Source organism: Tachypleus tridentatus, chromosome 8, assembly GCF_004210375.1.
Source record: "Tachypleus tridentatus isolate NWPU-2018 chromosome 8, ASM421037v1, whole genome shotgun sequence".
NCBI lineage: Eukaryota > Metazoa > Arthropoda > Merostomata > Xiphosura > Limulidae > Tachypleus > Tachypleus tridentatus.
In genome coordinates, this window is record NC_134832.1 from 149,125,208 (window position 1) to 149,197,296 (window position 72,089).

The 72,089-nt window shown below is 34.9% G+C and overlaps 1 protein-coding gene across 1 annotated transcript; it reads left to right on the top strand.

Moving 5' to 3' along the window:
• Positions 1-28,455: 28,455 nt before the first annotated feature.
• LOC143223745 (homeobox protein EMX1-like) lies at positions 28,456-53,090 on the top strand. The gene is made up of 3 exons (XM_076452123.1): positions 28,456-29,091; positions 43,997-44,160; positions 51,273-53,090. The coding sequence occupies exons 1-3, from the start codon at positions 28,602-28,604 to the stop codon at positions 51,477-51,479; spliced, it is 861 nt and encodes a 286-aa protein (XP_076308238.1). The 5' UTR covers positions 28,456-28,601; the 3' UTR covers positions 51,480-53,090.
• The last annotated feature ends 18,999 nt before the right edge of the window (positions 53,091-72,089 follow it).

Here is a 72,089-nt window from a genome sequence, read left to right on the forward strand (position 1 = left end):
AAGCAGGACACGTGACATTTGTCTGATATCAACGTCTGTTGGAAATGTCACCAACACTAACGTCCTGGAACAAATTTCCTCTGCAGATTACGAGTTCTTGTTCATTATTTCACTTACATACTGGGACAAGGCACGAAAGTTTTTCTTTATCGTTTCACAAGTAATACTGAACCAACTTCGTAGCAACTTTTACTTTCCACCACTATTACACAAACAGTGGCTGATAGCTGTCCTTTTAAAATAATGTTTCATATCTTTTTACATTCAAAATAACAATTTCTCAATGATCAGGCGGCAAATATCAAGATTTATTTAAGTTAAAAATCGGGTTCCGATACCCGCGGCGAATAGAGCCGATTAAAAGTCTAGTGTAAAATTATTAATAATTAATAATGGTTATTAAAATATTAAAAGTGTTGTAATTTCAAACACAACTCTTCAGATTCACTTGTAAAGCACAGAAACACAACTTATTGATATTGACTCCACACAGGTAATAAATCCACTTCCTGAAAGAAAACAAATTATTCTTAGGGTTGAAATTAATACCCAGGTTCACAGGACTAACAATTCTAATGTTCTACTCATACGCAATAAATCTACTGCATCAGTGTATCATAGCTCGTATTATGGTGTTGTCCCACCGATGATATGGAATATTTATGCATGGACGAAACACTTTACACCGGAAAAGTGTTCAGCAGGTGGTCAACATAACAATGTCGTCCATTATTTTCGTCACCTTAAAATGCAAGAAAATAACAAGCTGCTGAGCTCTCATAGTGTTCAGGGTCAGAGTTCATTACAGGTTACAAAAAAAAAGAGACACGAGAACAATAAAGGTTTGATTTAAATTGTTCAAACCACATTAGTCCTAACCCGTTTGGGTTAGGCCTGGTGAGATAAAATACTGAATGAATTGAGGAAGTACCCCCTGTTGAGAAACGTCAAAATTGTCCAGTGTTTTCTGGTTATTTTTTTTTGTCTGAGCACATTCATTTCATATTTGTTCTGGTTGGTCTAAAATATACATTTTTTTTATAAATTATTATAAATACCCTCTTATTTTTGCGTAAGTAACAATGTAATAACCAAACAATGTTTCTTTGAGCTTCTTACGTAGTTAACAATTTGCTAAGCAAGTTTGTTTGTTTGTTTTTGAATTTCGCGCAAAACCAAACGAGGTATACGTGCGCTAGCCGTCCCTAATTTAGTAGTGTAACAATAGAAGGAAAGTAGCTAGTCATCACCACCATCGCCAATTCTTGGCCTACTCTTTAACCAACGAATGGTGGGATTGACCGTCACATTATAAAGCTTTACGGCTGAAACATTGAGTATGTTTTGTGTAACGGGGATTCGAACCTGCGACCCTGAGATTGCAATTCGAGCGCCCTAACCACCAGACCACAAGTGTAGTTTCTTTGAGCTTATCACGTAGGTAACAATTCACTAAGTTATGAAACAAATGGAGATAAACTTCATTGTGAGGAGTTTTAGTACTGATAATCAATTAACATTAATATATCTATAGAATAAAATTAAATATATAAATATGCATTAACGTTAAAGTTTTCCTTAACTTACAGGATTATTACTCGTACCGAATGTTTAATATTTAATAAAAACTGATCTGACAATGACCGAAGAAAGTCAAAACGTTGTTCGCTCCTCTAAGTAAAAAATTTTATCAACCCAAACGAGCCGTTTTTACATATATATTTTTCAGACAGAGTTCATTATATGTCATAGTGTTACATGGATGTGATAACACATGACAGGAAGGTAAGAGAAAAAAAAATTCGGATCCAGCGTATAAGAATTATGAGAGTATGTTAGTGTTTGTGAGAGGCTTTACTGTCCTACAGTTTATTCTGGTAGAGTATTAGTGTTTGTGAGAGGCTTTACTGTCCTACAGTTTATTCTGGTAGAGTATTAGTGTTTGTGAGAGGCTTTACTGTCATACAGTTTATTCTGGTAGAGTATTAGTGTTTGTGAGAGGCTTTACTGTCATACAGTTTATTCTGGTAGAGTATTAGTGTTTGTGAGAGGCTTTACTGTCATACAGTTTATTCTGGTAGAGTATTAGTGTTTGTGAGAGGCTTTACCGTCATACAGTTTATTCTGGTAGAGTATTAGTGTTTGTGAGAGGCTTTACTGTCATACAGTTTATTCTGGTAGAGTATTAGTGTTTGTGAGAGGCTATACTGTCATACAGTTTATTCTGGTAGAGTATTAGTGTTTGTGAGAGGCTTTACCGTCATACAGTTTATTCTGGTAGAGTATTAGTGTTTGTGAGAGGCTTTACTGTCATACAGTTTATTCTGGTAGAGTATTAGTGTTTGTGAGAGGCTTTACTGTCCTACAGTTTATTCTGGTAGAGTATTAGTGTTTGTGAGAGGCTTTACCGTCATACAGTTTATTCTGGTAGAGTATTAGTGTTTGTGAGAGGCTTTACTGTCATACAGTTTATTCTGGTAGAGTATTAGTGTTTGTGAGAGGCTTTACTGTCCTACAGTTTATTCTGGTAGAGTATTAGTGTTTGTGAGAGGCTTTACTGTCATACAATTTATTCTGGTAGAGTATTAGTGTTTGTGAGAGGCTTTACCGTCATACAGTTTATTCTGGTAGAGTATTAGTGTTTGTGAGAGGCTTTACCGTCATACAGTTTATTCTGGTAGAGTATTAGTGTTTGTGAGAGGCTTTACTGTCATACAGTTTATTCTGGTAGAGTATTAGTGTTTGTGAGAGGCTTTACCGTCATACAGTTTATTCTGGTAGAGTATTAGTGTTTGTGAGAGGCTTTACTGTCATACAATTTATTCTGGTAGAGTATTAGTGTTTGTGAGAGGCTTTACCGTCATACAGTTTATTCTGGTAGAGTATTAGTGTTTGTGAGAGGCTTTACTGTCATACAGTTTATTCTGGTAGAGTATTAGTGTTTGTGAGAGGCTTTACTGTCATACAGTTTATTCTGGTAGAGTATTAGTGTTTGTGAGAGGCTTTACTGTCATACAATTTATTCTGGTAGAGTATTAGTGTTTGTGAGAGGCTTTACCGTCATACAGTTTATTCTGGTAGAGTATTAGTGTTTGTGAGAGGCTTTACCGTCATACAGTTTATTCTGGTAGATTAACAATTATTTACAAACTTTGACGTCATACAGTTTATTTTGGTAGATTAACATTTTTAATGTAAAAATACATGATTCCAGTGATGACGAGAAAACCCACTTGTAGAGAAAATTGTACATTTAAAAAGGGCTGGTATGGGTAGAGAAAGCACTAGTAGAGGAGCGAACAACGTTTCGATCTTCTTTGGTCATCGTGAGATTCATGACCAAAGAGGATCGAAACGTTGTTCGCTCCTCTACTAGTGCTTTCTCTATCCATACCAGTCGTTTTTAAATATAAATGATTCCAGCATTTTACTTTCTTACAGGCTTTGAGATTAGATAGCTTAATCCAGTATCATAATAGTTTCTTATAGGTTTTATTGTCAGACCTTTTAGTCTAATATTGTATCACTTTCTTATAGGTTTTACTGTTAAGTTTATTAGTGTTTTATCACTTTCTTACATATTTTACTTCCAGAAAACGTACGACAGTATTGCACCACTATTTTAGAGGATTTACTATTAGAAAATTTCATTTATCATTTTTTGCACACTTACGTGACACATTCGGTTTTCAGGTTGAAAGGAAAAGGTTAGATAAGTGTTTTTTGTTCTCAAGACTTCATGATATGTTTGTTAGGTTTAGTTTTTGTTGATTCTGAGATAAAGTTGTTAACAGTGTTACGGTTTTACTATTCTTTATAACTTTTGTTGATTCTGAGATAAGGGTTTTAACATTGTAGCAACTTGTGCCGTTAGATTTAGTTTTTGTTGACTCTCATATATCGTTTTTTGACACTTCTACAAATTCTACCATTGGGCTTAGTTTTTTTTGATATTCAGATAATGTTTTTGACACTCTTACAAGTTCTACCGTTGGGTTCAGTTGTTATTGATTCTCGGATAGCATTTTAATACTCTTGCAACTTATGCTCACAATTCATTTGAATATTTTATAAAACTAACAAATATAAAAGATTGTTTAGTGTAGATGGTATTAATTTATTTGTGAGTTAATTTATCGTAGTTTTTAGTTGTTTTTTTTATAATATGAGAATGAAAAAGCAGGCGATTATTGGAAGTTTATAAATCATTGATGATGAGACTATTGGACGTCGCGTAAAATTTATTGATATCGAGGATATAGAGATTTTTAGAATGTGAACAGACGATTATCTGATAAAAATATCAATAGTGTGAGACAAGTAAGAACAGCAGGTAGACAGAGCAGACGAAAAAGTCACGTGAAGTAGAAGTTCGGCCAAGTAGTGTTAAACATAAAATTAACTGCCGTAGCACTAAGCTGCCTAACAATTAATGTGTTAGAGCAAAACTTATAATTTTAAAAAGAAAGATAAGAAGTACAGTTTATCCCTTAAAAGCGAGTTTTAAAGTAATTGAACCATACTTAGTGTAATTTGACAAAAGGAACAGACGATTATTGAAAAGCAGTATAAGATTGTGACAACTCACGCTGTAATCGTAAGTGAATTATACAAGAAATACAAATTCGATATAAATAGAGAAAGGTGGTTCGACTAGCCAACTGGAATTCTAAGACAACTGAATAGGCCTAAATGGAACTTTGACATGAAAAAAAGAGCTACATATAGTATTTATGATATACGTATAATCTGTACAGCGTAAATAATTTGTCGAACATACATTTAAATATTTCGAATATATGTATATTATTTTCAAAACAAGTGGAATGCGTGCAGTTCGTTTATTTTTGAATTTATCGCTAACAAGTCACAGACACCTATTGTAAAAGAATCCTTAGCCCAATATCCATATTATGCAATCTATATACAATATTAGGACGAACAAGACTGCTATTTTGACAGAAACATTCATCCAGCTTTAATGTTTAGAATAACGACTCTAGTTTGAACAACATAGTTTCTGGACCTAAAGAGTTAATTTGGGTTTCATGTTATAACACAAACCTTAATATTACAAACAAGGTGCTTATATTCAACCTTCATCAAGGCTTCAAATCAGGTTATTTGGGCTTTAGTTTTCTTAAGGGTGTGGACTATAAAATTTGAGATTGTACCACATATCTTAACGTTACAAGCCAGAAGGCACGCATTTAAAACAGATTTTGCGTACCAAAGAGGTTTGGTTTTACAAGCACACTTTCGTATTATAGACTAGATGATTCAGGTTTGAAAACACATGTTAAAGTTTTATACTATATCATTCTGATATGAAAATACCTTAAATTTTAGACTAGATGCTCTACAACATTAAAGTAAGTCTTAAAGCAAGTGATTTGGGTATAAAAATACTTTAAGACTGTACATTAGATGACCTAGAATATTAGACTATAAAACACACTTTAACACACAAGATCAAACGATCTGGATTGGAAACCAGAACTTATATTGCAGACCATAGGGTTTTAATATAAAAACATGCCCGAACGCGAATAATAGATGGTTTGGGTATAAAACACATCTTAACGCCGTAAACCAGATGTTCCTGGTATAAAAATGTCTTAAAGTTGTAGATCAAATGGTTTAAGTGTAGAACATACCTTTAAGCTGAATACAAGATGGTTGTAGATTATATATATGAGATTATTTGGATTTAAACGTCAGATCGCACGATAAAAAAACATTAAATTTTACAATGGTTTATTAAAACCTTCAAATCCCACAATGATGCAGAAGAACATCAAATTCTACAATACATAAAAATATCAAACACCATAATGATAGAAAATTTCAAATCCCACAATGATATGTAAAATCTGAAATTCCTACAACAATGGTAGGAAAAACTTGAAATCCCATATTGTTGAGGAACAAATCTGATTGTCATCATGGTATGAAAGACACTGTTGATGTTACAGACAAGAAATACATGAACGTAAAGTGATTTCCCTTTGGAAATTTATCACGTAGTTCAGATGCACAGGGACATTGGAAACCAACTTGTGTTTGTTTGTTTGTTTTTTGAATTTCGCACAAAGCTACTCGAGGGCTATCTGTACTAGCCGTCCCTAATTTAGCAGTGTAAGACTAGTGGGAAGGCAGCTAGTCATCACCACTCACCGCCAACTCTTGGGCTACTCTTTTACCAACGAATAGTGGGATTGACCGTACATTATAACGCCACCACGGCTGAAAGGGCGAGCATCTTTGGCGCGACAGGGATGCGAACCCGCGACCCTCAGATTACGAGTCGCACGCCTTAACACGCTTGGCCATGCATCTTTTCTTATATTAGAACGACATTCCTACACATACACACCTAGATAAACACGTTAATATAGGTGGATATTCCAATTTTCTTTGGAGAATAATAAACAATTCACCAAAATAAGAAGGTGTAATGCCATTATATCAAGGAGTTCTTATCTTTTCACGACAATTACATTGAGAACCTAAAAAACACGGAACCTTGCATTTCGTGATCTTTTCTTAATAACAACACAATTTTAAAATAAGCAAGAACAGAGGCTTTTGTCTGTTAATTCACCGCTGAATATAAAATATACTGCAGATATATTTCACCACAGCTTGCCTTTCCTCGAAACTCGTAACTACAATTTGTACGCGACCTGGATGCAGACGCAATGGTAAACATGTATTGGACGTCTAAAGAGTGGCTAAAAAAAACACAAAAAACGGGTCCACCAGATGAGCCAATGTCGGTAGGGGCTACTTTTTTATGTCCAACTTTGCAAGATACCTTCCTATCCACTAATAAGGGAGTCAAAATTTTGCGACGTTCTCAAGTCGTACAAAGGTGCAGTTTGAGAACTCGTGAGCCGAAGAGGATCACAGTGGGGGGTACACCAGTGCAGGCGAAAAACTATGGCGGATAACTTCATCAGCGCCAGTAAATATGTGGGGTGAGACACCGCTTCCAATTCAATCTTCAGGTAACTAACGACCCGCACACCGTAGGAGTTCATGAAAAGCCATGTATCTCATTGTCCACCTGTTTACTGTGATATGCACTGACTTCCACTAGCAAAGCGAGGGCTGAAAATTCTAATTAGATCTTTGAAGAAAAGTGTTCATGGTTGCTATTTGAGGAGGGGGGGGCAACGTATGCCAGTCACTCCTATCAGTCAAACTGCCAGTACTGGTGGACGCGTCTGTATTTAACCCTGGAGATATATTTGTGCTTTGTTACAACATCAAAAGTGTGTTGCACAGCTTGTTACATCACTAAATGTGTTTTTGTGTTAAAAATTGTTACAACATCAGAAGTTTGTTGTTGTGTTACCGAGCTTGTTACATTACCAAATGTGTATTTTGTGCTACAAAACTTGTTACAGCATCTTAGTTTTATTTTATGTTACAGAGCTTGTTCCATTACCAATGTGTGTTTCGTGTTACAAAATTTGTCACAACACCATACGTTTATTTTGTGTTACAGAGCTTGTCACAACAGCCAGTAAATGTATACGAAAGTACAGAAAGTATATAAAGTACACTGAAATACATCCCGTATATATCAAGATATACAGCGTCCACACAACAACTAGACAATATTCACTTAATCGTGTACCACACACCTACGCATCCAAAACACAATTCACCTTCGTCAAAATATAGACGCTACGCTGGTCACCAAAATGAAGCGTGATCTTCTAGTGTACCGAAAATGGACATGTCCAAATGACCCCACCATAAAATATTGTTCATCTCTTGCTCTAACATGGCTGTGATAACACGAAACGAATATGTTTCGAATGTAAACATTAGAAACGGTAACATATAGCTTTCACCTTCTAATAATTCACTTTGTGTGCGTTATTAAGGTCCCTGAACTGCATGGCTTGTAATCAACATAGCTATATATGTGTTAATAAAATTTAAATAAACAACTCACCTCAGATTCCCCTTGGTTTCGAATAAAGCATAAGCAGGAAATATTAGACAACGAGCTATGTGTGCAGTTCGATACAAAAACGCGTTTCTTAGACTGCTAGGCTTCTCAGACACCCCCCCTGCCTCCGAAAGGTGAATGTATGTTCTGACCAGTAAAAAAATCATGGGCAAGAAGGAGGAGTTGTGGGCTGCACGTGCTGACAGCTCCAACTTGACCCTTTTTCTTTAACAATAAGTTTTGCCACCAGATATAATCGACCGAACTTGCAAGCTACACGATGCAGCTGATTACGAGCCTCGCGCTGCGTGACCGTGTAATGAGTTGCGCTTTCATCAAAACACTCAGTGCGTATTATCCGAGTTAAGTAATAAGCTAGTAGAGCTGTGCCAATGATAAATGCGTTACAAACCTTAAGGTTCGGATACTAAACGATATATAGTCACGCACTCTGACATAAGTTTATTTTGTAAAGAACTGAATACCAGGGATCGAGATGTTAACTTACAGATACTCCCTCAATCTAAAAACAAACAAAAAACCTGTCAAACTTGTACCAACACTTTAGTAGAGAATTATGTATTTCTATATTTTATTGGGTATACGTACTACATACTTTTAAACCACTGTTATCATCGTGGTTAACACACTTTTAACGCCCATGTTAAGTTGAATCATAAAAAAGTAAAGACTCGTATAGTTACGCAATGCTTGTATGAGCTTATGGAACACATAAAAGAACGTAGACTTAAACAGTGGTTCTGTCACGATTAATATTCAGCAAATGTGACGCTGGAACACCAGGGTAGTTGTAAACTCTTGCTGGTCGGTTTGTTTGTTTTAAATTTCGCGCAAAGCTAAGCAAGGGCTATCTGCGCTAGCCGTCCCTAATTTAGCAGTGTAAGACTAGAGGGAAAGAAGCTAGTCATCACCACCCACCGCTAGGCTTTACTTAAAGGAGAAATTGTCTGAAAAACATACAAAAATAAAGAATAAATTCCTTGTGCTCTATAAAACATTGTAGCACGAACGTAATATACCAGTCTTCAAACCTTAAAACACATAACATGCTGCGGTTCTTTATCAAGCACTGTAACAAGGATCAAGTTAACACAGTGTTACATAACACAATTCCAGGATAAGTTGACAAAAGAATAACTATAACACTAAACGAAGATCAAAAGAATTTAGCAAGATCGTAATACAACGCAATAGAAAACACTATAACACATTTTAAGTTGTTTGGTTTCGTAACAATGTCAACAACACAAACATGATTCTGGTGTTGTGACAAGCTGTGCACCATAAAACAAACTTCTGGTGTTGTGACAAACTCTGTAACACACAAACAAAATTTTGGTGTTGTGACAAGCTGTGTAATATAAAAAAAAAACATCTGGTGTTGTGATAAATTCTGCAAAACAAAAATAGATTTTTGACATTGTGACAAATTCTACACAGTATAAACTTAAGAAGATATTTTGTTTTGAATTTTTTTGTTATCTCAAACAATACAAATGTTATTCAAGCTTATTTTTGGTATATCCATTTAGGGACACCTTGTATATAATTTGTACCTTTTGGATACACACTTGTTATGTTTTGCTGCAGTGTATTAACACGGAGATGTTTATAGTGTTACGTTACTATGTGTACAGTTTGTGTTATTCACATCTAGGTGGTTAAGGCATTCGACTCGTAATCCGAGGGTCACGGGTTTGAATCCCAGTTACACCAAACATGCTCGCCCTTTCAGCCGTGGGGGCGTTATAATGTAACGATCAATCCCACTATTCGTTGGTAAAAGAGTAGCCCAAGAGTTGGCGGTGGGTGGTGATGAGTAGCTGCCTTCCCTCTAGTCTTACACTGCTAAAATAGGGATGGCTAGCGCAGAGAGCCCTCACGTAGTTTTGCGCGAAATTTAAAACAAACCAACAAACACCAATGTGTACATGTTGTCACACTGCCATAAATACAGTTCGTTTCATTAACATTTGGTTTGTTTTGTTTTGTATTTCGCGCAAAGCTACACGAGGGCTATCTGCGCTAGCCGTCCCTAATTTAGCAGTGTAAGACTAGAGGGAAGGCAGCTAGTATTCACCACCAACCGCCAGCTCTTGGGCTATTGTTTTACCAACAAATAGTGGGATTGACCGCACATTATACCGCCCCCACGGCGAGCGGGTGGGTGGTGATGTTTAGCTGCCTTCATTCTAGTCTTACACTGCTAAATTAGGGACCGTTAGCGCAGATATCCCTCACGTAGCTTTGCACTAAATTCGAAAACAAAGAAACAAACAAGGCTTTCGTGCAATCACCCGTTAAAATAGCTTTGAAATTCTGAAGTCGAACGAATCCTAGCGAGTTGATAACACAGTCAATCAGCATTGAGAAACAGTTTAGTTATTGGAGTCACGGTGAAAAAAATAAAAGATGTGTCAATGTTAGAGCGTTAAGCTATATATACGATTTGCCTGATTTAGGCTCTCATAAAACTTACACTACAAAAGTCTGTCTTATAGCCGTATAGCTCATGTACGACAAACCTTTGTTGATTTAAGACCAAACCCATGCTACTAGAGGCATAAACGTCTGTGGTTTGGAAGTTCTATCACCAAGAGAGACGTTATCAACCTGTAGCAGTCACGGGATAAGTAAGACAGATGTGGAAGACCTTTAAAGTTTGACACAAAGAAATGTGCAACCTGTCGTGTAAATTAACGCTGTCATGGGACATATATACAGAACTATAAACCTGTTGTTGATGTTGTAGGTCATCTGTAGTTCTGATGAGACTTCGTTAGTGAAATAAAATTTCTGAGAAATATTAATTTTTTTCTCCCCTAGAAATAATTACGCATACTTATAACTGAGGCAAATATTGGAATATAGAGCCGTATAGAATCTTCTCGTAGATCCACAGACTATTAAACATGTCTTCTTAGAAATAACTACGCTTACTTATAACTGAGGCAAATATTGGAATATAGAGCCGTATAGAATCTTCTCGTAGATCCACAGACTATTAAACGTGTCTTCTAATTGAAACCATAGTGCTACATGATATCTAATTCACATTAGTAACGCTAATAAAGTTTGTGCTTCTTATAGTGTTAAGCTATATATAGTTTCTATTAGTAACGCTTATAAAGTTTGTGTTTCTTATAGTGTTAAGCGATATATAGTTTCTATTAGTAACGCTTATAAAGTTTGTGTTTCTTATAGTGTTAAGCTATATATAGTTTCTATTAGTAACGCTTATAAAGTTTGTGTTTCTTATAGTTTTAAGCGATATATAGTTTCTATTAGTAACCCTTATAAGGCTTGGGTTTGTTTTACAGTATTATGTGATATCTGACGTCTGGTAGCAACACATATATATCGTATAGTTTCGACCAGTGAAATATTTCATTTTGGTTCTAATGTTACTAAGTAAACAGTCTTGTAATATGTATATATTTTTATATATAAAGCAAATGCAGTTATAAACATTTGACTTTTTATGTTTTTTTCACGAAGTTTGTAGAAGAATCGTAGACTAAACTTTGACAATATTGGTTTTGAAAATTCTTCAGTTTTCACTTTAACTTAATAGAACAAATTGCTGGAACAAACATCTTACTAAAAGACCGAAGAAAACTGTGAGGAAACGAATGTTTTACGTTGCATTTTATTTTGGTTTTCTGACAACGGTTATTCGTTTATGATTGCTTAAGTCAGATTTATATGTATGTTTTTTTTTTATTGGCGGGACAAGTAATTTACGCAATTATTAACATCCAATGAAAACAAGTTCCTAGTAAGGGCAGAACGTAAAATCTACCTTGTAATGAGTACAGATAAGTTCCTAGTAAGGGCAGAACGTAAAATCTACCTTGTAATGAGTACAGATAATTAAATATAATTTTCTTACGTTCTTATTTTTTATTATTATGAACTCGTTATTTCTTCACCTTGTTGTTAAATACATTATCCGCCGGAATCTTCATAATACCATATAAATACATTATCCGCCGGAATCTTCATAATACTATATAAATACATTATCCGCCGGAATCTTCATAATACTATATAAATACATTATCCGCCGGAATCTTCATAATACCATATAAATACATTATCCGCCGGAATCTTCATAATACTATATAAATACATTATCCGCCGGAATCTTCATAATACTATATAAATACATTATCCGCCGGAATCTTCATAATACTATATAAATACATTATCCGCCGGAATCTTCATAATACCATATAAATACATTATCCGCCGGAATCTTCATAATACTATATAAATACATTATCCGCCGGAATCTTCATAATACTATATAAATACATTATCCGCCGGAATCTTCATAATACCATATAAATACATTTGTGCACATATAAAATATATGTACAAAATATAACGTATTTAAATGATGTTTTGTGCTAGGTTATACATATTTTATGTGTTTCTTTGTTCTAAAATACAGAGTATTTATGTGTTCATTTTTGTAGCACAATGTAGAGCGTTTATATGTGCATTTTTTGTGCTAGCATATAGAGTATTTATATGCGTATTTTTGTGCTAGAATGTAAAGTATTTATATGCGTATTTTTTGTGCTAGCGTATAGAGTATTGTTTCTTTTATGAACTAAGTTACTTCAGTTTTTGAAGTAAACGAAGGAAACCATTGGCACCAACCGGAAGTAACTTTTTTTTAACAAGTCAGAAAAATTGCTTCCACACTTTGTAAAGATGATTCTAGTTTGACTTGATAGGCATAATCAGTTTTATAACAGAAACACAACAAGCTCTAGAAACTGCTGATAGTTCCTTATGGTGTTTTATATGGACCATAAGAGAAATGGAATCAGCTTAACATTAAAGGGCAGTCCTCTAATTTCTATACCAGACTCAAATAGCAACAACTATAGGACAACCAGGGATGAAGAAATATTCCCCGGAGCAATGTTGTCGAACAGATGAAACAATGCATTATAATCATTAAAGACGGTACGAATTAACAGTAAGGATCATGTTAAAACAAAATGGCGGCCATAAAAATCATCCGTTTAATACGACCTTTAAAATGTATGAATATTGTTAATAATTATTTCACAGCTAACCTAAACTAAAGTTTACTGTACTTATAAAGCCGCCTAAATCGCCATCATGCATGTGTTTATGGAGTAAATCCATTTTTAACTCTTTCCACGATGCTCATCTGAGTTAATTAGTGTTTTTTTGTCTAATTTTGCCTTATCTAATTTTTTCATCGAACTCTTTCGGATGGGGCTCAAATGATTCTTTGATTGTATTGGAAAGGATACTACTATATATATATATATATAAAACTGACGATGCGCTACTTTGATTCGAGGGTAGGTTCATAAAGAATCTGATGAGTAATAAAATCCAATCGGGTTTCAGTGTGCCCTACGCTTAGTATTGCTGGCGCACAAAAATATTGCTAATAAAAATGATATAAACAAGTATAATAAAAAAATTAAATTTTATAAAGGCAAGAAGTGGTCTTTATATACATAGCCTAACTAATTATATTAATATAGAAAGTTTTAATGCCACAAAAGTATTGAATCAAGAATTTCAAAACCACAAAACTGAGTTACTTTAAAAACAAATCTGTATTTTGACTCACACCAACATAATTATAGCGATTCTCGCCGAGTCAACACCATAAACTGCCAACTCTTGGACGTTTTTTATTAACTAAAAGTGAGAGTGACCACAAAGGAGAAAGGACCACCGTATTCGGTGAGGAATTTCGAACCTACAGTCCGCAGATTGCGAGTCAATCGATCCGGCATGACCAGGTGGGTTAAGGCGTTTACTCATGATCTGAGGGTCGCGGTATTGAATCCCCGCCACACCAAACATGCTCGCCCTTTCAGCCGTGGGGGCGTTATAATGTGACTACCAATCCCACTATTCGTTGGTAAAGAGAGCAGTACAAGAATTGGAGGTGAGTGGTGATGACTATCTGCCTTCCCCCTATTTTTACACTGCTAAACTAGGGACGACTAGCGTAGAGAGCCCTCGAGTAGCTTTGCGCGAAATTTAAAAACAAACAAAACCCTAACGACCAATCTTCTTTCGATTACCAATTAGATTAAGCTGATTTGATACTTTGTAACATACATACCTTATACATAAACACACACACATATATATATATATTGGTACAGAATCGCTAGAGATGTACCGACAATAAACGATAGCTTTTGAAAGGGATGTGTGTGTGTTTTCTTATAGCAAAGCCACGTCGGGCTATCTGCTGAGTGTACCGAGGGGAATCGAACTGCTGATTTTTGCGTTATAAGACCGTAGACTTACCGCTATACCAGCGTGGACGCTTTTGAAAGGCAACAATGATATACCTTTCTCTTGTATTTTGGATGCTATATTAGGTTGAAAATTTTTCTATTTTACTGTATCGTAATAGAAACTAAATTATCATTTGGTATTAGTTTCTTTCTGTTTTGTTGTCACTTTTTATGCCATAGTTTCTTTGTTTTTCTTCTGTTATAACATTTAGAGTCGTTAATAGCATCAAGAGAACCTTTAAACATTGAACTGTTGTTTGTTTGTTTGATTTTGAATTTCGCGCAAAGCTACACGAGAGCTATCTGCGCTAGCCGTCCTTAATTTAGCAGTGTAAGACTAGAGGGAAGGCAGCTAGTCATCACCACCCACCGCCACCCACTCTTGATTTACTCTTTTATGAACGAATAGTGGGATTGACCGTCGTATTACAAAGCCCAAACGGCTGAAAGAACGAGCATGTTTGGTGTGACAGGGATTCGAACCCGCAACCATCAGATGAAGAGTCGAACCACCTGGCCGTGTCGAGCCTCGAAATGTTGATAAGCGAGCGATACAAGTTAGGTGGAATTATTATCCATCCTTTTCGTGTTTCGAGTCGACTAAAACACTTCCCAGAACGTGTTAGGCCTGGCACTAATGAGTACAAGTCGGTTTTATTAGATTTTGCTTTGCTGCGTTTCCCAAAAAGTCGTGAGGTCACTTGAAAGTTATGATTAGTTCGTCTGTCTGTCTGTCTTTACAGGAAATTAACAGATTTATAGTTTAAACACGTATCCAGCAGGAAGTAGGGCTGTTTAGTCACTTAGTTATTAGTTCACAGAAGTACTTAGTATGACGTTAGGGTTCGTCAAGACTACTTCCAGGGTATGTCTAACACCCGATTCTAAAACGACTTTTCAGTACGAAAATATCTCTATTTATGCCCCACTATTCTGAAAATAATGTTTAAGTATATTGTTTTAACACAGACGATGCATACATATGTATAATCACTTATAATTCCAGTAACGTGGTACCATTACATTTGTACGTTGACTTCATTATTACAAACTGTATGTTGGAAACAACAAGATATTTGAGTAATTCAAGCAAAATAGTCATGTGATAAGGAGTTATTTTTCTTCTAAACTATGAATCAACTCTTTCTTCTGTTACTGTAAGTTACAAATATTACCTGCTGAGAGATGTAAACCAAACGTTGTCAGAGTTATAACCCAAAGAGGAAAAAATAAACGTTGTCAGAGTTTGCCACCCAGAGAATAGAATAAACATTGTTAGAATTTATCAACCAAAGTTGGAAAATAAAGGTTGTTTATCACTCAGAGAAAGAAAACGAACGCTGTCAGAGTTTACCACAAAGGGAAAGAAAAATGTTTTTTAGAGTTCACTATCCAGAGAGAGAAAATAACGATTGTTAGAATTTCTTATCCAAAGATAGAAAATAAACGATGTAAGACTTTATAATCTAAAAATAGAAAAACTGTGTCGAAGCGTTTGTGTTTTCTTATAGCAAAGCCACGTCGGGCTATCTGCTGAGCCCACCAAGAGGAATTGAACCCTGATTTTGCGTTGTAAATCCGAAGACATACCGCTGTACTAGCGGGAGGCGTGTCGAAGGTTATTTAAAAGATTACAGTTTTGTTTGGCCAGATGAAGGTTTGATGTCACGTGATTAGGGAGTTTAGCGCGTGACATTTTCTTCGTAGTGTTAGGAGAGTTTGAACAATATTTAATGAGAATTTGATTAAGGTAAAAGATTATTGCTTATTAAATATATCAGTAAGTTGCACTAAGACTGACGTGGTGAGATATTATCTTATTGAACTAGATTTCGATGCAGGAAGTGAGTGAAATTTTAGCGTATACTGTGTGATTAGGCCTAACAGTGAACATTGGCTAACTTACGAAACGTATGATCAAAGAAATAAAGCATTTTATATCATTTAATGCAGCTAACATCTCATTAGTATTTTGTCGGACAATCCAAAACAACTTGTCCAATAGTAGAAACAGTTAGAACAAAGCCAGTGCACGCCTTTTATAAAAAAAACACTTCACAATTTAACGCGAAAGGAATTTTTGATCATAAATTTTTCGTACCTTTGAAACTACTGTTTTACTGGTAATATATTTTTTTTAGTTCCCGTCTCAGAAAATTTTGAAATAAGGTTGATTGATGATGGTATGTTTGGAATTAAGCAAAACTCTACACAATGGGCTATCTGTGGTCAGCCCACCACAGTTATCGAAACCTGCTTTCTAGCACTGTAAGTCCGCAAACATACAGCTGGGCCACTAGGGAGTTTTAAAATAAGAGTGTATTTTGAAGAAAAACTTATCTGTTTAACAAAGTGTTAAATTTGCGATATTAAATCTTTTATATTATAGATTATATCATGAACAGTGGCTGTTGATAAGCGCGTGATTGTTTTTTTTTTAATTCCGCGCAAAGCTACACGAGGGCTATCTGCGCTAACCATCCCTAATTTAGCAGTGTAAGACTAGAAGGAAGGTAGCTAGTCATCACCACCCACTGCCAACTCTTGGGCTACACTTTTACCAACGAATAGTGGGATTGACCGTAACATTATACCGCCCCCACGGCTGAAAGGGCGAGCATGTTTGGCGCGACCGGGATGCGAACCCACGACCCTCAGATTACGAGTCGAACGCCTTAACTCACCTGGCCATGCCGGGCCTATACGCACCTGATTACATAGTACAGTGCTCGCCAAGTATCGAAACCCGATCTTAGCGTCTTAAGCCTGCGGAGTTATTGCTGAACCTCTGAGTGTTTGTGTGTGTGTGTCTCATGAACAAAACATTAAATTATTTGAATAGAAGAAAACAAATGTTCAGAAAAGCCAATACGATCCAAATATAAAAGGAGACATTTACTTATTAATAGATTCTAGTTTAAAACAAATATGTAAACACATGTAAAGTAGGCCTAGTGTTGGAACTGAAAACATTTGTTGGAGTTTATGAAAAATTGCAGGATGTAGTGACACCTCGCGAGCGACTCCCGCTTTCTTGTGCACAAGAGGATTGAAACCACGCCCAGAAGTACATGAACTACACCCTTCTTATATCCTTCCTCCAGCCAATTTATCGATTTTGTTCAATCTAAAGTCTCACAGAGGCGTTTGTAGTGGAACCGATAGATGGCGGTAATATCAACATTCCCAAATGCAGAAATAAGTATAAGCCCCAAATATACAACAAATATCAAGCATTTCTTGAAAACAGGTAACGTACATGTATATATATATATCACAGCATAACAAAGTTTTTGGTTCTTGAACACTGTTGGATGTTCCTTATAGATTTTTGGCTGCTGATCACGAAAATCACATCCAAATTTGCCCATAACGTACCGTTTCATCGAAATCTTCAGTTTCACCAGGACGTTGTTACAATGGAAAAACAATATCAGGGCAACTGGAATCCGTCAATGCTTGCTGACTACTGTTGAACACTGCAACGTGATGCACCGGACATTGAATACAAACGAAAATCAGGAGCAAAACACGTTTAATTATGTTGAACTTAATAGCGTATTAGAAACATAAACGCAATTAAATACATTATTGCCGGTAAACAGTTAACTGTCTGTTTCTCAGAGTTCCTACGTGATGAGGCAAAACCAAAACTATATTTGTGCATACCCACCAGGTACCTGTCACAATCAGCAAAAACTTTTCAGGAAGCAAAACGTTTCAAAAAATTGTTGTGCAGTGTTATTTCCACTACAGTGATATATTTAATCCAAGCAACTATGCACAAATGTTTGAAGTAAACAGAAAATAAATATTGTAAGTTTAGTTCATAACTTGGATGGCGGACTCGAATTTAGCTATGATACTGTTGTATTTTTTGTGATTCTACTGGAGCCATGACACACAACAAAACCGAGGTTTTATGGTTTGTGTCTCGTTCTCATAGAATGGAGCTCCACACTTAAGAATTGTGGATAAGTTATAAGAGTGACAGTCACTGTTCGGTTAAAGTTTTTCAAAAATAAGCGGTAAACGATGTTGACTAGCTGTCTTCCCTCTCGCGTATCAGTTCAGAATTAGGGACAGTGAGACACTCAAGCACCTTTTGAGAAATTCGACAAACAACTCGTCAAACACTTACTTAGTGAAGTGGTTCTGTCTGGGACTATATAAATGGTGTGCTTGAGACCAGGGAGTTAACATAACATAACGTTTAGGGACAACAAGGGATCTGTTGACCCATTTCGGCTGTTAGATCTTCTAAGTGAAATCGAAATTATCCAATAAAAATTTTAAAGTGAGCCCTCGTAATTTATAAATCAATCAAGCTCTCTTTTAAATTCACTTAAACTTAATCCTCCAAAACATTCGAAGACAACCCATTCTTTTGGTCAACCACTCAATTTGAAAAATAAAACTGTTTCAACTCAAGACGACTTCTACCTTGCATAAATCTATATTTGTGTCCCCTGGTTCTATAGTTCTTGCAGTTAAGTATAAAAAAAGTATTATCAGTTTTTCTTACAATTTAGAAACTTCAATCACATACCCTCTAACTCTTCGTTTTAAAGATAAAAGATTTTTTAGGATCTTAATATCGCCTTATATGACTACCTCTCCAACCCAGATATAATTTTATTAACACTTCCCTTTTGAACAATTCATTGTCTTTCATAAGGTAAGGAGTCCAAGACTCAACACAATACTCCACATGTTGCCTAATCAGTGACCTGTACAATGAAATTATAGCCTCTTTAGACTTGTATTCAGTATTTCTGTAGATACAACCTAGACTTCTATTTCCCTATCACTAACAACAACACACTGCTTGGATGGCTTTAGATAGTCTGGCTTTACACCATGATTCCTTTTGTTTTTAACACTGCTAAGGCTATTCCCACTGGAATTATGATTTAAGTTATGATAACTCACAGGCAAATAGGATTTGGTGTTTAATCCTGCTAAGTTAGCACATAAGATCCGTTGATAAATCCGATTAAGCTAGTAATTGGGATCAGAATGGTGACGCATTCTTTCCGTAGGGATGGTAGTCTCTCACACGTTAGCCCTCAACTAACAGCTGAATGGATAGAGACAGCTGAAAAAAAAAAACCGTTGTTCAAGGACACGGCTGTAAAACATGCACCATTTCAACTCGAAACCATTCGACTACAGGTGAAGACATCGTCACAAGATTCCCGCTTGCCAAACGTGCTCGTCCTTTCAGCTGTGGAGGCGTTACGCTATTACGATCAATCCCAATATTCGTTGGCAAAAGAGTAGCCCAAGAGTTAGCGGTGGGTGATAATGACTAGTTTTCGTCCCTCTAGTTTTCACTGCTAAATTAGGGATGGCTAGTGCAGTAGCCCTTGTGTAGCTTTGAGTGAGCTCGGCATGGGCAGTTGGTTAGGACGCTCGAGTCAAAATCTGAGTGTTGCGGGTTCGACATACGAAACATGCTCATCCTTTCAGCTGTGTGTGTGTTATACTGTAACGATGAATCCCACTATTTGTTGGTAAAAGAGAAATCAGTGAGTGGTGATGACCAACTGCCTTCCCTCTAGTCTTACACTGTTTAATTAGGGATGGCTAGTGCACACAGCCCTCGTGTGGTTTTGCGCGACATTCAAAATGAAACCAAAACCTAGCGAAACAATCTTTTATCCGCAACTCTTTATCAAAAATAACACTTACGAAGTAATTCAACTGTAATATGTTATTATTTTAAAAGCTTGTCTGTGAAATAATGCAGAAGAACAAGCCGATAACACCAAGTCTACGTATTCTTCAATTTCTATATAAGTATAGTTGCACTAAAGTGACTATAAAACACTATACATGTAAAACTAATTATAATTTTAAACTTATTCCACTGCCGACGAGACTTTTCGTAAAAAGCCATCAGACCAAATCATTTAAATCAAACAAAGTATTTCTCTAACATTATATTGTTACATAGTAAACTTTGAATGTATTGTTTGTTTTAATTGTCATATCAACGAAGTGCAGAGTTTGTTTGATTTCTGAATTACGCGCAAAGCTACACGAGGGCCATCTGCGATAGCCATCCCTAATTTACTAGTGTAAGACTAGAGGGAAGGCAGCTAGTCACCACTACCCACCGCCAACTCTTGAGCTACTCTTTTACCAACGAATAGTGGGATTGACCGACAGCATAACGCCCCCACGGCTGAAAGGGCGAGCATGTTTTTTGTGACGGGGATTCGAACCCGCGACGCTCGAGTTGCGAGTCGAACGCCTTAACCCACCTGGCCATGCCGGGCCAATGCAGAGTCTGAAAATTAATATCATATTTTCCACTTTGTGAAATAAACTTTAATTTTTTTATACAAACTCATACGATATAATGTTCTCCATTTGTTGTGTTTCTTTTTTATTTTATATTTGTTTGTTACGAAGTCGCTTTTTAATTTAAGTATCTAAGTAGTTAAGCTCCAATCATGTAACTATGTAAACAATAAATTCGAAACGGCCCGGCATGGCCAAGCGTGTTAAGGCGTTCGACTCGTAATCCGAGGGTCGCGGGTTCGAATCCCCGTCGTATCAAACATGCTCGGCCTTTCAGCCGTGAGGGCGTTATAAACGTTAAGGTGAATCCCACTATTCGTTTGTACAAGAGTAGCCCAAAGTTGGCAATTGGTGGTGATGACTAGCTGCCTTCCCTCAAGTCTTACACTGCTAAATTAGGGACGGCTAGCGCAGGTAGCCCTCAAGTAGCGTTGCGCGAAAATCAAAAACAAACAAACAAGTAAATTCGAAACACGTGGGATTTAAAAATAAAGCGATAAATACAGGTGATATTTGCTTTTACTCTATCACCCTATTTTTCGCCATACGAAACAACCAAACACCAGAATGTGTTGAAGATGGAAAAAGAAGCATTTTTAAATAAGAAATTAAGATGCTGAACGCTATCTTTTGGTATTTTCTCCACGAGGCCGAAATGATGGAATAGTTGGTTATACAGGTCGGTTAGCGCCACTGGTGACCTGGTTTGGACTCTTAGTAGAAAGCCTTATCACGTGACCCAGTATATGTCTTTTTGTTTTTCTTCTGTTTTTTATGGGTAATGAATGAAGTCTGAAAACGCTGGATAAAAACAGTTTTAGTGTTATAAAATAATATTACTAATTTATAACTAACTTTACCCAAATGTTGTAAACTTAATAACGTTATGTCACCCTCCGCCACATTTAAAGCACTTCAGTTATCGGCGCAATGGCGGAGTTACATGCGATGGACTTGCATTAAGATTACAATAGAACAAATTATGTACACAAACATCTTCAGGGCCGGCATGGCCGGGTGGTTACGGCACTTAACCCGTAATCCGAGGGTCGCGGGTTCGAATCCCCGTCACACACCAGACATGCTAGCCCTTTCAGCTGTGGGGGCGTTATAATGTGCGGTCAACCCCACTATTCGTTGGTACAAGAGTAGCCCAAGAGTTGGCAATTGGTGGTGATGACTAGCTGCCTTCCCTCTAGTCTTACACTGCAAAATTAGGGATGGTTAGCGCAGATAGCCCTCGTGTAGCTTTGCGCGAAATTAAAAAAAAAAAACCAAACAAATATTTACAACAACTTATAACCATAGAAACACTGCCAATGCTAATACCGCACTTAATATGCACTAAACTACCTGTAACGACGCGTGTCCTTGAACTTAATCTATAAGTGTAGAAACTGATCTGAATAATAGCAGTTATTAGCTATTTGTGTAATAATTGTCTGGTTTTAGGATATAGATGTATTCCTTTGATCAATGTGTCAGTTAGGTGACTTAACGTGATGTTGAATTAAACAAAAAATCGAACTTCAAGTATACCAGATCCGTATTTCAGAATGTTGTATTTAGTTGAGAGGTTAATACTGACATTGAGAAGGAAAATGTGTAAGATAACAGAGCTCAGGTGGAACATCTGTTATACAGGTTAAAACATCAGAGTTTAGTATGTAGTAACCCATCATGGTATAAAGTTGTTATTGCAAGAATCCGGTTACATATATATATATATATGTATGTGTGAGTTTGACTCAGTTCATAAAGACAAGGGAAACTAGTTCCTTCATCAGAACAATAACGCAAGTGTATTTCAATAGTTATATCACTGGGTGCTCTACAACAAAAACTAGACTAAACAGCAATGCATACTACTGTATGTCATGCCAACTTAATAATAGCAGTAGATTACACTATGTAACACAAATTTTGTTCCTGGATAGTATGTGTTATTTCTTAATTGCTTATGTTGTAAAAGTACAGAAAATGGCCATTATTCCCTTCAAACTTTGCTTTTGTGACCTAGATAATGAAATTTAGAAATTAACCTATTTTCTATTGTGAATCGGGAAAATCTGCACATTTTCATTTACATAAGGTTTGAATAAAACAACATATGAATCAAGATTTACATGTATTTATACTAAAGTTACACAGAAATGTTTAGAAGTGAGTAGCTTTTCGAGATTTGCGACAGTAATGTAAATCATTTTCACGTATCAGCCCCCAAATACAGTCTCCCACCATGTTTTCGTTATACGCTCCCAGGTCACAAAAGCAAAGTTTGAAGAGAAAAATGGGTCTTTTCCATTTACTTTAGGTATAAGCAACTGGGAAATAACACTTTCTGTCCAGGAACAAGAAAAAGTAAAAATTTTACAACACAGTGTTAATAAATAACAACGGTGGTTGTATGGTTGAATCAGTATCAACCAGAGTTTATTTTGCACTTGTAAGAATAGTGGTTTATTTTTTAGTTGTAATCAACCTGAGTTTAGTTTCGCCAAACAGGTACTTTGTAAACTATTTGATTTTTCTTAAAAGATAAATAGAGTGAAAGGCCTGAATCACTTCGCGGCTTTCAATGAACTCACGGGACAAACGATGCATGTAGTACAGTAATATTCTGTAAGGTTGAAAGTTGTAGTTTCAGAATTGTTGCGAAAAGCTACAAAAAGACACACGTGCGCACAGCTGTTCTTTTTTTTTTTTTTCAACCGAGTAAAAACACAGCAGGTTAGTGGCACCTCGAACTGTTGAACCGAATAGCGGAATTTTATCACAAATCATATAGGGCTTCACCTCCACCGAACATTAAGTAAGTATATAAGGTATCGGGTCGTGAACCACGAATCTCTTAGCTAAACTAAAACTCTTTCCAGGAATAGAAAATTTAGGTACAGCACAGAGATTTGAATATAAACTGATCCAATAACAAAAAAAGATAAATTACTTATAAACCGAGCACTTATGAAAGATACACCTTTTTCCTCCGGGTGTAAATAGGTTAGTCAACGATTCAGGTGTAAACAGAAATGTTAACTGACGCTATAAAGTTTTTATCATTTTGTGTTTTCTGATATTATGAAATATTAACAAAAAGTAAAACTATGGAGTTGTTAGTTTACAATATCCGGTTTTCTCTGCACTTCTAGATAACTACACAGGTAAGATTATGGTGTTGTTAGTTTACAATATCCGATTTTCTCTGTACTTCTAGATAACTACACAGGTAAGATTATGGTGTTGTTAGTTTACAATATCCGGTTTTCTCTGGACTTCTAGATAACTACACAGGTAAGATTATGGTGTTGTTAGTTTACAATATCCGGTTTTCTCTGTACTTCTAGATAACTACACAGGTAAGATTATGGTGTTGTTAGTTTACAATATCTGGTTTTCTCTGTACTTCTAGATAACTACACAGGTAAGATTATGTTGTTTTTTGTTTACAATACCTGGTTTTCTCTGTACTTCTAGATAACTACACAGGTAAGATTATGGTGTTGTTATTTTACAATATCTGGTTTTCTCTGTACTTCTAGATAACTACACAGGTAAGATTATGGTGTTGTTAGTTTACAATATCTGGTTTTCTCTGTACTTCTAGATAACTACACAGGTAAGATTATGGTGTTGTTAGTTTACAATATCTGGTTTTCTCTGTACTTCTAGATAACTACACAGGTATGATTATGGTGTTGTTAGTTTACAATATCTGGTTTTCTCTGTACTTCTAGATAACTACACAGGTAAGATTATGGTGTTGTTAGTTTACAATATCTGGTTTTCTCTGTACTTCTAGATAACTACACAGGTAAGATTATGGTGTTGTTAGTTTACAATATCTGGTTTTCTCTGTACTTCTAGATAACTACACAGGTAAGATTATGGTGTTGTTAGTTTACAATATCTGGTTTTCTCTGTACTTTTAGATAACTACACAGGTAAGATTATGGTGTTGTTAGTTTACAATATCTGGTTTTCTCTGTACTTCTAGATAACTACACAGGTAAGATTATGGTGTTGTTAGTTTACAATATCAGATTTTCTCTGTACTTCTAGATAACCATACAGGTAAGGTTACGCTGTTTGACTCAATTATCACATTGTTACGGTGAGAAAGAACAAATCATATGTTTCAGAAGCAGCTATGATGTAATATATATGTGTATATGAATCGTGACAATTATAATAATTACAGGTATTTCTCACTTTTGTGTTTTTTTCTTTATTTATTTGGCATGTAGCCAGGAACTAAGCCTAATAAGTCTCAGGAACACGTTTTGTTACGTTTATAGTAAAATCTTTTTTTGTTTGTTTGTTCTTTATTTCTGTGTTGCTACCAGGAAGAAACGAAAACAACATAATTTACACAACGTAAATTGTTATAAAACAAGCTAATGGAAAGTAAGAGGAAAATCTACTGTTACGTATAATTATATTCTGATGTTTGCGTATTAGACGGAGTATAACCTTAGCTAATCCGTTTGTAAATCTGGCTAGTATTAAGCCAATTTCAGTAAAAATATTCAGTGCTATATGCTTGTACATCACGACGAACACACACACACAAAATAAAACTAGCAAGCCCTTGAAGTGAAATCACTTAAACATACATCTCTTTTGAAAGAGTATTTTCTTTGTAATTTAAAGACTCCCACGAGAGTAGATGTTTCACACGAAGAACAGCGATATAAATAATAAAGTTTTACATTTGTAAAGATAGTATTGGAAAAAAAACCCGAAAGAAACTCACTTCTGCACAATTTCCCGAAGAAATCATCTCAATTTAGTCCGTATGCAAGAAACAGACACGGATGTAGACATTAAACACGCGCATGCACAGAATTTGGGTTGGAACTGCACTCGTCGTTTGAATTGGAAAATTGTTATTTTTAGACTTAGTTTTGAATATAGATGCTGATTTAGAGGTGTTCACAGAGGACTGAGTTCTTAGTATAAATGGTAGTAGCTAGTTACATAGATCAGAACTGAAAATGAACCAAGTTATAGTTAATTTAATATATCGCTTTTACTTCATGACGAGAAACCCACTTGAAATAAAAATTTATCTTAGAACGGTTGGTATGTTAACCTGAAGATGACGTAGGAAGATCGAAACGTTGTTTTCTGCTTATCAATAAAAAGTTTTAATACCCATACCAGACGTTAGGAGATATATATCGCTTTTACGTATAATGACTAGAATGCAATGATTCATTAGTTCGTTTTCCTCACTCTTAGCGACGTTTTTGGCCGTAATCCCAATAATAAAATTTTATGAAGTTCAATCAGCTTAGGATATTTATATTAGTTCTGATTAAAATAATAAGATAAGAATTTAAAATAATCCGCATAATACAGATTTTCAAATAATAAACTAATAAAATAGTAAAGATAAATATGTTGAACATTCTAACCAATAATAACAGTAATGTTAAAACAAGAATTACGTAAATTTCATTATTTGAATTCTATCTGATGCTAATGTAAATCTTAATGCTTTAGTTTCTCTTTAAAGTAATTTATTGCGTATAGTAATTCATTTAAAATGAAGCTATAGTCCAGAGCTGCTATTTGATAACTCTGAAACATTCTACACATTCGATTACCAGAGCACACAGTGATATATTACGAAAAACAACAACTAAATAAATCATTTCTTAAAGTTTTATACCTATATATACTGTTTATGAAAAGTATTGAAAACTAAATTAAAGATTAAATGTTACCATATGTTTAAACAATGAAAACGGACTGGTAGCACGTATTTAAGATAATTATTTTGAAACTTCTAATTTCCGTAATAACCACATAATAAGCAGTTTACGCAAGCTCCAAATGACAGGTAAAATTTACACTTGTATTCTTATTACTATAGTAAATGAAACCAGATAGATTGGGTAACTGCTATTATACCACGTGATGCTAGTAAAAGCACGTGCCTTACGTAACGACAAATGACGTGCCAAAGTTGTCGTGAAGTTTCTCCATAAAGAATATCCCAGGAACCGATAGATCTCGCCTGGTGGTGAGATTTATGTACCATTCAAAGTTGCATTTCAGTAACCCTCGTTAAAATCCTATACCTGGCTTTCACAAATCCCGTGAAGTCACGCTGTTTCTCCATTTAACATCCGGATATTTAGGCTTGGTCTGTCATAACAGGGTCTGTATGTTCAGATAAACCTACGCCTTGTTTCCTTCAATAACAAGGCTTTAGCAATAGCGAGTAAATAATCATGGTCAAATGAGGGTTAGGATGATCCACGAACTGGCCAGAACCAAGTGCATCCAATCAGATCGACTAAAGATATCAATAGATTATAGTTTCAGTTAAACTGTCGACTAAGGATATCAACAGATTATAGTGTCAGTTAAACAGTACTGTTAATGGATCTTACGTGAATAATATGATGTCCAACATTCAACCAAACGAAACACAAAGTTCTGTCACACGAAGAACAACGATGCATAGCATTAAACATAACGTTCATCCAATCGAGAGTAATAAATATACTTCAACTAAGAGTGACTTAACGTTATGAAAATTATGTAATTATTAACTTTCCTAAAGTTTCCTTCAGACGGTGTAATCTTAACATTTTTTTTTATTTAAATTCCTTAAGTAGATTATTTTATTATTTGATTTTGCCTTTCATTTTTCTATACAATGTAAATTAATGTACGTTGTTACCTGCTTAAGACAGGAACTGAGAAGTATAACCTTATATATATTGAAACCAAGAGAGCAACACAATTAACCATTGTAAAGTCCGTGAAATAATTTAATTTCATAGACTAAAATAACTTGCTCCGTCACTGGGGACGGGTACTTTTGCTTGTAGGCTATAAGTTGTCCGTAATTTCTGTACTGTTACCGATTAAGTCTAATAGAACAACATAAGCATAATAGAATCAATTGGATTCTTAAATATGTTTTTCTAAACTCGAATCCACTATATTGTTCGCACAAGTAGAGGGCGCTGTCCCTAATTGAAAGCCCTTTGGATAATTATCTTTACCCATTCAGCTTATAACAGAATATTTATTGATTATTGTTAGAATTATGTAATTTCTGTTTATTGTTATTAACTAGAGGAAACATACAGCTACTGTTACAAACTTCTGCGTGCAAACACACCTGTGTGTAACACTAGTTTAATTATAGCATGAGTTACTAACCATTGTGAATCATATAGTTCAACACGAGTCATTATTCCTACATATGTATACTACTGTGTTAATGTTGTATAATATCTATATTAACGTGTTAGTGTAACATAACATTTGTTGTGTGGTATCTACACAACCGTGTTAATGTAACCCAAAATCTGTTGTGTGGTATCTATAATACCGTATTAATGTAACACAAAATCTGTTGTGTGGTATCTATAATACCGTACTAATGTAACACAACATTTGTTGTATGACATCTATAGTCCCGTGTTAATGTATGGTATCTGTTCTACAATGTTTCAAACCTAAACAAATAACCTTGGTTTGTATCTAGAATGTTGTATATTGTCCAAACAAATGTGTTATTGTAAATGTGTTTTAACCCTAGCGAACAACATTGGCTCGTTCTTACTGTGTGGTGATGCACAGCTAGTGTTTCTTTATGTTTTCGATGCTCACCTATGTATATCAAAACTTTGACGTCAACCTTTTTTGTGGTTTAGGAATATGAACTTACCGCCAGATGTCGCTAGAGTGATACTAATTGTGAGAAAGAACACGAGCGCACCTTCGCATGGTAACACAGCTCCACCTAACGGGTCTGGTGTCGGACCCTCATCGTAAAGCCACGGTTTGGTGTACATTTTCGAAGTGTTAACGTGAGAATTTTTTTAATACAATTTAAACAAGATAAACACTCCAACTGGATATTTCAATCACATCAAACTGAATTAATGTTTTCGTCTATCTGAATATGGCAGTATTTTTCATATATTTGCTTAATCGTGATTGGTGAGTTCCTTAATCGGATTGTTTGAATGTGTGTTGCGCTCGTTGCTATGGCTCCTGTTATGTCAGCCAAGCCTAAACTTCGCTTCTCCATCGAGTCCTTGGTTGGCAAAGACGGGGACGAAAAACCTACTCAAACGAATAGCTATTCTTCCGTAGACATAGAAAACACTTCACGTGAGCCGATTCGTGAGGACTCGTCCTCGCCCGCTAGCTGGGCGGGGGAATCTGGAATCCCGTCCGCCGTCACTTGTGGATCTTCGTGCCGGGCTCTTCCATTGAGACCCGTATGTTCTTTCGCGAGAGTTTCACCCTGTCTGGAAAGTACATCGGTGTTTCCCGGCTACGGCAGCGTCAGACCGCCGATCACGTACAGCTCTCACGAAGAATCCTCCCCGCCGTACCCAGCGCATTCCATACAAGACGTATCTCCGTTTCTTTTAACTCGAGACCCTTACCAACTGTACCCATGGTTTTTCGCCTCTCGACATTCGAGTTCCTTATACAACCGTGTACCTGGTAAGACACGAGGTTTATTTTACTTGAAAGCATACAAAACTGATGAACCAGAAAATTCTAATCGATACATTTTAAAATTATCTAGAACAGTACTTTATAATATTCCTCAGCTCTGATAACATGTTCATACAGAATTAACTTTATAAATTAATAAGTTATCTTCAGATTTGAATTAGTTTAGAAGTTATTGATAAAATATAAACTTGACTAATAGTCAGAGAGCATTAACACACTTTGAAGCTTCTAGTGATTTGTACAGAAATGGTAATTTGAAACAAAGTGTTTTAACGCTTAGATTTAGTGCCCTTTTCAAGAAAAACACTGCAATCTTATATAGTAATTGTGTCATATACAATAAACCGATTACGTTAAAGTAATAATAAATATCTCAATATGTCTACATTAGCCTTCCCGGAATCGTAACAATGTCGCGAACTGCTCATTTATGTTACTGTTAATATAAATACTCGTTTTAAAATCTAACATCTTCTGTTTAATTTGTTGACTATTTAGTTTTAGAAAAATCTTTATTTTACTGTTGTAATGTTTAGTTACAAACAATGCTTTGTTTTGGAAGGTTTTTATAATACTTTGTGTTTAGTGTAGTTATAAACAATGCTTTGTTTTGGACGGATTTTATAATACTTTGTGTTTAGTTTAGTTATAAACAATGCTATGTTTTGGACGGATTTTATAATACTTTGTGTTTAGTGTAGTTATAAACAATGCTTTGTTTTGGAAGATTTTTTATAATACTTAGTGTTTAGTTTAGTTATAAACAATGCTTTGTTTTGGACGGATTTTATAATACTTTGTGTTTAGTTTAGTTATAAACAATGCTTTGTTTTGGAAGGTTTTTATAATACTTTGTGTTTAGTTTAGTTATAAACAATGCTTTGTTTTGGAAGGTTTTTATAATACTTTGTGTTTAGTTTAGTTATAAACAATGCTTTGTTTTGAACGGTTTTTATAATACTTTGTGTTTAGTTTAGTTATAAACAATGCTTTGTTTTGGACGGTTTTTATAATACTTTGTGTTTAGTTTAGTTATAAACAATGCTTTGTTTTGGACGGATTTTGTAATACTTTATGTTTAGTTTAGTTATAAACAATGCTTTGTTTTGGACGGATTTTATAATACTTTGTGTTTAGTTTAATTATAAGCAATGCTTTGTTTTGGACAGTTTTTATAATACTTTGTGTTTAGTTTAATTATAAACAATGCTTTGTTTTGGACGGTTTTTATAATACTTTGTGTTTAGTTTAGTTATAAACAATGCTTTGTTTTGGAAGGTTTTTATAATACTTTGTGTTTAGTTTAGTTATAAACAATCCTTTGTTTTGGAAGGTTTTTATAATACTTTGTGTTTAGTTTAGTTATAAACAATGCTTTGTTTTGAACGGTTTTTATAATACTTTGTGTTTAGTTTAGTTGTAAACAATGCTTTGTTTTGGACGGTTTTTATAATACTTTGTGTTTAGTTTAGTTATAAACAATGCTTTGTTTTGGACGGATTTTGTAATACTTTATGTTTAGTTTAGTTATAAACAATGCTTTGTTTTGGACGGATTTTATAATACTTTGTGTTTAGTTTAATTATAAGCAATGCTTTGTTTTGGACAGTTTTTATAATACTTTGTGTTTAGTTTAATTATAAACAATGCTTTGTTTTGGACGATTTTTATAATACTTTGTGTTTAGTTTAGTTATAAACAATGCTTTGTTTTGGAAGGTTTTTATAATACTTTGTGTTTAGTTTAGTTATAAACAATGCTTTGTTTTGGACGGATTTTGTAATACTTTATGTTTAGTTTAGTTATAAACAATGCTTTGTTTTGGACGAATTTTATAATACTTTTTGTTTAGTTTAGTTATAAACAATGCTCTATTTTGGACGGATTTTATGATACTTTGTGTTTAGTTTAGTTATAAACAAAGCTTTGTTTTGGAAGGTTTTTATAATACTTTGTGTTTAGTTTAGTTATAAACAATGCTTTGTTTTGAACGGATTTTATAATACTTTTGTTTAGTTTAGTTATAAACAATGCTTTGTTTTGGACAGTTTTTATAATACTTTGTGTTTATATTTATTTATAAGCTACAGATGTATTTATAATAAAGAGTAGGAGAAACTAGTATATGAAAAAGGAAACAAATTAAAACAGTAAGATAAGAAAATATTTATAACATAATTCAACTTTCTAAGGGGAAAAGTCAGTAATTGTTTTGTAGTGGAATGAAGTCAGTAAACTGCTATATTCTGAACCAGTTTTAGCGATAAACCAATAATTATAAAGTACTTTAAAGTATCTGATGGAGTGAGTATTGACAGTTTCAATTGTGAGTTACAGGTAGGTCCACTTAACAAAGTTTGTAACATTATATTAAAATCTGACGTGTATCTAATATTAATTGAAACGTAACTGTTTAATGTTAAGAGATAAGAAATACCTTATGAGGCTAGATAGAACCTAACGATCTGATCTAGGACTCGCACTTGTAAATAAGAAATACCTTATGAGGCTAGATAGAACCTAACGATCTGATCTAGGACTCGCACTTGTAAATAAGAAATACCTTATGAGGCTAGAGAGAACCTAACGATCTGATCTAGGACTCGCACTTGTAAAGACAGTATAAAAGAGTTGACGGTGCGCGATGGGATGAAGGAGTTAAAAATACGGAACAGTATACAATAAAGGAGTTAAAAGTACGGGACAGTATACAATAAAGAAGTTAAAAGTACGGGACAGTATACAATAAGGGAGTTAAGAGTACGGGACAGTATACAATAAAGGAGTCGAGGATACGGGATAATATGAAAGAGGTGTCAAGAGTACATGCAGTCTAGAGGTATCAAGAGTACGGGGCAGTATGAAGGAGTCAAGAGTACGGGATAGGATAAAGTTTTAAGGATACTGGAATGGATAAAGGAGCAAGAATAGGGGCAGTATAGAGGTGTCAAGAGTACGGGACAGAATAAGTTTTAGAGTACTGGACAGTAAAAAGGTGTCAATGGTAAGGCACGCTATAAAGGCGTCATGGGTAAGGGACGGGATAAAGGTGTTAAGGGTACGAGAGAGGATAAAGATGTCGAGGGTACAAAAAAGAATAAAGCAGTTAAGGGTACTAGACAGTATAAAAGACAGTATAAAAGTGCCACGGGTACCGCACATTATAAAGGTGTTAAGGGTACTAGAAAGGATAAAGGTGTTAAGGGTACTAGAAAGGATAAAGGTGTTAAGGGTACTAGAAAGGATAAAGGAGTTAAGGGTACCTTCGGTAGTAAAAAGATTTCGCACAACATGAACCAAACGCGATCTGCTGTGCCAGTCAGACTTCCAAATGTGACGCCATTATATTTGCCTGTGATAGCAGACTTACACGGAGGGCGTTAGCTTCACGTCTCACCGGCGTCTGATTATAACATACAAACTGTTACTACGCTAATTAAATCTACAAGAGAATTATTAGCCTCAGAGACTCTGATGTGCTTGTATAATGACTCGTGCTTGGGTTGTCTCTACAGATGTATTTACATTTAGTAAATTTAGATACGTGTAATAGAATGAGATTACATAAGTATCACACAAGTTAAGGGAACAGGAGACATTGTATAATTAGATATGTTGGAAAACAATGTCGTGTGTGACACATGTTAAGGAGACAGGATACATTGTGGAGTTACGTAAGTTTGTACAACAATATCGTGTATGAGAAATATATATGCAAAAACGGCTAGTTTGAGTTGAGAAAATATTTTACATAGAAGAGCGAACAACGTTTCGACCTTCTCCGGTCATCGTCAGGTTCGCACCTCTACGTAAAATATTTTCTCAACCCAAACGAGCCGTTTTTGCATATATATTTCTCTACAAGTGGGTTTTCTCGACATCACTGAATATCGTGTATGACATAAGACAAAAGGACAGGAGACATTGTGGAATTTCATAAGTTTGTACAACAATATCGTGTATCACACAAGTTAAGGGACAAGAATATTGTGGAATGACATAAGTTTGTACAACAATAAGGACAGGAGACATTGTGGAATTTCATAAGTTTGTACAACAATATCGTGTATCACACAAGTTAAGGGGACAAGAGACATTGTGGAATTTCATAAGTTTGTACAGCAATATCGTGTATCACACAAGTTAAGGGGACAAGAGACATTGTGGAATTTCATAAGTTTGTACAACAATATCGTGTATCACACAAGTTAAGGGGACAAGAGACATTGTGAAATTTCATAAGTTTGTACAACAATGTCGTGTATCAATCACACAAGTTAAGGGGACAGTAGACATTGTGGAATTAGATACGTTTGTACAATAATATTATAAAGGGTATTAACATTGTTGATCAGTTTACAGTCTACTGTAATAAAATTTACCACAAGTACCAGATTAACGCTGTTGGTCCGTCAAAGTCTACTGTTATAAACTTTACCACAGGTACCAGAATAACGTTGTTGGTCCGTCAAAGTCTACTGTAATAAAATTTACCACAGGTACCAGAATAACGCTGTTGGTCCGTCAAAGTCTACTGTAATAAAATTTACCACAGGTACCAGAATAACGCTGTTGGTCCGTCAAAGTCTACTGTAATAAAATTTACCACAGGTACCAGAATAACGCTGTTAGTCCGTCAAAGTCTACTGTAATAAAATTTACCACAAGTACCAGAATAACGCTGTTGATCCGTCAAAGTCTACTGTAATAAAATTTACCACAGGTACCAGAATAACGCTGTTGGTCCGTCAAAGTCTACTGTTATAAAATTTACTACAAGTACCGCATTAACGCTGTTAGTCAGGTTACAGTCTAATGTAATAAAATTTACCACAAGTACCAGATTAACGCTGTTGGTCCGTCAAAGTCTACTGTAATAAAATCCACCACAAGTACCAGATTAACGCTGTTGGTCAGTTTACAGTCTACTGTTACAAGATGTACCAGAAGTACCAGATTAACGTTGTTGGTCGGTTTACAGTCCATTGTTATAAAATCCACCGGACAATATTGAAAGTAAAGAGAATTATAACACTTGAAAAGTGTGATTAACCTGTCTTTGTTGCTTTAGTTTCCAGGATTCTAAACGACCATGTCATTCTGTTGATAAAATTAATAACTTCTGAAACACAGCTGTTGTGTACATATAAGAAAATAAAAAAAGAGAGGATATTTGGCAAACAATAATAGTTTAGGATCTTATCTTTGGTTCCCTACAGGATTCTGTCTTTTAAGAGCCAACAATAGCATTCCTACAAATTGGACTGAAAGAAAAACTGCCTTTGTTTGTGACACCACCTGCTGACCAAAAGCGGGTCAAGTTTGTGACTGCTAAGTGTACTGTCAGATCATCAGTCACTTGCTGTAACGTGACAAAACATGATATCTATAATTAGTGTCATACCTGTGACTAGTTAGTGAAAAAATAAAACCCAACATAGGGGACTTAAAATTAGAAAGAACTATTTTCAATACAGTCCCATGTCCTCATGAATCTCTTGTTATCTTATCAAACACTGATTCACCAGAACATGGACCACAGACGAACAAAGCAACGTCTTAAAATATTAGTTTACGAACTTTTGTAATTATTTGTGCCATGCCAAAGTTTAAAAGTATTATTAAGACAATCACTCCTAGCTGATGTAAGCATAATTATTCCTGAAATATTACTCATTTGACGTTTTATCATGTATTTTAACCAATTGTTCTTCGTATTGGAAACTGTATACACTAATAACACACATTTAGAAGTTTCTTGCCTTGAACGTTAAGAATTAAGTATCCATCATAAAGATATAAAGACATTAATAGGTCTGATATTAAGACGTTATTTTGGTTTTCAGTGGTCTAAGTTCTAGTGTCTTAGAAGATAACGTAAAACTGACAAGGATGCATGAATATGTCGAGACTAGTGTCTTTAATTTCAAGTCACGAATATATCAAGCCTAGTGTCTCCAATTTCGGATCACAAATATATCAAGACTAGTGTCTCTAGTTTCGGGTCATGAATATGTCGAGACTAGTGTCTCTAATTTCGGATCACAAATGTATCAAGACTTGTGTCTCTCGTTTCGGGTCATGAATATATCAAGACTAGTGTCTCTAGTTTCGGGTCATGAATATATCAAGACTAGTGTCTCTAATTTCGGATCACAAATGTATCAAGACTAGTGTCTCTAGTTTCGGGTCATGAATATATCAAGACTAGTGTCTCTAATTTCGGATCACAAATGTATCGAGACTAGTGTCTCTAGTTTCGGGTCATGAATATATCAAGACTAGTGTCTCTAATTTCAAGTCTCCAATATGTCGAGACTTGTGTCTCTAATTTCAAGTTATCTGAGAGTTCGTTCTATTTATTGTTATTGTTTTTCAGTAACTGCTGCGAACAATGCTGCGTTTCTTAACAACATACACAACAACTTCTGAATCGTCTTACGTATACAAGAAAGTGTGACATAACTTGTATTAACGTGTATTGAAAAACCAAACAAAATATTCAAACGTCACAATTCTCAAGCTTATCTATAATTAATATCATATTTAACATTTTTTTCTGAAAACGTTAAGTCTACGATTCAATGAATTCGTATTAACATAAATGATTATACTTTAGTTAAAATACACACACATTGATTTATATCCATATTTCTACTTCACGTCCATGCAAAAAATATACTTTGGCCTCAGAATGTTTTGTCCATGTAAACTTCACTCCTCGATGGTTTTTTTTTTTTCGAAGTTCCTCAGTGTGGCACGCAGAATAGACACTCAATAGACAATCAATACATTTTTGATTTCGTACCATTAAACCGTTTAAAGTTTCACTTCATTCGTTTCGCGCTGGAAATAAGTAATAAACTGATATCAGACATATGGCTGGGTTTCCTATGAACATTGATGTATCAGAACCTGAACCATTAAGTTAGGAAGTAACGCCTTAAAAGAAAGCCCTTACGATCTAAGTAGTTAATAATGAGTGGATTAATGATTTGGTAATTACGATAAATATTGTTAACGAGTACGTTAAATATTGGGTAATTGTGATAAAAATATCAAATACTAACTGAGTGTTAACAAGTACGTTAAATATTGGGTAATTGTGATAAAAATATCAAATACTAACTGAGTGTTAACGAGTACGTTAAATATTGGGTAATTGTGATAAAAATATCAAATACTAACTGAGTGTTAACGAGTACGTTAAATATTGGGTAATTGTGATAAAAATATCAAATACTAACTGAGTGTTAACGAGGACGTTAAATATTGGGTAATTGTGATAAAAATATCAAATACTAACTGAATGTTAACGAGGACGTTAAATATTGGGTAATTGTGATAAAAATATCAAATACTAACTGAGTGTTAACGAGGACGTTAAATATTGGGTAATTGTGATAAAAATATCAAATACTAACTGAGTGTTAACGAGTACGTTAAATATTGGGTAATTATGATATAAATATCAAATACTAACTGAGTGTTAACGAGTACGTTAAATATTGGGTAATTGTGATAAAAATATCAAATACTAACTGAATGTTAACGAGGACGTTAAATATTGGGTAATTGTGATAAAAATATCAAATACTAACTGAATGTTAACGAGGACGTTAAATATTGGGTAATTGTGATAAAATATCAAATACTAACTGAGTGTTAACGAGGACGTTAAATATTGGGTAATTGTGATAAAAATATCAAATACTAACTGAGTGTTAACGAGTACGTTAAATATTGGGTAATTGTGATAAAAATATCAAATACTAACTGAGTGTTAACGAGTACGTTAAATATTGGGTAATTGTGATATAAATATCAAATACTAACTGAGTGTTAACGAGTACGTTAAATATTGGGTAATTGTGATAAAAATATCAAATACTAACTGAGTGTTAACGAGTACGTTAAATATTGGGTAATTGTGATAAAAATATCAAATACTAACTGAGTGTTAACGAGTACGTTAAATATTGGGTAATTGTGATAAAAATATCAAATACTAACTGAGTGTTAACGAGTACGTTAAATATTGGGTAATTGTGATAAAAATATCAAATACTAACTGAGTGTTAACGAGTACGTTAAATATTGGGTAATTATGATATAAATATCAAATACTAACTGAGTGTTAACGAGTACGTTAAATATTGGGTAATTGTGATAAAAATATCAAATACTAACTGAGTGTTAACGAGTACGTTAAATATTGGGTAATTATGATATAAATATCAAATACTAACTGAGTGTTAACGAGTACGTTAAATATTGGGTAATTATGATATAAATATCAAATACTAACTGAGTGTTAACGAGTACGTTAAATATTAGGTAATTATGATATAAATATCAAATACTAACTGAGTGTTAACGAGTACGTTAAATATTAGATAATTGTGATATAAATATCAAATACTAACTGAGTGTTAACGAGGACATTAAATATTTGGTAATTGTGATATAAATATCAAATACTAACTGAGTGTTAACGAGGACGTTAAAATATTGGGTAATTGTGATAAAATTAAGGATGAATCCGTCGTAAAGACATTAATGAATGAATGACGAATGTCTGCTTCTTCTGTCATGGTTAAGTAATTGCGAAGATAAAAGGACTAATTAGTTAACTTTTAGGGACATTCGTGAAGAAAACATGGTGTCTAGACATTCTCGCAATAGTCAATGTGTATTGTACAGCAAAGTTGTAAAGAAAATAAGCCTTAAATCCAACTGTTCTCCATATTGTAAACTGTTTAAAGTAATCCAACTGTTAAATCCACTGTTCTCCATATTGTAAACTGTTTAAAGTAATAACACCTATTTAGGGTCGTCTCGCCTTAAATCCAACTGTTCTCCATATTGTAAACTGTTTAAAGTAATAAATCCAACTGTTCTCCATATTGTAAATTTAGGGGGGTCCAACTGTCTCGCTGTTTAAAGTAAATCCAACTGTTCTCCATATTGTAAATTGTAAACTGTTTAAAGTAATAACACCTATTTAGGGGTCGTCTCGCCTTAAATCCAACTGTTCTCCATATTGTAAACTGTTTAAAGTAATAACACCTATTTAGGGGTCGTCTCGCCTTAAATCCAACTGTTCTCCATATTGTAAACTGTTTAAAGTAATAACACCTATTTAGGGGTCGTCTCGCCTTAAATCCAACTGTTCTCCACACTAGAAACTGTTTAAAGTAATAACACCTATTTAGGGGTCGTCTCGCCTTAAATACAACTATTCATTTTACTAGATACTGTTTAAAGTAATAACACCTATTAAAGGGTCGTTTTACCTTTTTGTTGGTTTAATATTTCTTCGCTGATCTAGAAAAGTTTTTCTCTTCCTTACTATTTACATGTAGACTGAAAGTAGTGAAGCATCTAGTACATCACAAAGCTCCAAGTTTACCCTTTTAGGTTAAATAGGAAGATTTTAATGTCACTTCCATGGCGCACACACAACCCAGCATATGCGGAGCACGTTTCTACAGCAACAAATAAATACAAGGTGATGTTACGATTCCTGCATGTAACTGGTGTTCTAGAATAAACTATTTTCCTTGGCCAAGAATTATCATCTATCTGATAGTTCTTGTAATAAGTAGACTTTTATTTTTAATTTGTGATTTAAATCTACAACGAATTACAAGTTACGTCATAGAATATAGACCACGCTGAAAATCTAGCCATGCATATTCAGTTGTTATAATATTTTGTATTTCAGAATCTAACGAATATTATGAAGCGATAAGAAATTATCACGTTTATACTAGAAACCAGATAATTATAAATATCAAATGCTTTACTCTAGAAAACGTCATTTCTCTTTTGAATAGGAAACAAACAGCGTCCCAGACTCCGCGAGACAAAACCCGCGTTGCTTTTAACTGCAATACACTGTCCAAAGGAGGCGCTAATGGCTCTTAAATAAAGGACTTATACGAAGAGCTACATAAATTGTGGGATTACAGATCTAAAGATAATTACACGTGTATCAATGAGTACAAACAACTTATACGGATGTATTTGGAAGTATTCTCATTTATATAATAATGATATATTCACGTATATTGTAATTTACGAGGTCATAAACCACGCTCGCTGTGTCGGTTAGGTTTTTCGAAAAGACACTGAATAAATAAAATATTACCAAAGGCCAGATTTCTACCATAGGGTGGGTTATTTATTTGCGATTTCAACAATTTATATTTTAGTGTATGCTGGTAATAATACTTACATGAGGACAAGCCACTAATTTAAAGTCTTAAAATAAGAAATAATGGTATACAAAACGTCTGAGAAAGACAGCAGTATTATCTTGATTATTCTAAACATTACATACGTACGTGAAACATGAAATGCACATTTTTCTTCGTCTACATACTCATATCATTATTATAGCTTAAAACAACTACAATGGCAAACCAAAACAATAAATATAATACATTCTTAAATTATTTTTATGTTCATTTTCCTCGTAAAGAACTTAATAAAGTTGGTTTAATTGGCTATTTCTTTGCTTATTTAAAACAAATATGTCAGTTTCACGTGAAGTATGGCAGACTTCTGACTAACTTTAAAACAACTGATAAAAGGATGGAAGACTTCTGATTGACTTTAAAACAACTGATAAAAGTATGGCAGACTTCTGACTGACTTTAAAACAACTGATAAAAGTATGGCAGACTTCTGACTGACTTTAAAACAACTGATAAAAGTATAGCAGACTTCTGACTGACTTTAAAAGAACTGATAAAAGTATGGCAGACTTCTGACTGACTTTAAAACAACTGATAATATTTTATAATATTGAAGCAGCTAAAGTTAACCTTAAACTGTTATAGCTACTGCAGCCTTTTACTAACAACGTTACAGTCAGTGCAATCTTTTAATAACAATGTTACAGTCAGTGCAATCTTTTAATAACAATGTTACAGTCAGTGCAATCTTTTAATAACAACGTTACAGTCAGTGCAATATTTTAATAACAACGTTATAGTCAGTGCAATCTTTTAATAACAACGTTACAGTCAGTGCAATCTTTTAATAACAACGTTACAGTCAGTGCAATCTTTTAATAACAATGTTAAAGTCAGTGCAACCTTTTAACAACAGCGTTAAAGCTAGTGCAACCTTTTAATAACGTTACAGCTAGTATAACCTATTGATAACAACGTTACAGATGTTGCTACCTGTAACTGACAATGTTAAAGACTGTGTAACCTCCCAGTGATATTGTTACACTTAGTTTAAGTTGTGTTAGAGTGAAACAGTTAGTGTAATTAATCTTTTATTGATATTTTGGAAGTTTTTCTGTAATACTGTTGTGACAACTGGTTCAACTGTTTTTCTCTCTGGCACTACTAAATCAAGTAGTTTTATTGTTATACGAGTCCCTCTGTTTTAACATGCTATCTTTAGGGTTAATTCAGATAACCAACAACGGCTAACATTCTTATATTGAAAATTAACGCCAACCAGAGCTTTATTTTCCATAGCTAATAATAACTCTCTAAATTAATATTGTCAACACCAAACATCCATCGCTGTAAACTGTGTTTGTTCTTCTCTTCATCTTATACCGTCCTGGTTTTTCCTTCCATCATACTAAATACATTATTCTGAAGTCTAGATAGCAGCGGATGCCCAACTAATTTACATAAATTTTCAAAGTACGACTTTCAACTAGGCACCGCCCATATTTATATGTATGAAGAGCCTGATTGAACTCTTCAATAGTGATGCTGTCCAATCACAACTGCCATGCATCGCATGTGTATAACAGGATGATTGAAACACCTCGAGAAAAAAAACCGGCTGGCCTAAAAATGAAGTAGCTAGTGCGGTTTAAGATAAACCGATACAGATATTTTAAAGGGAATTGTAAAAGCGATTTAACTTAAGAAATTTGTGTTCGTAAGAATGAAGAAGGAGAGATATATAAGTTACGAAAGATAGGAATACACAAACACATTGTCAGATAGTTATTCATTTAGGTGTGTAATTGTTTTCTTAAAGCGAACGAAGAGATACGTTTTTACGTCTGTTTTCCTGTTAGGCACTTGTTTGTTTGTTTGTTTGTTTGAATTTCGCGCAAAGTTATACGAGGGCTATCTGCGCTAGCCGTGCCTAATTTAGCAGTGTAAAACTAAAAGGAAAGCAGTTAGTCATCACCACCCACTGCTAACTCTTGGGCTACTCTTTTACCAACGAATAGTGGGATTGATCGTCACATTACAATGCCTCCATAGCTGAAAGGGCGATCATGTTAGGTGTGACGGGTATTCGAACCTATCACCCTGGGATTATGAGTCGAGCGCCTTAACCACCTGGTCATACCGGGTCCCTGTTAGGCATAAAATTAGAAATGGGATATCTATGCGTACCAGTCATGGGTACGAAAACCCAGTTTTTAACGTTGTAAGCTTTCAGCTTTATCACTGACCCATGGGAGATGAATAAAGAGATTAACAAACTAATTTCCAAATCCGTATTTTTTATACATCACTTACTGAAAGGATTTGGTTTCGCATCCATGGATGTATCTTTTAATACATCTATCACAGATAACCTCATTTGTTGCCTGACGAATTTCTGACAAACTGTGCTGGAAATGAATCATATAATGATTTCTAACAGAAGTATACCATGGAAAGAGTTGCATTTCTGTAGTAAAAATCATTCGGACAATCAAGTATGGAAAAACTGAAGTGTTCGCGTTTGTCTTAATTTGTTTTAATGAACCTAGCTAAGGTTGGTCATGTTTCTGTCCTGTAACACACGTTATTGTAGAGTAAGTGCTTATTACACATTAAAATCAATTACACGTAGATTACTTATATATTATATTGTGAATGGTTAACGGTTAACCCTTAAACAGCGGGAATGTTGTAAATGGCAGCATCAACTGATAATGGCCGCCATTTAAGGGTTAAGCGTAGTATATTTGGATCCGAGATTCTACTTAACGTAGTTAACGCTTTGAAATCTTATAGAAATACTTAATAATTAGAACTTATTAATTAAGAATTTCAGTAATGATAACTCGGTAAGCCTAACAGAAACATCTTCCAGTTATAATTCGTTGAGAACTTATAAACGATAACTTGGTAAATCTCACAGATGTATTTGTAACTAGTTAAGAATTTCTGTCACAACAACTCGATAAACCTAAAAGAAACACCTTGTAGGTATAACTCTTTAAAAATTTCTGTAACGCAAATCAGTAAAGCTCACAGTTATAGTTAAGAACTTCTATAACGACAACTCGGTAAGCCTAACAAAAACACATTATTGTTACGATTTGCGGAAGGGCCAAAGACGGACAGAGGCTATATATAAAAGAACTTTTGAATCACCAGCTGAGGCCTAACTTTACTTCTTTGACGATAATCCTTATACAAATATATTGTAATAATAACTCAATACGTACTTCAGATTTATTTCATCTGGTTAGATCTTACATAATCTATAATGTTCTTCATGTAAATACGTGTCCACATTCTGATTGCTAAAGAAAAGAAGGTTTATTACAAATATAGTAAACCTGCTGGGAAGTTTCCTTCGTTTTCTTTACTCTAACCACCATACTTTGAGGTCAATATACGGTTTTCAAACGAATAACACAAATAGGATTTCATTTAAACTTTAAACGAGTACTTTACATCACACCGTTCGCTACTGTTTATAACAACTTTCAACAAGTTTACATCACTTCATGTCACTATTTTAATGAGTCATTTATATAAATCTCTGTTGTGTAAATGTGTAGTAGGTTTGGATCCCCACCAGGTCAGGTCAGGTATGTTCTTTTTGATGACTGGAGAGTTTGACAATAACGTGTAGAATATTTTATATTGTTAAAGACCCTGCCATAAAGTTGTTATATCAAAAGCTCACCACTCCTCCTGCATGCTTTCTGTATTCCATCTAATATACGAGAACAAAGGTTTCCCAGCGTTCATATCGTTAGCCTTAATGTACAGAAATCCATAAGTCCTCCGTCCTTATCTTTACCGGTTTGTTTCTCTGTGCACAAATACCTGTTTCATTATCTAGCTGGTAGAGGTATGGGAGGTTGAATGGGTATGTTGTAGAAGCAATGTGTGTACATGTGACTTATTTCTCTTTTCCAAATGGAGGGTCCTTTTGGTTATGTTGCACATCTGGAAGGTGGTTATGTTGCACATCTGGAAGGCTCTTGCCACTGATGTTTGTGTTCTTAGATATATGTCTGTTATAAAATGCAATACCTGGCTTCCCACAGCCAATAGAGGTCTCTTTTTTTTATGGTCCTGCTGTCCCAAGATCATTCGTACTTCTTAGTTTTCAAATGTATTGGAAATTCTAAGTCATCCACCTGGGCACATCTTTATGCCCTGAGTATATGAATATTTTGCATTGGACGTTGCGTATCCTTTCCACCAAATAATATGATAATGTAGTTCTGATACATTATATTCTTCTGCGACTTTATACCGGTAGTAGTTCTTACGTGAACTGGTAATTTGCATATTCAAAACCTTTTTAATATAACGTATCTAACTGTTGGTATCCAGGCCCGGCATGGCCACGTGGTTAAGACCCACGATTCGTAATCCGAGGATCGCGGGATCGAATCACCGTCACACCAGACATGCTCTCCCTTTCAGCCGTAGAGGCATTATAATGTGACGGTCAATCCCACTATTCGTTGGTAAAAGAGTAGCCCAAGAGTTGGCGGGGGTTAGTGGTGACTAGCTGCTTTCCCTCTAGTCTTATCCTGCAAAATTAAGGACGGCTAGTACAGATAGCTGTCGTGTAGCTTTGCGCGAAATTCAAAACAAACAAACAAACAAACTCTTGGTATGAAGGACAGATTTTTATTTTCTCATTTTATTTTGATTAGGTCCAGACTTTCTACTTCACCCTTTCAGGAAACCAAAGAGAATTCGAACAGCATTCTCTCCTTCGCAGCTTTTGAAGTTAGAACATGCCTTTGAAAAAAACCATTACGTTGTAGGAACTGAGAGAAAACAGCTAGCCCAAATTCTCAGCCTCACGGAAACTCAGGTGAGTCACCAGTTTTATCTTTGAAACTCCAGTGAGTCTCCGTTACTCATGTTACAAGTTAATTTAATTCACTGAGTCAAGCGATTGTGACTTCGAAACTCGAATGAAGTAATTGCGTTGACGCATTATTCATTGAAACGCATGCGCGCAAAGCAACAGAATAATTATTCGTTTGCTTGTAGACATTTAAGTGAGTCAATGGATTATCAGTGTAAGTAAAATGAGACAGCATATAAACATAGAATCCTTCACTTAATCATACATATTACTTTAAAAGCTGTGACACACACAATCTGTTTCAAGTAACGTAATCACAGCATGAATAACAGAAACTTAATAAGGTCACATTTTGACTAACAGAAACTTAAATGGGTTATAGGTAGCCTCAAATAAACTGAAATGAGTTACAGCACGAATAATAGAAACTTAGTGAGTCAAAGCCGGATTCACATAAACTCTAATTAATTACAGCCTGTTTAACAGAAACTGTCGGATTAAAAAAATTCTAAGTTAGTCCTGTGTACAACAGCTCGTACAACAGAAATTTAACTACGTCACAGCTTGTGTAACAGAAACTCAAATGACTAGGACAAACAGAAACTCATATGAGTCACAGTTTATCTAAGATAAACCCAAGTGAGTCACAACTTGATTAACAGAAACTCAAATGACTTGGACAAACAGAAACTCAAATGACAAGGACAAACAGAAACTCATATGAGTCACAGTTTATCTAAGATAAACCCAAGTGAGTCACAACTTGATTAACAGAAACTCAAATGACTAGGACAAACAGAAACTCTGTGAGTCACAGTTTATCTAAGATAAACCCAAGTGAGTCACAACTTGATTAACAGAAACTCAAGTGACTGATTAAAAGAAGGTGAGTCAAAGCTGAAAATAAATATATTTGAGCCACTACCTATCTATCTAAAAGAAACAAATGAAAGCCATAGCATGTTTAATAAAACTGACAACAGTAATGATTTAACAGAAATGTACTTAACTATCAGCTTAGTCTGAGAATCACACGTGAGACATCGTGTTTCTACTAAAAACTTGAGTTAGTCGACGGCTTAGTTTAAGCTACGAGCGTGTGATGCAGCATGCCCACTGATATCAGAAGTGTGATTAGTTTTAGCCCAGGTGAGACAAAGGATTAGTTTAAGCAGCAAGAGAGCGACAGAGCATGTTTCACTGGTACTAAAATTGTGATTAGTTTCAATCCAGTTGAGACAATGGCTCAGTTTAAACGACGAGTGTGAGACTCAGAATGTCCAATGGTATCAGAAGTGTGATTAGTTACAACCCAGATGAGACAATTAAAAAAAAAAAATTGAGACGTTGATGTCTTATAGGATGCAATCTCTATTACAAATGAGACTGGTTTAACAGGCGACATTCAGAATATTTATTATAACTCATTTCGGAAAGTGATTGAGTTTAATAGTTACTAGTGAAACACAATGAACTAACTGATTACCAGTGAATATCTAACGCTACAGTTTTGTGCTAACATTAATCACTATTCGCTACTAGTAAACATCTTTCAACTTTAAAAATTAGATGAGGTAATGCCCGTGTAATTAACACATAAATACATTTATAAACTCAAAATATAAAGTTAAACACTGAGAAACTAATCGACACACAAATAGATAATTCAACTTAGAATAGAAAAACAAAGTAGTAGTAGCTCTGACAAACTGTAACGTATTTTATCACATGATATTGTAAATTGTGTAGTGTAAAACCAATGTTTATTGTACGCAGTGTGTAGGGTCAAATCAATGTTTATTGTACGCAGTGTGTAGGGTCAAATCAATGTTTATTGTACGCAGTGTGTAGGGTCAAATCAATGTTTATTGCACACAGTGTTTAGTGTCAAATCAATGTTTATTGTACACAGTGTTTAGTGTCAAATCAATGTTTATTATGCCCAATATCTGAGACAGTTATCTATTTATTGTATTCAATCATCACCTCGTTATCTTTCTACAGTTATCTTTCTATTATATTCAACCATCACCTTGATATCTTTCTACAGTTATCTGACTATTGTATTCAACCATCACCTCGATATCTTTGTACAGTTATCTTTCTATTATATTCAACCATCACCTTGATATCTTTGTACAGTTATCTGACTATTGTATTCAACCATCACCTCGTTATCTTTGTACAGTTTCCAACTATTGCATTCAACTATCACCTCGTTGTCTTTGTACAGTTACCTATCTATTGTATTCAACCATCACCTCGTTATCTTTGTACAATTATCTGACTATTGTATTCAACCATCACCTCGTTGTCTTTGTACAGTAGCTGAATACTGGATTCAACCAGCACCTCGTTATTTTTGTACAGTATCTGAATATTGGATTCAACCATCACCTCGTTATCTTTGTACAGTATCTGAATATTGTATTCAATCATCACTTTGACTGCCAGCTACAGTGATTTGAATTAATTGCAGTTTAAGTATTTCGTTTTCCCAGTAAAGTGATTGGTCAAAAAACCGTAATTCTAAGTTTGGTATATGGAGTCACGTACGACAAGATTTTTCGAAATTCGAGAAAAGTCCAACATTACCAAACTTAAATACACCCACGCTAAAGTTAAATTTAGAATGTTGTCGTTCTGTTGCTTGAAATTTTAGTTGAGACTTAAGATATCATTAAACGTGAGATCCACTTAAACAAAAACACTGAATAAGCAACGTCAGAAGAAACTTTAGGACCCCAAGATCGTGGAAGATTATACGCTAAACATTGTGATTCACATTATATTATCATGATCCAAGTTTCAAAACACGGAATCTTTAGAAATGTGACAATGAGTGTCACGTTTTCGTGCTTCGTGATTGACTATAGCATTTTGTCGACAAACCTCAAAATTAAATGGGGTTCTGGAAAGAAGAATTGAAGGTAAAAAAACTAGAATAAATGTTACAAATTAATTCAGTTTATTAAAGACAGGAGCAATTATATGGCGGGTTATTTAAAAGCAGAATTTTGTAAGCTTTCACATATCTTGGTTATTTTGTTAACACAAAAATACACAATTGGCCATCTGTTCTGTGCCCATCTCGGGTATCGAAAAACAAATGATAGCATTTTATGTTGCAGGCATTCAGCTGAAACAATGAGGGAAACAAAACATTTTGAAACAAATTATCAAAATAACTTACTAGGATAACGTGCAACGTGTTGTTCTGTTGGCGAGTCATTTCTCTTTCTTTTCTCACTGCCTTTTAATTGGTTGTGTTTATAGGAGAATACTCTTTAAAATATCAACTGGCATTCGTAGTTAAATCTTTAGAATTCAGTCTATATTTCGTGTTTACTAAAGTTGTCATTAATTCTGTTGATTTTAGTTTATACTATCCTACTTATTAAAGTTGTCATGATTCTGTGGATTTCAGTTTATACTACCCTGTTTATTAAAGTTGTCATTAATTCTGTTGATTTTAGTTTATACTATCCTACTTATTAAAGTTGTCATGATTCTGTGGATTTCAGTTTATACTACCCTGTTTATTAAAGTTGTCATTAATTCTGTTGATTTTAGTTTATACTATCCTACTTATTAAAGTTGTCATGATTCTGTGGATTTCAGTTTATACTACCCTGTTTATTAAAGTTGTCATTAATTCTGTGAATTTTAGTTTATACTACCCTGTTTATTAAAGTTGTCATTAATTCTGTGGATTTCAGTTTAACTACCCTGTTTATTAAAGTTGTCATTAATTGTGTAGATTTTAGTTTATACTACCATGTGTATTAAAGTTGTCATTAATTCTGTGGATTTCAGTTTAACTACCCTGTTTATTAAAGTTGTCATTAATTCTGTGGATTTCAGTTTATACTACTCTGTTTATTAACGTTGTCATTAATTCTGTGGATTTCAGTTTAACTATCCTGTTTATTAAAGTTGTCATTAATTCTGTGGATTTCAGTTTATACTACCCTGTTTATTAAAGTTGTCATTAATTGTGTGGATTTCAGTTTATACTTCCATGTTTATTAAAGTTGTCATTAATTCTGTAGATTTTATTACACTAACCCAGTTTGTTAAAGGTTTTGCTCATTCTGTGGATTTTATTACACTAACCCAGTTTGTTAAAGGTTTTGCTCATTCTGTGGATTGTATTAGACTAACCCAATTTGTTAAAGGTTTTGCTCATTCTGTGGATTTTATTAGACTAACCCAGTTTGTTAACGGTTTTGCTCATTCTGTGAGTTTTCGGTTGAATTTTGTTTCATATGTTAAAGATTCTTTTACTTCTGTTAAGTTTGAACTTGCACTGTCCCTGGGTATTAAACAAACAAACAGTTGTTACGAAATAAATCCTACCCTAATGTAGTAATTAATATTAAACAGATTAGTTTACACTGAGAAATTGCTTAAGATTCTATGTAGTCATCTATTTGTGCCTCAAAGTTTGATCTTTATCGTTGGAACTAAGATACGTCTGTTTTCTTATTTATCCTATTATTTGGACCGCATAACTATCGTGATGACGTCAGTGATGCCGGTATAGTAGGTATGGTAGAATAATCAACATTATTGTTCTCTATTTACGTAGCTTAAAACAGATCAGTGTCTACCGTACATCAGTTGGTAGTTTTTAAGTTCGTGTACAAGTGCTATTAGTAACTTGTCAATTTCTGCTTTGAAAGAGACACACTCCACGAGACTTAGGTTTGAAACGTGAGAATCGTAAGTATCGGTTATAGCACATTTCATTTCCCGTAGCTGTGTAGGGTGGCCTGGCAAGCTTAAGTCTTTGTTACCGACAACGCGGGTGGGCCAAACTCACTTTATCTGTCTACAACGCTATCGTAGTCACAAGAACATCATATGAAAATAAGATCTGGGTCGTAGTTAAGCGTTTACTGGCTGTATTCTGATCCTTAACGAACGATCGCCCGCCTCGGGCCTTGAAGACGCTGTAGGTTTGATATCGTTTACATTGATGGTTGTCAATCGCCATTGTGGCCTCAAAGTTGATGACGGCGAAGAGTCTTCTTAGAGATCAAGAAGTACTCGGTTTGGTATGTCTAGGGCATTTTTTCAAGTAGGAACTGTCGAGTCCACCTTTTTATTTTGCGACCCGTGAAATTTCAAATTTGATTCAAACTGCCTTTAACAAAGGAAGGTGTTAACATTTGTAATACGTGGTCTTTTTATTTCTTACAACGCTTGTATTACCTCGTTGCTAGGGCCAGTCTTAATAGTACAATTGGTATCATCATCGTGTTATTTACAATACCGTGACAACAGCAAGGTCACCAAATACGGAAAGTGGGTTGTCTGTTCGTTGGGGTTATTTTTGTGACAAACTTCGTACATGTTCATGTAACATAACTAAATACTATGTAACAAAACTTGATAATATGTTTTGTGTATCGGAAAACTGTTGGTTTTCAAAGACAATTGACTACTGTAATCTTTCTTCTAATATAATTAGTTATATAACTCCGAAAATAGCTTGTATATTTTGACATTAACTACAGACTTTCAGAAAGGAATTGAACCTCAAATGTTAGTGTCCCAAGCTCTCGAGCTCATCGCTAAGTAACGGAGTGGGGAAGTGCCCAAAGTTAAAATAACTAATTAAAACAAATGTAGCGTTATTATCATTAGCGGAATGATTAGTGAGACGGAAAGTGCTGAGAATTCGTGTAACCGTAATTTATCGAACCCCGCTAGTACAGCGGTACGTCTTCGGATTTACAATGCTACAATCAGGGATTCGATTCCCTTCGGTGGACTCAGCAGATAGCCCAATGTGGCTTTGCTATAAGAAAACAAACCGTAATTTACTTCATGTATAGTCTAACTATCTATCTCTGTATCTATCGCACATGGACTGTTAAAATAGTAAACACAGTCAGGAAATATAACCCAGTGACTTAACATTGTTTTAACATCTAAATATTAACTATAAAATTATTGATCCTTCCTGTGCAATTATCATTTGTTCATTTGATCCTTGAATTTACTCAAGCATTACTTACGAGAGCCGTCATTAAATTCAAAACGACAGACTAGAGGGAAAGCAATTAGTCAACATCACCCGCCGCTAACACGTGGGCTTCTTTTCGACAGCGGATGATGGGTTTGACAGTAACATTATAACTCACGCACGGCTGAAAGGGCGAGAAAGTTCGGCTTCAGGTTTCGATACCGAACATCCTAATTTTCGTGTAGAACGACAGTGAAATCTAAAGCTGTTATGCACTTTTGTTTTACTGTTGGTATAAACTTGTTTCTTACCTAATCTAGTCAACACCGAAACATTCGTTGTTCATGCAATCGATGACGTAAACATCAACCAGGCCACTATTGTGTCTGTCTCTCTGTTGTATCCCAACCAGACTGATGAGATCAGAATGAGATATGGTTGACACATCATTCGTTTTTTCTTTGCTTCATCTCAAGTCCTTAAAATTAATGATATAAATATTGTTCTGTCGCTATTTTTCATATATTAATATAAACATTATTTATAACTACTATTGTTACTTCTATTTTAACTATTGTTGACGTGCTATTGTATTATTGATAAAAACGTTATACATTAACTACTATTGTTATTTATATTTTAACTATTGTTGATGTACTATTGTGCTATTGATAAAATAGTTATACTTTAACTACTGTTATTACTTCTGTTTTAACTATTGTTGACGTGCTATTGTATTATTGATTAAAACGTTATATTATACATTAACTACTATTGTTATTTATATTTTAACTATTGTTGATGTACTATTGTGTTATTGATAGAAACGTTATACTTTAACTACTATTGTTACTTCTGTTTCAACTATTGTTGACGTACTATTGTATTATTGATAAAAAAGTTATACTAAGAAGTTTAGGCTAGATTTAGATTCAATACAAAGCTGAGGATGCAGAAAAGACCTCATAATAGAAATATATGTATATATATTAAACATTTTAACCAACATTCTAATAAGACTAGTATTAAATAAAAATATAGTGGCACGTTAAACTAGTTAGAGAAAAAAAGCGAGTTATCTTACTCTTTAGGTGTTCAACAAAACAGTTCTGGATTCTTTTCAATATTTTCTTCTTGCCAGGTGAAAGTGTGGTTTCAAAACAGAAGAACGAAGTTCAAACGTCAGAAGCAAGAGGAAGAACAAGCAAATAACCATCAAGAAGATGTGCCATCCACTAATCACACTGGTGACGTCACTTTTAGAGAAACAAATTCCCGAGGTTCCACGGACTCGGATTTCCAAAGCTCTCTTGCCCAGAATGCTCTTTCCTCCAAATCGCCTTCTTGATGGTTTAACTCTCGCATGCATAATTCAAAACGTGAGCCTGATGAGGCAGAAGAAAAAAGAATTCATTTATAAATGCGCGATGAATTCGGCCGTTCATTTTAAAGTTGGATTCTCGGGCGTTTATATTTGTGAACAAAGCTACAACGAACTACAATCAGTACATAAGTTTTATAAGGTGCTTATCAATCAATAACTGGACACTGCGAACCTTGGAATGGTCAGTCAGTTTTCATTCTACACTTATTTAATAGGCGTGAGTAGGCGAAGAAAACACGAACAGTTGTACTCACGTAGTTTACGAAAATCTAAAAGTTTGATACATTTACTTGACATATGGAAAACACGTGGTTTTAACAATGAAGACTAATAGATTACCATCTGACTTTTATGGGAAAAACTTCAATGAATTGTACAAAGCTTTAGAAAAGAAACGTCTTTTGTGTTGTAGTGTTCAAAATTCTGAACATTCGTCACTGTTTTTGATAAGATAAATAGCCCATAGTTCAAACGTATTCTAAAGGAATGGGTATTAGGACTTTAATTAAACTAAAATACAGAACAACGTTTCGACCTCCCTAGGTCATCTTCAGGTTAACAGTATGTCGAAGCGTTGTTCTCTGCTTTATTTTAATAAAAGTTTTAACACCCACACCAACTGTCCTGAGAATACGTTTTCACTTCAAGTGGGTTTCTCGTCATCATGAAATTACTCCATATCTTTTAATACCTCAGCCCTGATAAGTCTCATAACGTTGAACCTCTCCTGATAACCTTATTGCCTGAGTAATTAAAACAAGAAAAAAACGTGTGTTTCTAGGGTAAACATACAGTCGTGGTTTTCTGTCACTTAAATCCAATTTGTGACTGTAAACTGTGACATATAATGACGGCTTATAAGACTTTAATCGTTTCAATCAACTGAGATTCTTCAAACTAGCATGACCAGTTGATTTTAATTCAACGTAGTAACGCATATTTAACTATCTGACGTACACTCAGGAAAGACATGGTGACCCCCAGGAGGTGATTTAGGGTTGTCTAGTTCGAACGCTGACCCCCTAGGTCTCTCCCACGGGGCTCTGTTGTACATGAAAGGTTTGGGGTCAACCAGTCCAGTATTAAGCGGATACACATACACTGATTTTGTCAACTGATGTTTTAGTTACGAAAATAAGAAAAGTTTAAAATAAATAAGGAAAAGAGAAAACGTGGCTCGTATTAATATATTTAAACCTGATAACATATTGATGCAATGATATTAGTCGTATTACAAATATTTAAAAATCGAACATTTTAACGTAGTGATACAGATGTACAAGTATAAATCATATTGTGAAAACCTGAAAACTGAAGATATTGATGTAATAATATTAATCGTATTGTTAAAACCTGAAGACTGAAAATATTGTTGTAATAATATTAATCGTATTGTTAAAACCTGAAGACTGAAAATATTGTTGTAATAATATTAATCGTATTGGTAAAACCTGAAGACTGAAAATATTGTTGTAATAATATTAATCGTATTGTTAAAACCTGAAGACTGAACATATTGATGTAAATACTGGTTGTATTATCAAAATACACTGTATTTTTGTGAGGTTGTATGTACACTCGGTATCGTTGTATGTTTTCTTTTCCTGACCACATATTTTAAACATTTTCTATTTTATTGTATAACAAGTTTATTACTCTACACGTAACACAAACTGTTTAATAAATGACTAATGGAGAGTTCAGACAACTTTCATCAAGATTGTCTAATTAAGAAATTCGTTCTTAGAGGTAGTGTAAAAATTGTGTGTGCGTCTGTGGCTTGAATGGAGAGATTTTTCTAACACACCAACACACACAAATGAACAAATAATACTTTACTGATTTCTGATTTCCCACAATGATAGTCATGAAATAAAGTTATATAAATACGCGGTAGATTCAAGAAATATCCAAGAATGATGACGTAATATTTTGGATTTTTCGAACAAACTTGCACCAAACACTACACTCAACAACGACTATTGTATATACTGCGACATGCAGTTGTTCTTAAACTTTAAAGTTTTAGCCTATAACGACATCTGGTGTCTTACCTTGGAAAGAGCCAAAAATCTCAATGTATAAAACGTATCTAAGTAATAGGGGAAGGGAAACTACATAATTAATATTTAGGATTATTTTCAGAAATTAACACTGAAAGTGGCATGTTAATTATTATAAATAACAGCATAAATGTAAAAATAGGACTAACAAAGGAACCATTTGTGGATAGAAAGGTTACGATACAATGAAACTACAATATCCTTCATAGTTATTAGGCTTAACAATGTACGAGCGCATTTAGTGAGATTGAAATTTACACGTTAAGGTTTCGTCATTAATGACGTCAGTTCATCTTGACCACCAAACGATGGAAAGGTGAAGTGTTGGTAAAACAAGGGAAAACCAACAGTATGAACCGATATTAATTATACTTGTTATAAGATATTAGTATTAGGCCTAATATATTTTTATACACTGCATTCGTAATCCAGTCCCTTAAGGATTTTCAAAAATTAGACGAGTGTATAATATCAGCATTCAAACTACGCTATATTCACCATACGTATTGCTGACGATGCGCTTTGCTCAATTCGAAACTTTTCAGGCCATCTGGAATACAACAAGCATATCGCTGGGAAGGACAGGCTTAACAATACGTTGTTAGAAATCATTGTTTCTACGCCATAAAATGATATTATTTACAGGAAAAACGTAGTAATACGTATTAGAAATCATAGGTATAATTGAGTTTGATATTTGTTAAATTCCACAGTACCTTACGGACCCGTGTTGGTGATAGTTTGTAGATGGCGTTAAGATAGCTTTTTTTTTTTTTTTGGCAGAATGAAATGGATAAAATATTAATTCAGGTGGGGAAGGACTGGGAGTTTGTGTATATTTATTCAGCTGTGACATATTTATTGTGTGTTTCATCTATTGTTTTCTGTTCTTGGTTGTTTTCGAATGACCTCCACGTTTGCTTCAGTGATGAAAAGTTCGGTTTATTTGAGATCTTCAAACACATGTGAGGTTCCTTTAAGATGCTCTCCAATAAAATATTAATATCATTGTATATTTGAATTAATTTTAGTTCGCAGGGTTCCTCGCTAAGCATTGCTTTTGAGACAACTTTAACTGTCTTGTAAATAAAATTTCTTTAATATCCGTTTATCACCTACACTGTTGGTGATCTTGAACAGGAATTTTGGTGGTCTGTTTTAGTATCTCTATTCTGGCTTGCACACATTCCCGGGCCCGTACATCATATAATAATTATCCGCTGTAACTTAACTGTATTCCGTGTTCCGTGTGTGTTATAGAACCTCCACTGTAATCAGACTGTTACCAATATTTCATTTTCTATAATCAAGAAAGTATTTTACCTATGAAGGAATAAAACTCGTAGTTTCTCTTCCTTTTGTTCTAAACATACAACTGATTCGACGTAAAGATTTATTGTTAATTTACAGACACACTGCAGTGTTATTTGCGGTTTGTTAAAGGTTTAATAAACGCTAGCATGATATCAATTTAACAACATAATTAACACATGAAGATTCTCGGGAAAAAAGAGAAAGTGTTATATGTTGGGTTCTTTCACGTCATGTAAAATCCAGCTTTTCTTCAGTGTACATGCAGATAGAGATGTTAAGAGTTATTGAAACGGTTTTTGTTGCATTTGTTTCTGAATTTCGCGCAAAGTTACACGTGGCCTATCTGCGTGCAGTCTTTGCTAATGTAGATCTGATAAACGACAGATAACCAGAAGCACCAACACTTGAGCTGCTCTTGTTTAATCGATTAGTGGGACTTGAACGACAATCGTATAGCGTACAAACGGCACCAACATGAGGAACACGTTTTTGTAGCAACAACTACCCATTCGGAACTATAAGCCTTGGGATTCAAAGTTCGGACTGGGTAGAACTTGCCACACCCCGTCTCCTTTATGTAGTAGTAATCTATATGCCATTAAGCACAAAGCTGTACAATAGGCTATCTGTGCTCTGCTCACAGCGAGTATTGAAACCCGATTTATCAGCCACTGACATAAATATGAGCCACTAGGGGGCTATAGTAATCCAGATAGTTTGAAATCAAAGGGACTGATACATTATATGCTTTATGGATAAACTTCTTGTAACTTAAAAGGAAACAGGTATAATAGTCTTCAGAAGTTAATACAAGTGCTCAACCTCAGTATCTGGTATGTCTTATTTCAGGTTCTGTATTTGGTATGTCTTATTTCAGATTCTGTACTTGGTATGTCTTATTTCAGATTCTGTACTTGGTATGTCTTATTTCAGGTTCTGTATTTGGTATGTCTTATTTCAGATTCTGTACTTGGTATGTCTTATTTCAGGTTCTGTATTTGGTATGTCTTATTTCAGGTTGTGTATCTGGTATATCTTATTTCAGGTTCTGTACTTGGTATGCCTTATTTCAGGTTCTGTATTTGGTATGTCTTATTTCAGGTTCTATATTTAGTATGAGATAATCGCTATGGTTTATTTCAAGTTCTGTATTTGCTATGGTTTACTTCAAGTTCTTTATTTGGTGTGTCTTGGTTCGGATTCTGTATTTGGTATGTTTTGGGTTAGGTTCTGTATTTGATATGTCTTGGGCTAGGTATATATTTGGTATGCTTCACTTCAGTTGCTGTATTTGGTATTTCTTAATTCATGTTCTGTATTTGATATGTCATAGTTCAAGTTATATAGGTTATTAAGTACCATTTTCTCGGTATTCTGTAATATTTTTAATTAACTATACTGTTTGAAATTGCTATTTTTGTTTTATGTTCGACTCTTAACAGTTAATATTTTTTAGATAATTACAATGATGTAATTTTCACAAATTCCTAACTATATACATTACATTAAAACGTTTTTAAACTTCTACTTAATGAATAGAGTTATAATTAAAACGTGATAAACTTAGAAAAGTATTACCTTCATATTACGTTCAAATTAGAAACAAAAATAAGCTATCTGGTTTTTCCTGTATTTTCGCTTTTCCGCAAGTTTCAGAAAGATCGCATTTAGTGCTGAGATTATGGGTCGGTTTGTTTTGTTGTGAATAACACGAAATGTTTCAGCTTTCTGCGTCCAGAGGGTCACTAACAAACGAAATGCATTAGCAGCGAAGTTGTTAACGAGTTATCTATAGCCAATCTTGGAGTTAAAGAGAGGTGTGGAACAACTTCTCTGATCCTTGCTATTGTAGAGAACCCTAGGTTGCAGGCACCCAAACCTTTCTGATAGGGGCCCACCTTAACCTCCTGCGAGGCCGTTTATCGTTCATTATCATTTCAACGGCTTCTACTCCTAGACGATGCTATTAGAAGGAACGAGGAAAAAATTTAAGATACTTATTCGAGCGTCAAGATCGGTTCGTCTAGATCGGCGTAGGCGAACTGATATTTACACGTTTGCAGGTGTGCACGTGGACCTCTTGGTGGGAGATCCTCGTGCACCACGCCGTAAGGAACTCGACCAGTAGAATGTGAGTAACCTCCGAGAAGATTCGTTAGAATTAATGTACACACTACGGGGCGTGAGGCGTGTACGTCTGGAGTATCTCATGCTGCTGAGCAAATATGGCCCCCACTTCCAGGGTTAATTGGTTAGACAAGTCAGAGAGAGGTCCATTTTTCACCTCGCCGCTCACTTTATGTTGATATAGTGCACGTCCAGTCCGAAAATAGGGTTAGAAACTCCCACATGGCTTAGAAGCGACGCCAATTCAGTTTCGGTTTTTAATACAGAATTTTCAGCAAATTAAATTTCACGTCTTGAAAATAACAAAGTACCTTTACCTTCCTCAGAAAATTACGTTTCGGTAATTATGTTTTATAGAACACGTGGATGGACTTTTTATTTCTTAGGATCTCTGTAGCGTCCTGTAACTATGAACAACCAAGTCATTTAATTTGTTAACCATTAAAAAATTCATCGATTTTGTTTGTTAGCCAAGAAAAACTCACTTATTTAATATTTCAACTGTGAATAATTCGCTTATTTGATATACTAGCCATTAACAACTCACCTATTTGGTTTGTTAAGAGCTAACGAATCATCTAATTGTTTTTTTTTTTTTTACCATGAGAAACTCACCTATTTTATGTGTGAAACATAAATAACTCACCTATTTGGTTAGGTAAATGTGAACAACTTGCTTATTTGGTATATTAGCCACAAATAACTAATTAATTTGGTATATAAATAAAAATGAAATTAAGAGTAACAAATATTTGTATTTCTTTCTTTTTCGAGTTCATATGTCATTCTGTGTTGCACCCTACAGTGTACGTATGTCATTCTGTGTTATACCCTACAGTGTACGTATGTCATTCTATGTTGTACCCTACAGTGTACGTATGTCATTCTGTGTTATACCCTACAGTGTACGTATGTCATTCTATATTGTACCCTACAGTGTACGTATGCCATTCTGTGTTGTACCCTACAGTGTTCGTATGCCATTCTGTGTTGAACCCTACAGTGTACGTATGTCATTCTATGTTGTACCCTACAGTGTACGTATGCCATTCTGTGTTGTACCCTACAGTGTACGTATGTCATTCTATGTTGTACCCTACAGTGTACGTATGCCATTCTGTGTTGTACCCTACAGTGTACGTATGTCATTCTGTGTTGTACCCTACAGTGTATAATTCTTTTCGTGACTCATGGCGTAAGTATGTTTTCCTAAAAGTCGTGCAAATGGTTAAAACAGCTTTTGAAGTAATGTATAAGCGTAAGATAACGCGCAACAATTAATATCAGGTTGTCTAGCCGCTAGAACTTAGATGTGTCTTACTTGTTTCACCAACTGTCTGATAGCTGATGGACCTTAGCTGTTTCACTAACTGTCTGATAGCTGATGGACTTAAATTCTTTCACCAACTGTCTGATAGCTGATGGACCTTAGCTGTTTCACTAACTGTCTGATAGCTGATGGACTTTAGCTCTTTCATCAACTGTCTGATAGCTGATGGACCTTAGCTGTTTCTATAACTGTCTGATAGCTGATGGACCTTAGCTGTTTCACTAACTGTCTGATAGCTGATGGACCTTAGCTCTTTCACGAACTGTCTGATAGCTGATGGACCTTAGCTGTTTCACTAACTGTCTGATAGCTGATGGACTTTAGCTCTTTCACCAACTGTCTGATAGCTGGTGGACGTTAGCTGTTTCACCACTAACTGTCTGATAGCTGATGGATTTTAGCTCTTTCACCAACTGTCTGATAGCTGATGGACCTTAGCTGTTTCACAAATTGTTTGATAACTCGTAGACCTTGGCTTTTTCGCTATCTGTCTGATAGCTGTGAACTTTAGCTGCTTCACTATCTGTCTGATAGATGGTGGATCTTGGCTGTTTTGCTCACTATCTGATAGATGGTGGATCTCGGCTGGTTTTGCTCACTATCTGATAGATGGTGGATTTTGGCTGTTTTGCTAACAGTCTGATGGTTGGTGGAACTTTAAACAGTCCTCTAGTGTGTGATAACTGGTAAATCCTAGTTTTTTCACTACTTTCTGACAACCATGACGAGTAGCAGATCTCAACTATTTGTCTACCATTGGGCAGTTGATAGGCCTTAGCTTTTTATTTACTGTCCGATAACATCAAGAACTGGAAGACTCCAGCTGTTATTTTGTATTGCGTGACATCTGTTTATCTTCTTCCTACAAAGAAATATATCTTAACCGTTTGCCTGCTGTTGTGAATGGTGAGCTGTAACTGTTTTTTATTATTATTATTTATAGTAACGGATAGGTTTTAGTTATTTGTCTACTGTCCGATAACTGTTGCTTTACTGTTTAGACATTCACTTTTTGTCTACTGTTTAATAAATGGTAGATTTTAATTGTTTATCTACCATCTGAAAACTAGCGGATTTTAGTTGCTTGTCTAATTTATGAGAACTGTAGGCCTTAAGTTGTTTCTTTAATGTTTAATAACTGATAGATTTTAGTGATTTGTTTGTGATGCGATAACTGAGCATCTTAAGTCGTTGTTGTAATGAATAATTATTGGAGAACTTTAGTGTTTGCCTACTCTGTAATAACTAGTGGACATTAAGTATGTTTCTGCTGCATAAACTGGTGGACATTAAATGTTTGTCTACTATATAATAACTAATGAATTTTAAACATTTATCTAATGTTAGTTAACTGATGAACGTTAGTTATTTGTCTATTGTATAATAACTGATGGACTTCACGATAACTGTTTGTCTACTATATAATAACTGGTGGACATTAAATGTTTGTCTACAGTATAATAACTAGTGGACTTTATATGTTTGTTTACTTTATAATATCTGATGAACTGTTGTTGTTCGTCTATTGTATCATTTATGGTGGACTTCAGATGTCTGTTTACTTGTGGTTTTGAGTTGTTTCTCTAATGTTTAATAACTAGTAGACTTGAAACATTTGTCTACAATGTAATGACCAGTGGACTTCAAATATTTGTCTATTGTATAATAGCTGGTGGAAATTAGTTGCTTGTCTGCTGTTTAATAACTGGTGGACTTTAGTTGGACTAATCTTAATGTGTGGATGTTTAAGGCAGAGTACACAAACTGTTACACAAACACAATTAACAAAAAGTTACAACCTTTGACCTCTAGCGATTTATCAGTCTGATCCAAGCTTTCTAATTCAACATACAAAATGCTTATCGTGAAACGATAGGTAAATAAATCCAATTTTGCTTTTAATCACGTCTATCAAGGTTAAAATATCTCATCAGTGTAAGCCTTTTTCCTGTTTTTCTTCACCGTAGTATAAGCCCTTTCCCTACCGTAATGTAAGCATTTTTCCTATATATCTTTACTGTAGTGTAAGCCTTTTCCGTATTTTCTCTATCGTAGTGCAAGCGTTTTCGCTATATTTCTCTACTGTCACCTATTCATCTCAATCAATTTTAAACAAAAGTCCAGGAAAATTTCACATTGCTACCTTCATGTTTAAGTAAACACTGGTGTTTTCTAGAAGGATGTTGGAAGTTTGTTAAATTCAAGTTGAATGAAAATAATATCGTTCAAAGAACATCAGTGAGGGGTTACACAAGTATAATGGTGTATTTTTTCGGTACCTGTTAAAAAGATATTACAAGTAGAAAACAAAATTCAACTTCATTAGTGTTTATAGATTTAAAAAAAACAACAAAAGCAGAATCGATTTAGTTTTTGTTTTCTTCGAAAATTGTTAAAATATAAAATGGCCCCCGCCCAGTTGTTCACCGACAAGACTGAACGCTTACAACGCCAAAAAATCGACTTTCGATACCTTTAACGGGATAGTCCATTGCATAGTTATATGTTCATAACAAGAAAGAAACGAACGATTAATAAATAAAATGAAATGAAAGTTCATTAATAGAAGTTAAGATCCGTTTGATAAGTTGGAATTCGAAATTAACGATTTTGCGGCCCGGCAGGGCCAAGCGCGTTAAGGCGTACGACTCGTAATCTGAGGGTTGCGGGTTCGCATCCTTATCGCGCCAAGGATGCTCGCCCTTTCAGCCGTGGGGGCGTTATAAGTTGACGGTCAATCCTACTATTCGTTGGTAAAAGAGTACCCCAAGAGTTGGCGGTGGGTGGTGATGACTAGCTGCCTTCCCTCTAGTCTTACACTGCTAAATTAGGGACGGCTAGCACAGATAGCCCTCGAGTAGCTTTGTGCGAAATTCAAAAACAAACAAACAATTAACGATTTTGCAAATATCAGTTTAGTAAGGTCGATAAACTGTAGATATTAAAGAAACTTGGTCAGTAATAATATACTGGTTAAGGGAACATAGCTTACTGGCTGTGAAGTCTGATTTGTGACCACGTGACTCCAGCCAGTAAAGTATCATAAAACAGTCTAGTTTAATCGATTATTGTCATACGTAGTTTACTTGGCGTCTTCCGTTTATTTGACCTAAACGTTTTTGAAATATTCGAATTCTTGTATGCACGTGTAACAGGTGGACAGGTAATGGCTTTCTACCTTACTATCTGGCCAGTTCACGGCCAGACTACTTTCAGCATATTAATGTTTACATCAAGCAAAGATATTTATTATAGCTCTAATTCACTTGTTCAGGTTGCTGTTCGACGTCTATATAAATGATCACACGGTTAAACAATTGTTTGTTTGTTTTTTATTTTAGGCTTAGCGAGCTGACTATGTTCAAACAGACGCAGGATTGTCATAGTATGCAAAACGAGCCGTGGTCGGTTTCAAGTCTTAATGTATTGAAGACAAAAAATCTTCCTTAATTTATTAGATATGACAGTTGAGTTAATGTGAGTTGTACTGAGAGCTACTTTTCAAGTAATAACTGAAAAAACAAATGTTAAGATTTCTTACTTGTTAAGTTGTCGTGAAATGGAGAAATTCACTTTCTCTCTGTGAAAGGGGAGACTTTCTGTTTATTGTGGGCGCCTAGTGTTGCTGGAGGGGATTAAACATTTAATTCTGAAAGCCGGTTTTTTTATGTGTAATACTATAAAGTTACGAGGCTAATAGGAACTAAACACTGTTATTACAAGATCTCTTTACACTTTATCCGCCATACGCGGTAAGTGTATGTAGTAATGCTTCTTCAAATATAATAAATGACTCCCTGCTCTTAACGATCACTAATAATGATAGGTTGGATAAAATATTTCCAGATAATTCTACAGAAGTAAAGTATCAGGGGCGGCAAACACCTTATGAAATAAATTCATCAAGATTTAGATAATGACCGTGTCCCTCATACACTCCCTTATTCCCTGGTTGGAAACCACCGAAGACGCAGATCAAGAAAAGATCTGGGCTCGAGGGAAGAACGGACGTATTTACTTGTCAGCCAAGAAAGATTGTCTACCAATTAAAGTAGCCAACGTTATGATCAGAGAACAGTGTTATTAGTACAACAACAAACAAACAGTTCGTTCCACTCCTTCCTGATGCTGTCCATGAATAGCTCCTCTGGCGAATACCAGGTAATTTTTGGGTGATGTTTTTTTTCCTTCCATCTGTTTGGTGAGAATTTTTCTGATTGCCTACGCGTCTTACAATGTTTTGTTCCATATTTAGATACTGAGAGAATTATCCTGAACTTCCTGGCCTCATAGGATGTTTAACATAGTACTTAGGTAAGCTTTCGGAAATCCTTTGGTTTGTCTTGAGTGACGTCTACTGTTTTTTTTTCATTTTACTTGTTATTGAAATAATGTTAGGTTCTATTCAACACAGGTGCACGCACACACACGCGTACACTACCAATTTCCAAAGTGGGTGTTCCAAAGTAATTCAGTTTAATTGTATTGAAGAAATAACATATGATTATCAGGTTGAACAGTGTGGTGTTCAAAATAATTATTAGTAACTATGTAAAGAAACACAAACAAGAAGAGTTATTAAGTGTGATACTTTAACTGTAACGACGGTTAAAGATAACATTTTGTCTTCTTGGATTGTCGTATATAAATGTTCTCATTGTTTCAAGACGAGTACAGACTTCAGGTTAGCAATTCGTCACAGTGAACTCTGCTATATTTTACTCACAAGCACAGAATAACAGAAAAATGGGACATTTTATGTGGTTCGGCATGGCCAGGTGGCTAAGGCGCTCAATTCTTAATCTAAGAACATGCAGGGTTCGAATTCCTACATGTTTGTCCATCCTCTCAGCCATGGAAGCATTATAATTTAATGGTCAATCCTCATCGAGTCTTAAAATGCTTAGTGCTGAAGTATCTTTTGCTGACAGACTATGACGTCCATTTGTGAGACAGCGATAAGTTTTGGGGTCAATAAAGTTGAGTTGGTTGCTTAAATAAATACGTGTATGTTAATTGCTTGTTTGTGATTAATACGAGTGTTGCGGTTGTTTGGGAATATACAAGTGTGCTGACTGTTTTTTGAGTTTAATACGGTGTATGGTTACTTGAAATGAGAATAGATCTGTTGACTCTTTAGCATTAATACAGAAGGAGTTCGGTTGTTTACTATGAATACATCAGTTGGTTCTATTAGATTAATACGAAAACAGTAGGGTAGAGGAGATATAAAAGATTCATGTACTTCTAATTATTGATGCTATCAGCTAAACTGTTGATGTCGACTCTTCCAAAGTAGAACATGTCATTTCTAAAACTTGATTTTAAAAAATGCTTTAAAACAACAGCCGATTAAACTTTAATTCATTGTTTACAACTGATAATTTACCTGAATTTCTTATAAATGGTAACTGTGAGCCAAAGTGTATTTCCTGAAGAGTAGCTATACTTAAACAGGTAATGACATAGTGTCATTAATGGCGCAACACTCAATCTGGCCAGGCAGATGACTCCAATCTAAGGAACAATGGCTGGGCAAAATGGTCCTGTATGGACACTGCTCCTATAGCAAGTAATTGCAACCTACTATAGGTACCATTTTGCAAAGAAAACCCTATGGCAAGCCAAACTAAAAATATGTCAGATAACAGCGTGAATGGGGTTTCCAGAACTTCGGGAAACTCCTCGCTCGGTATGGGAAGTCATGTGCGACAGGTGACACCAGACCGTCATCAAGCGACTGTCAGCAACAGATTGACAACAGAGAAGTCTGGCATACAATGGTCGTCGATGTCTGCCGCATATTTGACACACGAAGAAGAAGAAACAGGTAACCTTATATAATATTATTGAGTGCAGGCTGATAAAGCAACAAAAGACGGCCAAACTCGAAAGTAGATGGTGGTTTTAGGTTCATGCTTGTTATTCGCACGGATTTACAAAGCTAATATCAGGGGTTCGATTCCCCTCGGTGGATTCAGCAGATAGCCCGATGTGGCTTTGCTGTAAGAAAACACAAACATACGCACATGTTACTCCAGTGTTATTCGCTCTAGTCGCCCTTAATTTGTAAGGGACACCTGGAAGGAAGACAGCTAGTCAACATCGACTACCGCCTGCTCTTGGAGTATTTTATTTAACATAGAGTGTGACTAATCGTCACATAATAATAGTTCGGCTGGCCTGACACGCTACTCTATGGTAAATAACTTACTAGCCACGAATTCAGGTTTCATTGGTACATGTTGAAACAGAAAACATAGTAAGATGTGCATCATGGAGTCATGTTTTTTTACAGCTGGGAGTAATCGATGTTGGTTTAAGAAGAACAGCAACTAATAACTTGCCTCCTTCTTGTCAGTTGTATTTTATTACCTCTTATATAAGGAATAATTACGTATCTGGACAGCTAGCTGAGCTCTCTCCTCCTGCTCTAGGGCGGTTCTCAAACAATTAACAACGAACCAATCAAAGTACTGTGATTTATTACTTTTACTATTAGAAAATCCCGTATTAGTTGTGAGACCTTCTTCTGTAGCATGCTTGTTGTTGTGGATTACCAGATATCTGGAATAGCCACTTACAAGCTTATGCCTGGTAATACATTTAATCAATTAGAAGCTTTCCAGGTTGAGCAGGTGTTGTATTACATACGTCATAACCAAAGTCCCCACTATTTCTCACAAACTTGGTATATGTATTTATATTTATCGTAAGCTATCTAAGTGGTGGTTGAATCATTGTTCTACCACAGGTTGCTTGAGGTGTTTCTTATATATGATGTAGAATTCAGACAAACCTGCCCTCTAAGCAGTTAGTCGATGTACATGGATTTATAAGCTGACTGTTATACCTTAACTTGGCTGGAGTGTTTCTTATATATGATATCAATTCAGTCAGACCTGTCCTCTAGGCAGTTAGTCGATGTACATGAGTTTATAAAATGACTGTTATACTTTAATCTGGCCAGGGTGTTTCTTATATATGGTGTACAATTCAGTCAGATCTGTCCTCTAGACAGTTTTGTGTTGTCCACGTGTCTCTAGAGGTTAGTTTTGCATTCCTTCTTCAAGTCCCTGTCAGTATAATATGTGATAGAAGTATGAACCCAAGGCTGCCTTGCACTCAGTGATAACGGATAGTACTGTATAAAATATGAATGAATGTTTCAAGATCACGTCATACTTTAACTAATTTATCGAATTTAACTAATTTATTTTTGTTTTCCTCACAGCAAAGCCACATCGGGCTATCTGCTAAGGTCACCGAGGGGAATCGAACCCCTGATATTAACGTTGTAAATCCGTAGACTTACCGCTGTACCAGCGGAGGACCGTTTCTCTTTATCTAGTCAGACCTTGATATCTGTTGCTTGTGAACTTCCTATCGTGTCATTTTAAATTCAAAACTGTTTGTAGGATCATTTTCTATGGATCGAAGACGTTGCGAAATCCTGCTGTAATTTTGTCAGTACAAACGATCTTTCCTGTCCTATTGAGCAACGTTTTAGGGCCAAATCTTTCACATACATTAACTCTAAATCGAGCAATTCTTGTGCTATTAGTCCTGATGAAGCGACAGTGGTGAAACGTTGGCTGAAATAAAATTATTTTTTACTACGCTATAGACAGTTAATGTCGTTAAATTTCTAATTTGACTGCCAAAATGTATAAATCCCTCAAATATGTACCACAAATTCTGAAGAAACAACAACATGAGTATAGCACCTTTTGACTGAATAACGTGAGCCGGTGCTGATAAAGCGTTAATTTAGGAGGTTATTGGTTGTAGATTCTGTTCACTTGATTAATGAAATTGTAATCATAAATATTTCTTAAGCTTGCTTGTTGTTCTGGAGACACGTAACTGAATGCGCGAGAAGACGTTTTGCAAACATTTCTGAACATGAAAAGGTTTCACGAGTCAGCCACGTTTCCTATTTAGTTCCATCTCCAAGATGCACGTGTAAACCTATGTTATCGAATTCATCCTTAATCTCGAGACTGTGACGCATTAATAACACGTATCCTGGTTTCCGATTGGACCAATAGGTGTTCGTTGTTGAGTAAATAAATAGAGTTGTCTTTGTAAACTAACAGAATTGGTTTAGTTCATTACATTCATTTCAAACGTTTGTGAAAGTTGCAAAAGGACTATCTGCTCTAGTCGCCACTAATTTTGAAATGATATAAGATGTAAGGTAGATAGCTCACAGTTTTCACTACCAACCCTTGGGCTTCTTTAATGAAACATTTAAATTTGCTTGCCATGTTTATAATGTACCCACGCCCTCAAAGTGTAGAACACATTTTTTTCTTCTTTTGGATCGGGGCATAAACCACAAGCCCTTGGATTAACAGAGCCCACGTTAAATACCAGGTCACGCTCGACTCCAACTAAAGATGACAGCTTCAGTTTGCTGACACTTGCAGTTTTTCTATAAGATGTACCAGTAAAGCATCCCAAACACTTATTCGGTCGCTATATGTCAGACACAGTATCGAAGATCACACTGTTCCACAAATAAGAGACGGTTAACAGGAGAGGTGCCTGTGATAACTGGTGATGTGGTGAATGTAGGAAAGAAAATAATTATAACGGCAACACATTTTGTTCAGAAACTCTTGAGGCTATTTGGAAGAATATTAAACTATAAATATTACAAAAAAAAAACATTATACATTATTTTCACTCTATGAGCTTTTTCTCAGAGATAAAAAAGCATTAAAAAGTAAATTCACCTGGTGACAATTTGAGGAAATTCTAACCACGAGAGAAAAAAATACTCACGTTTGGAGGCGTTCCCGTGAAGACCTAAATCCTTGAAGTGATGGTAAAATATATCCCCAAGACCCATAATATTGCAAATTGAGTTGATTGAGAGAGTTGATTGAACTACAGACCTTACAAAAAAGTTTAGAAATGAAACCTAAAGTTGCAGATGGAATGAACTGAGTGAGTTGAGTAAACTACAGAACTAAGAAAATGAAACCTGTAATTTTTTTTAAATCTGACAAAAACCTCTTCCTCCAAAATAAATTATTAATTTAGTGTTCAAACGTGTTGTCCTCTTTGCAGGTTGTTTTGAATGTAATGAAAATAATCCAGAAGAAAAATCAGTTCATTTCCTCCTTAATACTTTATACAAGTTTTAATACAACGTAGTATGTCGTAGGCCTACGTTTACAAATAATGTTAAACCTATCCAACAACCGTTCTATGACTAATGTATAACCAGTCCACTTACTTGTATAAAGTAGCGCGATTACTATCATAATTAATTTTCAACTTAAATAACTTTTATTTATTTTACAGAACATTGTTATATAATCTACCTTCGAGTATACTAGAACTTTACGTTAAATCTTTAGAATGTTCCAGATATTATACTTAGGCCTATCTTAATTTTCTGAACTTAATGTTACAATTAAAACTTGCAGCTTCCTCTAGTTAATAAATAAATTAAAAAATTAAAAATTAATGTAGCTTAAAACATTGCACTCTTCATGGATTGTAAGATTTCTTGAATAAACTTGGTACAGTACAAAAATAAATAAAATGGAATGTTACACAGAAGTTTGTATCACCAAATCTTTTTTGACGTTTGTCTCTTCCGAGATTCATGGTATACAGTTGAAATGGAGTCTTGTCTCTAGCTGTTACTGGCTATCTTGTTACTTAAAAATTTTTCCTGGGTGTGTGCTCAGGTGAACCCACTGGTAGCTACAGCCTTGATGATCCTCTGGAAGTAGTAGTCTACTAGGAATTTTGGGTTCTCTAGCAAGCTGAGTTTCCTCTGTCAAGTTCTTCCTTTGAGCTACCTAGTTGGATGTACTTTCACCAATACAGATCACAGTGGATAAGTTTTGGCTTGAATCAGCTATCCTTATGAATTCTGTAAACTTCATCACTGCTTATTTAAAACACATGGTCCTTTCCAGCACCCGCTTAACTGTGGAGTTCGTTCTTTCTTGTAACAGAAATTGCGCTGCCATACTACGTTGTGTCAGAGAAACCCAGTCTTATCAGTATTAACGACTTTTCTATCACTGGTTGATTCAAACACTTGTTAGATAAAGTTACGCATGTCATTGATGGTGCTCAGATGGATAAAGGGCTTTTGATACCTGTTGTCCTGGTTGTTCTAATTTCTAGGATTTGACATATTTCTCTAAATAAGTCCAAACTAAAGTTCCATCTCTAATCTGAGTGAAATTACCCATGGACTCCACATCTCTAAACAAATTCGCTGACGAAGGTTTTCGCAAGAGTGTATTATTTTTGCTATGATCAGCTTCTGCTATTGGTCATTTGGTAAAATAGTTTATCACAACCATTGTTATTCTGTGGAAGTGAACCAAACACATCAACAACTTTTTTTTTTTCCAGTGGTGCTCCAACACAATACTTTCATGGATCTTTTAACTTAAAATACAGTTCACAACTTTTACACCAATATTCCACAGATCCTCAGCTCTAAACGAAGTAGAAGCATTTTCTTACTCATTCTAATGTGTTCTTAATGATCGAATTTTTGGAAATTTGAAGGTTACTTGATGTTTTCAAAGCTAATTCTTATAAATGGACATGATGACTAAATGTTTTTACTCCACTCATTCACTGATGACATAATTTCGAATTGAGTTTGTTATGGTTCCCAAGGTACTTTCCCACCATAGTCTTCTGGTTTCTCAATTGACCAATGTTGAATTGGTGAATACATTCTGAAATTGGATTTAGTATTGTTATAGCTGAAATATTTGAAGAAAGTAGTTTAATAATAGATAGTGCAGAAGTAGATATAATAAGTGTAGACCAAATAAGTTCTCCTATTCCAGAGTTGGTAAGAGATACCGACTTTGATTAGAAATGTTGAATAAATGAAGATAGAGGTGCGGTTAACATACTCCTTACATTTAATAATTTGTTTTCCACTATCTTTTATTCTCTCATTCATGTTTTTTCTACCTCGTTCATATCTTTCTTTTGTTTACGTTTAGGTTACTAATTTTCACAATACATCCTTATTGTATTTCTTCAATATTGCCATTATAGTCTTTTCATCATACCACTTCAATCTTATTGTTGTAATATCTCTGTATATTTCCAAAAGTCTCATTGATCTGGTTTTTAGTCAGATATTTGATTTCAGGTATTTTCTAAACAGTAAGTTTATTTTTTTCTTGGTCTTTTTTTTACGTATATTTAATGGTGGTTTTCTTTTATTTTTTTTCCCAATCTTTTTTGGTACTCTTTCACTTCTTTGTTCTTGTCTCGACACTTTCATCATTTCAAGCAATTCTTGAATCTCACGTAGTCACCATTTTCATGAATTGAGATTATATTTCGAATAAGTTCCAAGTTCTATTTTATTTTCACTCAAATCAATCTTCACTCCTGACACTACACGTTCTACTTAGTTCATTCTTTTCGGGCTGCCTGGCATGGCCAGGCGCGTAAGGCGTGCGACTCGTAATCCGAGGATCGGGGGTTCGAATCCCCGTCGCACCAAACATGCTCGCCCTCCCAGCCGTGGGGGTGTATAATGTGACGGTCAATCCCACTATTCGTTGGTAAAAGAGTAGCCCAAGAGTTGGCGGTGGGTGGTGATGACTAGCTGCCTTCCCTCTAGTCTTACACTGCTAAATTAGGGACGGCTAGCACAGATAGCCCTCGAGTAGCTTTGTGCGAAATTCCAAAACAAAAAACAAACAAACTTTTCGGGCTATTTTGAATTATTAGGTGAATATAATTAAATGTCCTGTTCACTTTAGGAGACGAAATCAACTTATTTCCCCCTTACATTTTTTTTACAGAGTTATAGTTTGTAATTTATGAATGCTCTACATCTACAAATGATGTTAAAACTCTCTAACAAAAGTCTTCACACTAAAATACAATCTAAACACTTGTACCAGATAGCAAAATAACCCTTCTTTGCCACAATTAACTTTTAACACTAACTAGATGTTTCATAGAATATTGTTATAGAGCCAACGTTCGCATATACTAAAACTATAAAACTTTACATCATATCCTCAGAATAAGATATTAAATAACATCATTAGAATGTTCCAGGCCTATCGTAACTTGCGGAATTGCAGTTTTATGGCAGCCGAATTCTTTACGATAGATGTCTGTGATTTGTTAGCGATACATTTCAACAACAAACGAACAGCACACGATATACTTGTTTTAAAATAATACATGTATAAATTGAAAATATGTCGAATGTATGTGCAAAAATTTGTTACAATATTGGTTATTGCAATCGAAATAGTTGAAAATATTTATTGTTGTTTCTACTGAAACAATTGAAGATCATTTATTGTTGTTTCTACTGAAACGATTGAAGATCATTTATTGTTGTTTCTACTGCAATAGGTGAAGAACATTTATTGTTATTTCTAGTTAACTAGTTGAAATGCGTAGAATGCTATAGAAGCAGGAAAATCTTGAAAACCACCTCCAGGTGGCACAGCAGTATAAATGTGGAATTATAACTCTAGAAACTGGGTTTCAATACTCGTGGTTGGCAAAGTACAGATAAATCATTGTATAGCTTATCTTTGTCTTTATTTAGTAACAATCAAATCACCATGGAAAACAAAGTCAAAATGAAATTAATTATTTTGAACAAAAGTAGCTTTACTTTTGGAAGATTTTTCATGAACACCTAAACTCTTTGGAATGTTACTGTATTTTTCGAAACAATAAATTGAATCCTAAAGTTACGTACAATTTTGTACGAAGATCTAGTCTAGTTGTTTGTTTTTCCTCTTGTATAAAGAACCAACTACAGTTTCTGTACGATCTATCAATGAATGTTAGGCTTGATAAAAATAACATAAATAGTTCAACAGAACATAGTGTTACATTACAAACGTAAAACTTGCACAGACGTTTTTCTGTTTCTATGAGCTGGAGATCTGATTGCTCGCCTGAAAAATTCGTTAATTGGAACAAAGAATAATAATAATTAAAGATAAAATACCAAGTCAGTTATCAGGACAGTACATGAAAGTAATATGAACTCAGGAACTGTATAACAAATTGATAGAATATCAGTAGCGTAATTATAACACATAAAGTAAATGTTATAGAGTAAAACCTGGCCCGGCATGGCCTAGCGCTTAAGGCGTGCGACTCGTAATCCGAGGGTCGCGGGTTCGCGCCCGCGTGACGCTAAACATGCTCGCCCTCCCAGCCGTGGGGGTGTATAATGTTACGGTCAATCCCACTATTCGTTGGTAAAGAGTAGCCCAAGAGTTGGCGGTGGGTGGTGATGACTAGCTGCTTTCCCTCTAGTCTTACACTGCTAAATTAGGGACGGCTAGCACAGATAGCCCTCGAGTAGCTTTGTGCGAAATTTCCAAACAAAAAAAAACAAACAAACAGTAAAACCTGTCTAAGCCGGAAACTGCACAGGGCGGAAACGAAACCTGTACAAGCCGGAAATATCAAAATTTTGCAGCATCATCTTTAGATTTCTCTTACAAATGGCCCTCTATATGGCGGAACCTGCGTAACTCGAACGGAAAACTATCTTTCACCTACCTCATCTATCAACAAGTAAGATTAGAACCTGAGTAAGGCGGAAAAATGTTTTTGATTAAATATTAATAAATGTTTGTTTAATTAATAATTTGTTTAAACATTAATAAATTATCAGACATTTTGTTACAGTAAATATTGGTTAAATATATTCTGTTATTTTTTCTGCCGTTCATATTTTTGAGG

Bases quoted from the DNA above. Each gene is read 5' to 3' on its own strand.
- LOC143223745 (XM_076452123.1), top strand. From the start codon at position 28,602: ATGTGTGTTGCGCTCGTTGCTATGGCTCCTGTTATGTCAGCCAAGCCT. The intron at 29,092-43,996 runs GTAAGACACGAG...TATTTTGATTAG, and splicing joins CTTATACAACCGTGTACCTG to GTCCAGACTTTCTACTTCAC. The intron at 44,161-51,272 runs GTGAGTCACCAG...TCTTCTTGCCAG, and splicing joins TCAGCCTCACGGAAACTCAG to GTGAAAGTGTGGTTTCAAAA.